The sequence below is a fragment of the Mytilus californianus genome, unplaced genomic scaffold, assembly GCF_021869535.1.
Source record: "Mytilus californianus isolate M0D057914Y unplaced genomic scaffold, xbMytCali1.0.p SCAF_10, whole genome shotgun sequence".
Lineage (NCBI taxonomy): Eukaryota > Metazoa > Mollusca > Bivalvia > Mytilida > Mytilidae > Mytilus > Mytilus californianus.
In genome coordinates, this window is record NW_026262582.1 from 65,052,762 (window position 1) to 65,123,720 (window position 70,959).

Genomic DNA, 70,959 nt, shown 5'->3' on the forward strand with positions numbered 1-70,959 from the left:
TTCGGAGGTGTTAATATGACGTCCAGCATTTACAAATTTCGTAAAAATAGAAATTAGATATATATATACGTTGATATTCAGTCGATTGCACGAGAAACATACACAATAGGTTTAACAAGCTGATTAAGAATTTTAAAAGTGTTTCTTAATGTTTTTGATGTTGTCTAATGTTTTGGGAGTAAAGACTCGTGTCACAATCTGCACATCACAATTGTTCATTTATATTTTCTTCATTTACACGTGTTCCATTGAAAGCTTGATATGATGCAGCCAGTAACAGCTACGGCCAATAGAAATCATAACCTCATAGATCCAAAACCTGACTTTAAGAGTCAAGAGAAGGTGGCAATATTTCATTGAACATACAAAATTACGCATTCTAATTTACTCATGCACTATATTGCAACTTTTTAATATATATTTACAGAGAAGTATAATTATAACAGTTTTTGTTTTATCAAATATAACTTATAGTGAAAGTTTTGATCCCCTGCAAAATATTAATTGCACAATATACCGTTAATATACACATTTGCACTAGAAAGTTTACATCAATGAATCACTGTATACAAAAATGAGTAAAATAATAGAAAAAATAAGAGCTTGTCACATAGAAAATCAGACAAAGGTGCCCGGGAGTGAAACTTACAGAATCTCATGAAATTTGGTACGCACAACACATTGGAAATGCAATTTTCAATGGTAAATTGTTTGTTTGTATTTTATTTGATAGCCGAGTTTTGCGTGTTTTGCAGCACAATCTATTTTCCACCCATTTTTATTACGGGGAAATTGTAAAATATAAGTTTTTTTTAAGCATTTTTATCAAAAAAATGATAAATATCTGTTTTGACCACCCATGGAAAATATTAAGAGATATATTTAGTACATATCACTGTACAGCTAGTTGATAACATATTTTTTATAATATTTGTTTACAATTTTTATGTTATAATATCATTTTCTCAAAACATAGCAACAATTAAGGATCACTTATTATCATAACACGGGATTTATTAATATGACAGCCGTTTTTCTTCAATTCATAGAAAGTTAAACTAAAAAAAATAATCAAAGCATTAAAATCACTCACGAAATGCTCTATTATACAAATTAAAAAAAAAAAAAAGTTTTGTTCTCAAAATTAAAATTCTCAAATTTGAAACTACTAGATAGCAAAGTGTATAGATCCAAGTCATTGGTAAAGGTATAAGAGTAATGATTTATTATAAGCTTAAAGAATATTTTACTTCATAATTCAAGAATGGCTTTTAAAATGACCAATAGAAGTACGGCACTGGCGCTAAAAAATCACATAGGAAGACAATTTATTGCTTACATAACACGAGGAAACTACATAATTAACAATAACACCTAAGATTAAAGAAATGCATGATAACAAAAAAACTCCACACATTAAGAAAACAGTTGTAGCTTGACATCTTTAGACTTTGTTAAAATCTGTTTGTTGCCCTCTATATGTCGTTTTTTATCTTTGTGGTGCTGTCTCATTAAGTTAATTCAACACCTGTTTTTATTTATAAGTGTGGACATTTTGCACAGAAATGTGTTGAAATAACATATTTCTGTAAATGTAATTTTGTTTGAAGTCTTACACTATATTCATGAACATTCATTTGTTTGTAATTATGAGGCAGTAAAATCAGAAAAAATCATATCCAATCCTCAATGAAAATAAAATATTATAATGTCCGATTATTTTCAACATTATGATTATAGCTTGGTCAGGTTAGGATTGAAAAGGTTTGGACAGATCAATTTCTTAGGAATTTGAAGGAAATGCAATCAAAATGAATGTTTTTCAATGTAAATTATTGATTTTGGTTTTATCTTTTGAATTCCCTGCATTTCAGGTAATTGGCAGGTTCTTTTAGGGTAATAGGTTCTTAACATATTTCCTTTTTTTGTTTCTAAGTATCCAACTATTGTAATATGTGTAATTGGAAACTTTATTCTGACTACGCCACACGAACATGAATTTTCCCAGTTTTGCACCAGCTTCACATATTTGATTTATTAGTTTTTTTTATTTGCGATGTGAATCTTGAATCTTGATACGTCTCTTTTTACTGATACGTAGCTGCTCCAATTCCGTCTCCTGGTTATTCTTTTCAATATTTAATGTAACTTCCAGCATACACTGACAGCATCAAGTTATGAGTATTTGCACTTTGAAGCTGCAAATTAATAGCATTAAGCTTGTCCTATAATGTACGGTAATTTTTATCCATTTGATTAATGTCTTTTTTCAAGAATAAAGTATTTTCTGAACAACGTCTAACATGGCCATGAACAGAAAGTAATGAACTTTGTCATCATTCCCATTCTAGTTTTGACTGCAGAATTGTCATTGATGGGTGGCGTATTTTCTTGCACACATGGGTCATACTCCTCTTGCAATAAATAATTCCTGACCTGAAACACGAAAAAGCTATATTGTTGTTTACAGATATTTTTGAACAGATACCAAATAATGACAGAGCAACAACTTAAAAACAATTCACCATCAGCAATAATGCTAGGTTGCTGTCCCATTGACATATAGCATTGTATAGCACAAATTTCCTTTTATTCATTGGTGCAAAATATTTGATGAACCTAAACGTGTATATACTATTAGGATTAATTCAAATTTGATTCCAAAGTCTTAAACTTGAAAAGTGTCATTTCTTTTTTTTCTTTTAACAGACATTGGAAAATTAAAAAATAAATAAATAAAACAATACCTGATTTTCGTTAACTTATAATTGTTTTCTAACAAAACATTAGATTTTACAACTGTCTTATTTAAAGATGTATACAAGCTTAAACATATGATTAGCATGAAAAGGTGATCATGTTTTACTTTCCAAATTGACTGGTTTGGTTATTGAAATACAGATACAAATGTAGATTCATGAGAACCTTTCGTTATTGTTGTACATAATGTATCGTAGTTTTTTTCCACAAAGTTTACAGAAAATAAAAACAAATTAAAACGGTTATGATTGATTGATCACATTCTGTAAACTTAATGTCCCGCATATTTTAAGAATGAAAATAATCTGGTTCAAACCCTCCTTTTCATTTTCAAGATGTAAGTGAGAAGCTGAATCAATCAAATGAAGCCAAATATATGTATGCATTTAAAAAAAAAAATGATTTCGCCTACATGGTTAAGTTTGTAATGCAGACAGAGTTGGTTCATTTAATTCTAATTTTACTTTTACACAATGTTTTACTCATTTGTCATAACACTATCAAAATATATCAATCATGAAAATGCGATAACACAATAAAAAGACAATTTAAAAAGTAATAAGTACAAATGTACCAAACATCATGGAAAAATATTCAAGTTTTAAATAATGATGGAGTAAATTTTTAAACCAAAAAAGATGAGGTTCAAAAAGTGTACTTTTTGTGAGGGGTTATTTCAGATATCTATTTGTTTTTGTTAAATTTATTCACAGTTTTCAAACATGAAATTGATAAACTTAGAGCTGGAGGTAGATACATGTACTGTAAAGACATCCGTCAATGTAATCTGCATGCTGAAGTCTTGTTAATACTTTCAATAGATATACATTTGTATCACCAATATCGTTATTTTTGGAACCTTTTGTCGTTGAGTGCTTACTTTTATATCCACACCAAATCTCCTTTTATTTATTTTCTTTGTATAATTGTAAAATACAAAAATCTTACGACATAAAGTATTTAATGCTTATATTGCGTGTTTGTGTTATACATATATCGTGTATGTAGATATAGGAAGATGTGGTATGCGTGCCAATGAGACAACTCTACATCCAAGTAACAATTTATAAAAATAAACAATTATAGGTCAAGGTACGGCCTTCAACACGGAGCCTTGGCTCACACCGAACAGCAAGCTATAAAGGGCCCCCAAAATAACTAGTGTAAAACCATTCAAACGGGAAAACCAACGGTCTAATCTGTATAAAACGCGAAACGAGAAACACGTATGAACTACATAAACAGACGACAACTACTGTACATCAGATTCCTGACTTAGGACAGGTGCAAACATTTGCAGCGGGATTAAACGTTTTAACGGTACCAAACCTTCTCCCTTTTCTGAAACAAAAGTATAACATCACAACATAGAAAGACACATATATTGTAAAGTAAAAGACATTAGTGTATCTTTCTTTAAAGTTTGGAGAATATGTTAAGAACTTGTTATACTGTATATGATGTAGTATTATGAAATGAAAGAATGCTTTGGCATGTCTATTTACAATGTACATGTAAAGGGAAGCATGTAACTGGATAGTACTGATGTCTGTCATAAAATGGCCTGTGGCTGGGGTCAAATTTAATATCATTGCAACTATAAACTGACGTAGACCCTCTAAAAATATATACAGATTATCATTTTCTTACTTGTGTACTTTTTCCAGGATGAATAATAGCCTGCTCAGATTCCTGCAAGGACTCTTTTATTAAGAACTTTGGTCCTCCCAAAATTCCAAAATCGGCTGTAAACTTGAAGCTCGTTGTTGTCAGGATAGAACCGGCAAACTTAATTCTTTCTTCAATTCACAACAACATTATCCCTCTCTGTAAGCGCTTCGTTTTTTTAATATCAGATCATTTTAGTCAAAAATGTGCAAAAAAACATAAGTTCCTCTAAAATGTTTGCTTCCCATTGCAACATTGACATCAATACAAAATGAGATGCAACATTATGCCACTCATAGAACTTAACGCAAGTTGAATTGCAAGTATCAGGTGTAAGCAAATTCTTGTGGAGAATGTCATACGCGGGAGTGACTCTTTGTTTTAATTTTTACGTGAAAGTTAAAAAATCTTTTTTATTTTTGAAGTTATACATTTCCAGTTATGTCATCTGAAATAAAACTTTAACATTTAAAATGTGCAAAATTTCATCATTTTTTTTGATTTTTAAGCAAAAATTTGTGCAAAGACTAAAGTAGGGATTATAAGTAAACATCGAGGTGTTTTGTCTTCTCTGCCATCGGTGGATACTTTTATATTTCTATAAACTATAAACAATGTTAGTATTGGAATTTATTTCGTGTATTTATGGGCTCACCTTTTTGAAAAGTGACATAAACTTGACAGGTAAATTACATATACAAAGTTATGCTTTATATGAAGCACTTCATCAGTTAGCTACAAAAGCAAAACATTTCATAAATTCATAATTCATGACCTGGAATTTTTAGCTCGTTTTAAACAATTATACTCATTAGGCCACGCCAAATAAATACCTCGTTCGTCGGATTTCCCGCGTGTTGTGAAAGGTCGACGAGAAAAAAGTACTTTTTTTTAAACCCGCGTCCAGGACGGAGTCGCGCGCGTCCATCTCTAAATTTATATAACCAAAATTGTAATCAGTTGTACGTTTTAAAGTGTAGCTATACTGAAACGAAAATTGACATAAAAAACGATCTAGATCTATAACATTCACAACGTTTTTGTATTATTGACTATATTCCAAACATAAGACACCAGTGGAATATGTGTAGTAACAGTGGTAACGCAGACAACAGCCTTACTACCAAACACAGCATTGGAATGTGATTTGGACGATTCTTTAACCGATATGTTTGAAGTGTTCCGTGCGAGATCACAATTTGGAACAAAGCATCAACTCCTCCGAATTGGAAGATTTGAATGATGCGATATAACATGCATGAAAACATAATCCTGAAGATGGCGGAACATGCATTGAAATGGCAACGCGATGATACCATTATATTTGTTACCTGTTTTTATTTTTTAGAATAAAAGTTTTTTTCTTTGAAACTTTAATTTATATTTGAGTACCCTTACAACGTTATAAAGCATGGACATTAACAAGAACGTGTTTATGGTAATTGAATATAACACATCAATCCAACTTACCAATTTACAAAATCTTTTTAAAATAAGAATTTGTATGATTGTCAATGAGACAAACTTCCACCAGAGACCAAATTTGTTGAGGTTTGTAACCAGTAAAGTTCACATTATGGCCTTCAACACAGAGCAATATCCCCATATACATAAAGATATGATTGCTATAAAATTCTTCTCCCTCATCCCCCTTGGGTGACTGGTGAATAGAAATAATTTTAAGGGTCTTCATCGGTCGTCCTCCGACTGGAAGTAAAACCCTCGCTAGAGTGGGGCATTTGTTTGGCTGTGCAGAATGTATAAGTGCACATGCATGTCCGGTCAGAATTGGGACGTTAAATCTAATGCCACACTCTTTGCGCATTAAAAACCCTTGCAACAACTCTTTGAGGGGTCAGTGTTGGCCTGTTGCATGACTGAATTTCTGTCCCTGTCCAATGTACCCTCATTTCCCCGTGACAGTCCAAATTTCACCGACCCTCGTCCCGGACCGCCTCTGTTGTAGGACCTACCCATTTTGTTTATTGTTAATTTGTTGAATGTTCTCATCCTGAAAATGTATGAAGCATTTGCCTTTGGATGTTAAGCAACCAATAATAAATTAAATATTCATATTAAATACTACAGCAAAGCAGGACTATTACGTGGAATGTATTAACATGTTTCTTTTGTTTAATTAGTATATATAGCATGTGGTGTGATGCATTTGAATACGTAGAAGTATAATTGATGTTGTTTTTGAAGGACAGTCCTTAATAAATTGTCATCTTGTTGTAAACACAAATATGTATAGTTGTATATAAAAACTTTATACATGCATATATGCTTTGTATACGTTTATTTGAAACAACATACCCTTATATATGTGCCTGTCTCAAGTCAGGAGCCTGAAGTTCAATAGTTGTTGGTTCATGTCTGTCAAATTTGTTTTTCGTAAACTGTTTTGTTGTGAATTAGCTGTTACTTTTCTCAATTGAATTGTTACATATTTTTCATGTCAGGGCCTTTTACAGCCGACTATACCGAATGGATTTTTCATTGTTAAAGGCTGTATGGTTGCCTATAATTGTAAATATCAATTTCTTTGAATTTTGGTGGATAGTTTTTTCATTGGCAATCATACCACATCTTATTTTTATAATGCATCAATTATAACTGTCATCAAACATGGATGTGTACCTGTTCAATGCTGTTGTACTATTTCATGTTCAGCTGTATCTTTATTTGAGCAGTCTACACACAGTTATCTGAGCTTTGCTACTAGTAAACAATGTTTGTACCAGAAATGTTGTGAAAAGATTCAACAGGGTGTCTGAGAACATATAAAGACGCAAAGTAGGGTCATATAAGAAGTAGGCTAATAATTTGTTTCTAATTTAAGACATAATTCAGAGAACGCCAAAATAGATTTTTTGGTTTCCATTGTTCATAAGATTTTGAAAAAATCTTCATTAGCCAAATCAGTTTTCACCACATACCTGGACCTTTTTTTTAAATTTTGCATGGTTTTCTGTGAGACAGGCCTTTAGGTGTACAGTTGCTACGACTATATATATATAGAAATGTCAATGTTTCTATTTTAAGTGACAGTTGTGTACTGGTTATAAATCAAAGGTTTCTTCTAACATGTCTAATGGTTTATAAATTAAAATGTGAGCTATATTTGTTTGAATTTTATACCATAAAAAGCGTTAAAATTCACAAAAACAACTTGTGTATGAATGTTATATTTTAAGGATGTACACCTAAAATATCTTAAATAAAACTTTTTTTCTTAACTTGATTTTTGGGTTTATATGACCGTTAACAATAATTGGTGAAACAAAAATCATAAAGTGGTGCACTTCTTTTTTTTTGCTACGGTCATTTGAAAGTACCCATTTCTGATGATTTTCCCATTTTTCATCAATTTTACCCATTTTTGGGCTTTTATCATGATAAAAATCACAGTTGCACAATTAAACTTTTTTCCCTACTTTCAATGAAGATGAAATGGACCAATCTGAATAAATTTAACTTAAAAAAACTATAGGTAGGTGTTAATATAAGAATGTTTTATAAAATTGTGTTGCTTTTTCGTGTCAAATTTACCATGCTGTCAATTTTGTAAACTTAGAATTTTTTTCTTTTTTTTTTTAGACCAAAAAACATGTTATTTCAACTTCCTTGTATACATGATTGAAAAAAACACATATTTAAGATATTTGAAACGAATAAATTATATGGGATGTATATGTTTCTGGTAAAATGATTTCTACCAGTCACCTACTTTCTCAACAATTTTGGCTAATGAGACTAACTTGATTGGCAATAAAATTTGAAAATTTTGTTATCCCAAAACTACTTATAATTATAACAGTATAATATTTCTAAATTCATTGATTTTTTCAACTTGTATCACATGTTTTAGAAATAATTCCAGAACGAGATTTCAATGAGACTGAAACGTCAGAAGAATACATTCTTAAATAACATCGATATCACGGCGAAGATTATATAACTCAGGATGACAATGAAATAATGTTATTGACATTGAAACATATTTTGCAGCTGAAATCCATGCCGGGACTCCAGATCCGAAAATGAGAAACATAAATTGGAGACACTCTAATCATATAGACTATCTTCTATTCAACGGATAATTTCTATGTCTGTGTTGAAAAAACACTACGAATTACAGGGTTACCATCTATTTTCATGCATATTTTATTATCAATCATTTCACAATTAGAACTTTTACGCGCACATTCATTCACAAACGAAGAAATTTCAATATATGCATATCGAATTCATTTTGCTATACAATGTGCTTACAGTAGGTGGTCGTTGAACTAGAACTGAAAATTGAAAAGATAATGCCTGTGTCTCTTTTGATTTTTGAAATATTACTGATTTAATGAAAACAGAAAACTATGTAAACATATCGAAAGAAAGCACATAAAATCGACGAAAAACGTTCTTTAATTTCGTCTTTAAACCGTCATATCTCCAATTTTAAATCCATTTTCTTTCCCCAAAAAAAACTGTATATTGTTATGACATGACTTTCCGTTTAAATGGTATAAAATAGTCATCCTTTTTCACGCACTACAGGTTGTGCAAAATTGTCAGATTTTGCATAAACAATGCATGAAAAATCCATAATTGTGTGTTAAAGAGAAAACTACACCATAGAATTTTAAGATAAAATGTGAGAAGATAGCTCTTATAACATGCTTTCCGAAAAGAAAAAGAAGAAAAAAAAAAGGTCACTGGACTTGTTTTCTTGCTACATATTAAAATAGGTATACTCACAACAATTTCTCTTTTAAAAATTTCTTTATCTGAGTTATCCCCTATCCTACTATATGAGTTATCTCGCCTTATTTGGCAAAGTTGAAAATAATAAACCAAACAAAAATATTGTGTTTATTTAGAAAATACTTCCGTAAATATGATAAAACACATAATTTTCTATACTAACATGAAAAGTCTTACACATAAATTATATAATACACTCAAAATTGCACATTTCATTAAAGATCTAGACCAATTGTTATCTGCTACTTCAAAATCCAAAATGGAGGTAACACCTTAGCCACCTTAATGTACGTTTTGGAAAATGCTAAACACCATTCTGTAAAAAGCTCAAGACAACTTGTTAACAGCTTTGATTTGAAGCAGATATTTAAACTGATCTGCCATAATGGTTATATATAAATTCAACTGTCTCGACTGCTCAAATTAAAATTCAACATTAACGAGAAGATGTGGTGTGAGTTTATTTGCAAACTGTCAATATATCTACTCAGAATCAAATATTGTTCAGAAAAGAATTGTTTGTCTGTTTTGTTATATAAAAATAGAAGACGCCATTTAACCTAAAGTTCATAGACATATGACACCTACTCACGGAAGTTAGCAAAGATGATGATAAAACTTTTGCCCAAAACTAATGCACAGGAAATAAATAACAAGAAACAACATTTTTTCTTCAGTCTCTCTATATTCAATTGGAATCGTAAATACGTTTTATTAAATTATCAAAGAAGCAAAAGACTTACTGTATAAATGTGGTATATTTGACGAGTAGTGTTCAAAACTATATCGGATAGTGTCTTACGATTTGAACCTTTTGTATTGAAGCATGTGCAAAGTATCCAATGTATAAAATATCTTAGTTTGATTTATTGCATTTAATTGATAGTTCCTTATCGAAAAGTTGAATTCGTCCCTTTTGTTGCATGTTATAATTTCGATTTTGTTATTTCGTAACAATTACTTATGTCTAAGAAAATACAATAAAGACTAGCTTTATGAAGCTCATGTTCTTGCAGATTTATCATGTTAAAACAATCTGGATGCTCAACAGTAAATAATCACACCAGCAAGATATTCTTTATATACATTTTTTAATGTTAAATGTGTAATAAATTTATTTTTCCTGTCTGACGTTTCTTAAAATGTGATAATAGGTAAGAAAAGAGTCCTCAACAAGACTTGGCTAGGTAAATTGATTATTTGACGATGTATAGTTATGTCTGCGAACACATGTTCACGAAGTAACAAATAATAAGAATGTAAGCTGAGATACCTTAAATTGATTGGGTGAAAGTGACATGCATGTCTATACATATATACACGTCTATAGTTTACGGACAGGCACAAACATCAAAATTCGAAACTGTGCTTTTTTATCTTCCTTTTTACTAAACTTACCTCCAATCACACAGGTTATTTCTTCGCTTTGTTTGCTTTCTACTGAATTATCAAAATATGTCGATATTCTAAATCTGTATGTTTTTGATGGAAAGATATTAGCTTCTGTCCAATTATGGTTTAATTGATCTGCTTTAACAAAAAAGGGCTCAGAGTTTTCCCAATTATATGATGATGAATCATCTGTTGTAAAATAAATGTTGTAATGCCTTATGTAATCTGATCCTATATTCGGTTTTGACCACGTAAAAGCTAAACACTTCCTTGCTGTTACGTTGAAATTGGATGGAGGGTCTAAAATATAAGAATTAAAAGGCTAGCAAATCAATCAATAATCGTAAAAAGAATACATTTGGCGTGGTTTAGAGATTCAGCAATTTATTTTTTTGATATAGTGTAAACCTTTGTAAGATAGTGATTTTTATTTAAAGAGGTTAAAGCGATACATGTTATTCATAGAATAAATAAAAAGTTTTGAAATCTAACTCTTAATGACTCAATAATTGAAAACATAGTGTGTGCATGAGGTAAAACAATGTTGTAACTATCCATGCTTAATGTAGTTTGAAATTAAATACTAACCTCCAGGTACACACATAATTGATTTCTCACTAGGTTCACTTTCATTTGAATTATTAATATATGTAGATATTTTAAATCGATACTCTGTTGAAGGTAGAATATCAGAACATGACTTTGAAAAGTATAATTTGTCTGGTTCAACTGTCCAGAAATCTTCATTATTCCAATTATCAGTACTGGTTACAGTAAAATAAATTCTATATTCCGTTATTGTCATTGGTACATAAGCAGGTTTTGACCATGTAAACTTTAGAGAATCCGCTTCCTTCGTAACTGTAAAGTCATTTGGTGGGCCTGTAAAAAGCAAGAGATAAACACAACAAAACAGACACCAGGAATATCCTAGAAAAATTTAAATACATGATTTAAATGTTTTCAAGCTATCATGTAAGCTAAATATATTTAAGCATTTTATTGTTTATATAAAAAGAACATAAATAAAAAAATACATGTACGGAACAGACCACAAACATATACCATTCTGTCAGTTACAACAACAAAACGTAATAAAGGGAAGATAAATTCACTAATGACATATAAATGTGTTATGTTTTTTGTTTCTCTCGATAAGTATGGTCTTTAACAAACACGATGTCGGTTAACATTATACAGGCCATTTCAAAAACAAAATTCTTCAACAAATACGGCCAAAGTTTTAAAATATTTTATTCAATCAAAGTCAACATTTATTTTTTCTTAAAATAATATAGTTGCAAACAATGCTTGTTATCTGTGCTTTTTTTGCGTTTATTTCAATAAAAATATAGTATAGATACATATACAATGTTTTGACATAAAATTTCGAAGATTATGCATAGAGAAAAACATATACTTAACCAAGTAAGACTATCTGAACAATTTGTTGTTCTTTGTTTTGTCTTCTTGTCCGGCTAGGGATCATGTTTTGAATGTTGGCATGTTCTGTTGTGCTGCCCAATATTGTTTTTGAAAATTTTTTTCATCTTTTTAATGAAGACATGAAAAGATGTTTAGTACTTATTGTAATTTGACATTTTGAACTTTCTTGCATTTCTTGCTCCTCGGACGCATCAAATTTCAGAAGTGTTATTTTCATTTTCATTCTACAATACAATAAACGCTTCCTTTACACACTCTTTCTTGAAATGCCGAACATTTCTGCATTTCTACATCTAACATGATAATGAAACCTAGTTAACAGCAAGTAAAATATAAGACGGTTCGACTTTTTAATTCGGAATAAACAATTGTTAATATTATAAGTTAATGAATGATCATCAAATATAAATTTGTTTTTACTTACCAATAATGTAATAGAAGCAGATTGAAAAACTGTCAAAGACCAAACCTACTACTAAAAACACTGAAATCATAACAAAAAGAACATAAGCTATAGTTGAGATATTTTTGATTTAATGTTTACAACACGGTATAACGCGAAATGCCGTTTGTAGCTGATTCATCTGAACATAAATGATGAATGTTTAGGTTTCTTGTATTCGAAGACTAATGGAAAAATATAAAGTTGACGATTTTGACATGACTGATGATTTCCAAAAAGAAGGTTTGAACGAATTAACGTCGAGTACAGAAATCACGATTTAAACTGTGTTATATACTATGCAATAATGAATTCATTCGCTTGGATTTTAATTAACTGTAATACAAACAAACACAAACTCCTATTTTTAACCCATTTGGATGACGACAGTCTACTGTTCTGACTGTATATTTTTTTTTCAAGAATCCACTGGCCACTGTGTTAACTTTAATTATTTTGTAATCTTACATTTAACTTTCACTTTTATAATGTTTTCTTGAGCGTACTAACATCATAACCTTCGGTCCGTGCCTGAGATGTGATCAGGTTTCTCCAACATTTGATAATTAGACTTAAACAACATTAGGGATTAGGGGTCCTTCCCAAGGACTGGAATCTTGGTATTAACATGTAATTCACCTGTTTGTCAAAAAGGTTTTTTTTTTTTTTTTTTTAAAGTTTCCCAACATTTAAAAATCGATATAAACCAGCACAGTGATATAATTTTTCATTTCAATTGTACTTTTGTTGTCTCTATTTTCCTTTATAACGTATCATTGATTACAATGTTGCGATCTTGAAAAAAAATAAACATTTTATATTCTAGGAGCTATTAAGAATTTATTATAGCTTGAGTCATTATGCATATATAAAAGTATCAAACGTTGCCTATTATCAAATATGTAGTATATTTAAATTTCTTAGTCAACTTGCATTTATTGTCCAAAAATTAAGTGACAAATCGAGAATCCATGTATCTCATAATTCACCAAGCCAGTTCCCACAGTTAATCACCCTATGCTTCACGACGTGATGTACTAAATTTTTATTTTCCCTTTTTCGTGGAAAAAATGGACAGATATAGAACTGAATTTTCCATCTGCTTACACAGCATGCCAGGAACACTGACGTCGGCACTTATAATATACAGACAAAACGACTAGGTAGATATATTGTTCTTCACTAGAAGACAACAATATTTGGTTAGATTCTACGTAAATAAAACTTTGTTGTCGCGCATCGTTTTAGATTCAAACATCTGCATGTAACATCAGTACAAAAAATAAGTAATAGAATAAATTACTAAAATGAGGTACCGTCAATAAAAACTTTGATTGTGCATGTTATTTTCAATAGGAATTCATTAAAAAAATCATTTTGAAATTATTTCTTGATGAATCTTTATGAGATTTTCAGTTTAAAATTTCCTTGTTTATTCATGAGATTGTGTTGAATAATAACTTTTTAATTTAGTAATTCAAATACGGATAGAATTAATAACGTAACAGTTTTTTGTATTATTCGAATACAAATTTATGAAAAAGCAATTATTGTAAAAATAATGGTTTGTTAATGTTTCAATATATATCTTTAAACAATTTAATTTTTTTCAAAGTTTTACAATATTTTAGTTAAGAAATAATATAGGTGAATCACAGGTAAATGTCAAGATACCAGTCCTTATGAGGACCCCCTAATCCTTAATGTTGTTTTAGTCCAATTATCAAATATTGGAGAAACGTGATTCAGCCGTGCTCCATTTGCGCACGACCGCTGAAAACATAAAACAAAAAATAAACGTTCGATGTCTGATTTGAACATTGGTCGATTTTCAATATCGCTGTGTAAAAGCAAACCTTTATGCGAGCGTCGCTATTTCACCACTGTTATCAGTGTAAAAATAAAACATCCAAGTACCCATTACCATTATCACTAGTATTAGATATCTTCGGTGATGCTCAAGGTGCAATACAACCATTGTTTTCCCCTATTAGTCTTTGTTTAGTTTGCACTTTAAAAAAAAATGCGCAGAATTTATCTTTGTTTCAAATAAAAAATACTTTGCATGAGTAATGTGTAATCCTTACATACAAAATTTCACATACAATTTCGTTGCATATAAGATAATAACCATACCTGAAAGTTAACCAATCAAATTTCGCACCTTTTTTCCTGTATACAAGCTTAAGTAACAAAGTAACCTCAAGTTTCCAAAATATTCTTATAGAAACACCAAATAAAAAAGGAATAGTCCTTTTATATACGCAATATAATTGTTTATGACTCAAATCCTACAACTGTCAAATTCAATAGAATATCATTTTTCGATCCTTTTTCGTATGCAACCGTATGTGACGTACTATGAATTAGTGGTTTTACATCTACAGACCGAAATATTTGAAATCAAAAATTTAATGACGAATTTAGGAGCTAATAAACCAAAAGAAAAAAAAGTAAAGTCTGAGACGCACAAGGAAACAGAGCTTTGCACGAGGGAGACTTATTCCTGAATTTTAAATAATTATCTTAATTTTATAAACCTTAATAACACAATATCCGTATATCCGTGCCAGATACCGAGTACCAAGAGGTAGCATACTTTCATATTGTTCTTCATCATTACAAATATTTACTAATGAACATTGTAATGTAATACATTCAATCAATCAGTTTTAATTTGAGTGGTCGAAAATTGACATTATTTCAACAATGAAGTGAAACTATAGAAAAATAAATGTTATTTTTACACATAATTCTTTAACAGTCAAAACCCAAACAGATTCAAATACTGTGAAAAATATAAATTCGTTATATTCTCTGTGATTAAAAATATTAATATCTCGATGCTAAAGAAATAGATAAAACCTTTTCAATCCTGGTATAGGATTCGAAACCATACCTACAACATGTATCGTTGCATCTTTCATTACCGTCACCACTAGGATCACCCGTTTATAAATATTTTGAAAAATTGAAATATCTAAACTTCCAAAAGCTTAGGCAAAAGTTTTTCTACATTTTAAAATATGTAGTTTAGTTTTTATCATAGCTTATGATTGCCTGTATCTTGTGAAAACAATACGAGTAACAATTATAATTATAATACCTTACATGTATTACAAACCATTTGATTGGGTAACACGTTATCACGTGACATGGAATAAGTCAGTTAATTTTAATTTTTAAATATCAAGGAAGGACGAATAACCCCAAAAATATACACCAGCGGTGGATAACCCTATTTTTCACCGGCGAATAACTTTTTGCGTTTCTTGATTTGTACGAGTTATCTCCCATGAAAATGACGTCACTGACAAATAAACCAATTGGCAACGTTTACGTCACAGGAAGCCCATCGAGAGACGGGGAAATAAGGCATTGGACATGCATATAGTGTCAATAATATCTCTTATAAACGGTCCTTTTCAGGGCTATCAATATTTTACAAAACGATTTTACCTTTGTTGTACATACGAGAAATTCTAATACACAAATGTATTTTCAAACGTCAATTTGTGTTTGCTACTAAATAAGGTAAGTGCTTTTTCAATGAATCAAAAGACCCTTCCACTGTTAGTTCGGTATAATAAAACAATTGTGGTCCCTTAGAAGCGATGAATATCCAAAAATTGTCAACCCTTAAAAATTATTTCACTTCGGGCTGCGCTCTCAGTGAAATAACTTTCTCATGTTGACATTTATGGAAATTCAACTTTTCTACGGGCCATAATTGGATATTGAACATACTCTCCGACCAATAGCAAATCAATATGTATTAAGTTACGCTTAACTTTCTTTAACATATCAGATACCGAAATGTTAATGAGAATCGTATGCATATAATCGATTCAGTGTAAAAATAAATAAAAAGACAAAAAATTAATTCATCTTTAGTTTATTCCCTTTATTTATGTTAAAAATTAAATAATATTTTATTAAAACTGCCGTTTTTATGAAATCTATTATGTAACATAATTTATGATTAGTGGATTCCAAAACCGTTATCAACTCGCGCGATAATTTTACTATTCAAACAGTAGTGCCTAGAAAAAAAATATAACTCAGTGTTTTTTTTAAAGTTACCATGCATGGTTACGGGGTGTTCATAATAGATATATATTATGCAGCAACTAAGGTTTGTTCATCTTGTATTTGTAAGTGAAATATCGGTTAAAGATAAATGAAACTTTAACATTTGTTGTTTATACTTTGACTTGGATGTATTTTCTTTGTTACCAGTGGTGCAATGTATCATCTGAATAATTTAAGCTCATACCAATAAACAAAACTAAAGCTGAGATAATCATTGCTAGTACTTTCGAAGTTTCGAGGTTATCTGAAAAGAAATATTTAATACATTGTCCACAATATCAAAAACGAGGATAACGTATGCTGACAAATATAATTAAATAACCTTTGTGAGCACGATCACTTACACCACGATCCCACATTGATACTGGGCAAACAAAATATCACCAGATTCCTAAGTTCAAAAACTCATAGGCACACACAATGCCCTAATTTCTTGTAATATTCGAACACAAATTTATGAAAAAGCAATTATTGTAAAAATAATGGTTTGTTAATGTTTCAATATATATCTTTAAACAATTTCATTTTTTTTCAAAGTTTTACAATATTTTAGTTAAGAAATAATATAGGTGAATCACAGGTAAATGTCAAGATGCCAGTCCTGACGATATGTACATCTACAAAGTATGTCCTTGATTTCTACAAAGGAGAGGCGAAAGATACCAGAGGGACATTCAAACTCATAAGTCGAAAATAAACAGAAAATGCCATGGCTAAAATAGAACGAGACGAATAGACAAACAATAGTACACAAAAAACAACGTAGAAACTAAAGACTGAGGAACACGAACCCCACCAAAAACTGGGGTTGATATCAGGTGGTCCGGAAGGGTAAGCAGATCCTGCTCCTTATATGTCACCCGTACAAACGGACGGATCAAAAACTTTATACCTTTCGGAACTTCGTTCTGTTGGGTATAGTGACGGAAATAAGATATCATCAGGGCAATTGAAAGCACCAGTGAAAAAACCCAGAAAATACACATTGGAAACAAATCTATTTACAGAGTATTAGATATTGCGGAATTCGAATTTATTTATAAATGAGGGGCGAAAGATACCAGAGGGACAGTCAAACTCATAGATCGAAAATAAACTGACAAAGCCATGGCTTATAAAACTGGTGATGAATTGGAGGTATTATTGTATAAAATCAAACAGTTAAAGGGAGCAGTATCGGACACAAAAGTTGATCCAAAGAACGAACGGATGAATGGACAAACCTCCTCGCATATCACTGTATACATAAAACGGGATGTTATAATAAATATTTTAGCAAACATTATATGTTGCATGAGACTGGCGGGTACACAGTTAAGCCTTACCCACACACGAAGTTAAAAACGCAACTATTCTATGATGTGTCAACTTTAACTTATTCTCAATCATATTACGTTCATTATAATCCCATCAAAATGAACTATTTAAATTGGTTCGAACGAATGGACAGACTGCTAGTTTAACTTTTTATAAGTGTTAAATCAGAACGCTTGATATGAAATTTTCAGGAAAAGTCCATTATTATGTACCATCGTTATGTGTTTTTAAAAATTTGAAAGGTAAGCATTGCCTCAGATAAAAGATAATAAAAAAGTAGAATTTTCAGTTGCATATTACCATGACTGTCGTCGTTCGGTATATTTTGCAATTTGTTGTTGCCTTCTTTTGTCAAACTGAAATATATATACAATTTATTTCAATTATGGATCTGAAAAAATAAAACAGTCAAATTATCATTTTAAATGTAATGAGTGACAGATACAAATCAAAAACAGTTAGGAGCTTTTCTGATGTTGTACTTTAAGAAACAAAATGACACATGATACAACTTGTTGTGATAATGTTATCGTCTTTTGAAGGACATTAACAAAGTGGAAATGTAATATGAAAAGTATTTCAAAATGAGACAACTATCCACTAACGAACGTTAGTAGAAACAATGACAAAATTTGAAACAATTCAATAGAGAAAACTAACGACACCTTGTTTGCTACATCAATAAATAAAATACAAATAACAAACACAGCGACTAACGACTACCTTTGAATCACAGGCTCCTGACTTGGGACAGACATATACCTTTTTTAACTATCAAAAAGATAACGAATTACTGATATAAAAGTATTCGTGGTTAGTGAAAGATAGCTTAAAGCCAATAACAACTTATAAATAACTTGTTTGTTTGTTTCCAAAGGGAATGATATTGCACCCAAAACGCTTCTGATCTCTGGTTAGTTTTAAAATATAAAGCGTAAATTCAAAAGCTTTGTGAAAAACCTTAGCAGGCAAAGGGGATGACAGTGGAAGTGGAGTTGAGCATCAGTCAAACTTCTCACCAAAAAATAAAGCTTCATGCGGTTAAAACAAAAATAACGAATACTTTTCAATCCCCTACGATATTTTTGTTGTTTGTTGTATCTTAAACTTGTTTTCTTTTTTTTTTAAATCGTGTTAGGCTTTAAAATTAATAAATTAGTGTTGCATCTAATTGGTGACACAAGTTTCAAGAACTACATTTAGAAGCTAAGAAGTTAAATACTAGACCCTTAACTGAAAATAACTTTATAAATGTCGTGCGTCCGAACTTTTCTGACCCGGTTACTGTAAATTCAGAAATTATTGCGATGTTTTTATTATTGCGAAAAATGCGACAGGGTTATATCGCAATAATTTAAACTCGCATTTTGAAATTTTTTATATGAATTAAACAGGAATTTTCTCAATATCGCAAAAATTATAATCGCATTTTAGTCTAAAATGACAAAATCGCAATAATAAATGCACGCAATAATTTCTGAATTTACAGTATTAAATATCAAAATCATGTAATAAATCACAGCAGAATTTATTATAAAGAAAAGAGATATACAACATCGAATTTGTGTGTGTACTTCGAAAGCATATTAAAGTAATCGCCGTTTGTGTTTTCAAACTTTAACGCCAGTAATAACAAAAACATCTAACCAACAAACTTTATGTCTTGCGTACAGGTACACGATATCATTGTTGTAGTATGGTAACAAAATGCACATTTATATAAATTAATTGTAGCCTGCTTATGTAAATAAAAAAAAAAATAGTAGGATGTGATAAGATTCCCAAGAAGACTTTCAACCTGATACTAAAGGACGAGGTTATTAACAAATATAGGCACTTAACAATGAATAAAACCTAATATCGTATACTAGTAGTCATTTTTAGTAAGCCCGGAATGACATTAAGAGCATACGATACAGTTCCGATCCCACGATGAATGTTTTACGAATATTTGCATACAAGCTATTTGTCACCTAAGCAATTCAAATAGGTAATAAAAAAATATACCTTCATATGCTACTTTAATAGATAAAGGTAGTCGAAATTTTAGTCAATTACTCAAAATTTCGTTGTTGTTTTTTACATTCTCGCCTTTGGATAGACACATCTAACTTTTTAGCTACAAATAATCTTCATATGTAATCAAACCTAATGCCATTTTAACAAAGACGAGTCCATGTACTCGTTTTCAAGTTAAATCAGTTTAAATAATAATAAAAAAAAAAAAAAAAACCGTCGAAAATTGCATTTTTTCCCGATACAGCACAGTTTGACGTCGCGAAAATATCATTTTACGTTAGCAACGTCATTACCACCCCTGTAACTGTATCGTATGCCCTTAAAGAAGAACACCTAGTATATCCAAATGACAACAAACAAGAAGCAAATATGACAGACATCAATCCCAGAATAACAGGCTTCTAATTCGGTCAGACACATATCGAATGGGCAGAATTAAATTTGTATGTCAGTGCAACGCCTCCTTAAATAATAAGACAGTGTTTTAAGAACACTATGCCACAGTGAACTGTGAAAATCACTTGTGGGAGCTTGACTCATTAACTCGGTTTGATAAACGTTTTGAAAACTGTACTAATATTATAAAATTCTACATGTGTCTTACAATTATCTAACCTCGTGAGTCCAAATTAATTTACAATAATATTCGGCTACTTGCTTTTATATCATGAACATTATATGGTTATGGTATAAATGTTAATCAGGCAGATCCGATTTCAGTTGAACAGGTAGACAAATTTTAGGATAAGTCTATGTTTGGTTATCATTCATCCGAAAGTTTATTGCATACTGGGTTTTTTTCTTCAACTGTAGATATTTTGGTCTACGTGATCGTTATCTGCAAATTTCACAAATACAGTTAGGAGAAGATGATAACGGAAACTTTATTGATTTCCGGGGTAAGGATAATAAACCGTATAATGGAAGGCTACGCCATCGCTATATTGCACCAAAATCTGTCTAACAATATTTAGACATAGATTGTCAGATACTTGACTCGTACAAGATGTATATGAATGCAATATATGAATTGATTAATCTGTTAGCAGTCCTTTTATCGTAGGCCTGCGTTGTCAGAAGGTTCTGTTAAGTTTGACCACATACTGGGTGCTAATAGATTAGGGACACTCATGAAAACAATATGCCAAAAGGGAGAACTAAAGTGGAATTTTAGTAACCACTCGGGGAAAAGAACACTTGCAACAAGATTGTACCAAGCAGGAGTCGGTGAGCAAATGATAATGGACAGAACAGGTCATAGAAGTGAAAAGGCTGTTCTTACCTACAAAAGACCTGCTGATTCTATGCTCAAAGATGTGTCTAATATTTTGAATCAATCTAATAAGCAGATCAAACTTGAGCATCCCAATACATTGACAGATAATTCGTGCAATCCTACCTGAACAGGATTATATTGAAAATAAAGAAAATGCATTTAATGAATCAAAATCAGAAGGAAAATATCGTGGACTGCCAAGCAACAGTTATTTCCAGAATTTTGTTTTCAATTTCGTATCGAATTTGTGAACTTTAGAAATATTCAATTTTTAACATTAAATCGTTAGTATTGGTTTTTTAAGCCGTACAAAGAAATGTATGATAAATTATTTGTTTATTCATTTCTCTGTGTCAGGCTGTGACATAACTTTTGAATTATAGAACATTTATTTTTGTCATAAAAATGTTTGATAGACCATATTAGGAAAATGTCGATGATTTATATTCATTTACCGCAAGCACTGAATTTATGTTTTTTTTTTAAATGACAATTATATTGATAGAAAAAATAATTTGAGTATTATAACAAACTGTGTTCTTATTTAGACGGGTACTTTGTTGATTGTAATGCTACTACTTTTGTTTTTCTATGATTTCTATTCTGATGTTTTATCAAGTGGCTGATTTTTATATCGAGTACAGATACATGTATCCACTTGATATTTCTTACAAAATAGAGAAAGACAATATCTGTAGTTGCAATGGAATCAACAAACGTAAATTATTGTACAATGGATTCGAACATCTGGAATTGGCGTAAAGTACATGTGACCTGGGCAGTATAAATGAAGTAGTTAATGCACACCTGACCTGTGCATTATCCAGATTTTACCACAGCAAGATCAAAGGGATTTTGCCTAAGTCATGTCTTAGCAACAAATATAGCGCTTTTATCGACAACATATTTGTTAAGTGTAGTGTACTTATGTTTAAATAAATATTTGGTATTTTAAATGATACAAAATTTTGTTGTACTCATATGGAGCAGAATTTATACACAAACTTTTAAAAGACAAACTGACAAAAGTATATTGTCAAGGTCTCAGTTTTCCATTTCTTGAAATAGTTATGATGTGGTCCTGTCAATTAATAGTCCAAAGTTCGGTGAGATATAGCATCTCATATATCTCAGTGAATAGAAATAAGAATTGTAAAAAAACCTGAAGGTCTACTCTTCATATCTTGACATTTCACTTGTTATTGACATAAATTATTATTTAAAATTAAATCTTCGACGAACAGGATGATTTCAGCTCTCTAATTAAATGGATGCATGTGCAGTAACAAACCATTTCTGCTCATCATATCTCGTGTACATATCAAAATGTATACTTTGCGCACGTACAAAGACTTATTGACAAGATTGTGCTCCATCAGAGTTCTGATGAACAATAACTGAAACACTACAAAGGCTAGCATGACGGTAATGCATGCATAAATAGATAGACGCTAACCATGTGGACGCGGACGGGTTCGTTCTCTATACGTGCATTTGATACGCGTAGGATGTTATCACATTGATGGATTCATGAGATTAGAATATCGGTTAATTATTTCATTTTTTATTCAATCTATAACCAATTTAAATGTTGATAACCTTCCTGTTCGTATATAATGTTTATTGATCAAGACATAAGTTTTTTTTAATATTTGAATAACCGAAGTCACACAATAAATGAGAGATTTATCATTTTTAAAGATTCATTCAATAAATGACAAAAAAAGCATATTCTTCATACAGGTACTCTTAGAACCATAATGATATACTTTTACATTTTATTTATGATGAGAAAACATTTTATTCAAGAGGAGGATTTGTCGGGCTTTTGTTAAATTTATACCGACGAGGGTTTTCTCGACTTCCATCGCTCGAATTCCTTTCAAAACAGTCATTCCACGTGTTGTGTAAAGTAGACATTTAATTATGTATAATACAAGCAAATAGTTTTCAATAAACAGAAAGTTATATGTCGGTTTGCTCTTAGCAAGACAAGTTTCTACAAATGTAGACCAAAATGTATGCTGCTTTCATTTCATGCAAAAAAAGATCCATCCAGATATACAGAAGTATTTATTGCCAATACAGTCATGCAATTTTTAAAGAAAAAAAAACCACTCATAATCTACGACGATACATATCAACTATAGACTGATATTGCTCACATTTTATGTTAAACTATTGGATGATGTATTTAATTTAACCCTTGATGAAGAAATTTAAAGACAGTTCTGACAGTATCAAATATAAAAACTGTTATCTAAATCGTCTAAAAACTCATTTATCACCCCATACCCTAGCATTTAGGAGAGTAATACTGTTTTGAGTATTACAAGGGTCATATTATTCACGTCCTGGTTATAATTGAATACGACTCATTTTCTCAGATACTCATCTACCATTTATTTCATGACCACCAAAAACTTAGGTTGCAAGATTCATTAATACCCTTTCAAAATAGTACAGATGTATACACCTTAACAAAATGTTCATCTATGTTCAATATCCATTTTAAAAGATGATAGATCTATCAAGAGATTTCCTTCATAGATATTTAGCTGTTATCTTCGCAACTTCGTTTCGTCTCTAGTGCAAATTTGTCTCATTGGCAATTCTACTACATATGATGAGATATAGTGAAAACCATGTAAATAGTTACCGTCTTGGACCTATGTCTGGACAAGAAGAGATATATGTTCTGCTATTTCTATGAACACAAACATAATCTGAAAAAAGAAATTTAATGGTAAAAATAAAAATGAATACTAAAGAGTAATCCCTAAAGTCTCAACATAAACAATTCTTTTTTATTTAATGCTTGTTGGCCTCTAATAGACATTAATTTATAACGTGAAAAAAGCCGTACTTTGCTTTTCAAACATGAACCATTTTCTAATATTTGACTATTAAATTAGGATAAGTCTACAACCACACAAATCTGACATAACCATCCGTAAAATCAATTTGAAACTCTAAAGAACTTTTGTTGATCAAGTTTAAATGCGTGTGTCTTGAACAATGGATACTCTCTAACCATGGGCTGATTTGACATTAACACGTAATAATCTGTTAATAAAAAAAAACCAAAAACACGAATAATTAGAGATATAATTACTAACATAAGTCAGTAACAAAATAAGTAAAATTGAGTGGAAAATCTTTTCACATTCAAACCTTATATAATGCCTAGCTGATGTACATTGAACATATTTAACTTACCAGGTGTCAGAACGTAACCAATTGGACAATGTTTTTTGTAACACGAACAATCTTCCTCTGATGGTATACATAGGCACGGATATTTTGTTGTAATATTTAAAGCAAAACCTTTTTCAAAATTACACCGACATGATCGATCGTCTTTAGAGGTCCCATTATTGAATATAATTTGTCCTTCTTCACTGCACACAGAACGTCTAAAAACACATTCAGGACCACCATTTAACAAGATTCGGAATGGCTGGAATCTGTTTTCGTTTATGCAGTTAACACCTCGAGGATGATGACTTATAATGTACTGTTCACCTACAACAAATGATTTTTTTCTTCAATCAGAAGATATAGTCCGACTTGTTATTTGTTATTCTAAATACTATGTATTATAGTATCTGATAGGATCATAGAAACCAATTAGATGATAGTTTGTTTTTAAAATTATATAAGTACAGTTATTGTGCAAGAATTTAACTAAAACAAGGATTATCTAAAACTAAAGAATTTCAAGTAGTAAACTCTAATTAGCTATACGTGCTTACCTGTACCCAGTCAGGAAAATGGCAGTTAATATCTTATAGTTCGTTTCTGTGTGTGTTGCATTGTCGTTTGTTTTTTGTTCACTTCAGTGTTTCTGTTGTTTCGTTGTTTTACTCTTATAGCTGATGTGTTTCCCTCGGTTTTGGTTTGTAACCCGGATTTGTTTTTGTCTCAATCGATTTATGACTTTCAAACAGCGGTATACTACTGTTGCCTTTATTTACTTGCCTTGACAGTTGTACTGTCCAAAAATATTGCTCACTTGTGAAAAGGTTTAAAATAGCCATTGCAAATTCAAATGACAAATGCAAAGATTGAAAAATTGAAACATGAATATATCTAAAATGTAAAACGATTTAAATCTTTGTAAAATAAACACAATGCATGGATCGCGTAGATAAAAAATAAATCTCCACTCTTCGATATACTTGGATACATTTGGGAGGCCAACAGATCCAACCATACAATACTAAAATCGACAAAAATATAGTTTAATACAATGCATAAAAGTATTAAATGAACCGATCTGATATGCTAGTTATGTTCTACCATTGATTTCTAATCATCCTATAAAAATATAGGAAAAAACAATCCCTGGAGAGGTAAATAAAACATATCAAATATTATAAATAACTTTTTTGGACAAATGCTAATGTAAGTCATATTCATCAATAAAAATAAAAAACTGGATATCCACTATTAAATATACCTCATGGTATAATTGAACAAATCTATTGGCTAATCAATAACCACGCAGTGTGAATGAATTCAGATATTTTCGTCCAAATTGTTAGGGCCGGTGAATAAACTCGACAAATTGTGTCGTCCGGTGAATAACCGTATTATTCACCGCCGGGTAAAAGGTCTTTGGAAAACAACACTGAGCATGATTGACAATTTTGGATATCCCACTAATTGTTTACTGTTTTTGTCATTCTATAATGTAAGGTAAACGTTTAGATAATTTTGGCAAAAGTAATCTCGTCAAACAAGATAATTATTACTTACAAATGCAATAATCTTATAAAAACCTTTCGGAATTATTTGTCCCGCAAACACTTCAACTCCGTATTTCATTGAACCTTTTTAACAAAATTTTAATCCTGGTATCTATGATGAGTTCATTTACAACTGCAGTATATTCCTTTAAATGATAACATACAAGTGGCCAATCCGGAAGTCGTCTATTTGAAATCGATATTGTGTACTGAATATTGGTAAATTTGTTGAATGAAATGATTTATATATGATTAAAAGATCTTTTAGAAGAAATTGAATGATCAGGCTGGTTAGGGTGTCCAAAGAGAAAATTCCTTGTTTTCTGGATCATAAACATAAAACCTGTGACCATTCACCCTTTCTTGCAGTCTTAGCCGTGTTTCACCGACATAGACAAGCCAACAACGAGTACAGTCAATACAGTGAACAATATTAGAGGTAATCCCATTTAGATCCACATGTTTTGAGTTGGATGTGCAGAAGAGACATGTTCTGATATTTATCTATGGATAACTTAGTTACATAATGCATGGATAAAAGGAGACACTCACCTTGCGAATCCCGCATGTGTTTGTTTTACCTCATGTTTATTCTCAATCGATTTGTAAGATCTGAGCATTGGTAAACTACCGATGCCTTGATTTATATAGATCCGAAAAAACAATGTAAGGACTTACCGGGATCTAATGAGTCAGGTTTATATATACAAGATTCTACATATGTTTGTTGAATTTCATGGTACAAACATGTATATCTTTCTTTTGATGTACTGTTGCAGTACCAACTGGATCTAAATCTCCACTCAGATAAAGATGGGCAAAGGAAACTTTCATATAATGTCCAGCTAGGTTGTAGAAACTTAAAAGAAACATAGAGTTATTATGATCATACTTAATTTCTAGTATTTCAAATAGGGTAATTTGCAATTCAGAACCGATTGCTTAGGTTTCTAAGCTTCATTGATGTATGTTAATTATTTGGGCTTCTAATAATAATATTCATAAAAAATAAATTTACGATTGTTCTTGAAATAGTTTTAAGTAAGTACGATCTTGACCAAATATTTAGATGAAAAGAAATAGTCCTTTGAAAAAGTAATGCAATCAAAGTGTTATTTACTCATAACATTGTTCGAAAAACTTTTTTTTTAACGCTCAGGGATAATGTCCTCAGCGAGATTTGGCAGTGCTTTTTTTTAATTTATTTTTGCTTTTTTTCAACTTCATATTTGATGCGGTCATTTAACTATCTTGATTCCAAAGCCATTAAAGAGACTGATGTAGGCGCACGCGTGTTTGGTGTACCACATTATTAGCTTATATTTCCTTTAATTGTTACAACCACTCGGTCGATGAACTTTACCTGGATTTGTCGTCCTAGCCAGACTGATTTGAGGTGTTATATCATAGATACGGTATTTATTTGTTGTTGTTACTGTTTTTATGATGCTAAATTATAACATAAAATTATAGCTTCTACCGGAAGCTTCTTTTAGCTTATTAGATGATACCCTTTCAGCATCCTTAGCAGCAGTAACGGCCTAGTGACAGTTAAACGTATTAGAGTAAATCTAAAAACAACATTGGTTAAGTAAAGTGACGATTAGCCAGTTACCAAATCTAAAGTATAGTTTATTTGTAAAATCAAGACTACAGTAATGTCGTAGTTTAACCAAAACGTGTTGTTTAAAATGTTTAAGTACAGATAATCGTTATATTTAAAAATACATAAACTGACCATTCTGTGGAATTATTAATTGCCTTATTTTAATAAGGTTATTTCTATGCAATAGTATTAAAAAAAATCTCTATTTAATAACAATTTTGATCAAGAATAATTATATTTGTCTTCATATTTGTGTAGCATTTGTCAATTTTCCAACTTATTTTTTTTTCTTTTTGTTGAAACTAGGTTGAACTTCCGGTGTATGCTTATGGAATATTGCTGCATAAAATTTGAAATTTTAACTGGAAAATGTTGTCATAACTTAAAAGACTTAATTCATTTTTTCTTTCTTTTTAGATTCTTTGTTATCATTTCTTTGTTTCCTGCAAAGTTAATATAACCATTTAAGTTTAAAATAGCGTATCATCAATAAGCTAATTTAACAATATTTTCTTTCCATTCTCCTTGTAAATGTATTGCATGAGGTCAGTCCCCAGCGAATTAAAAACAAGTAAGTAGAAAAAAAATGCTTCTAATAGAAAAATCTGCTACTAAACCAACAAACCCTTATCACAACAGGACAGATGTCATCCGTAACTACGAATGACTATTGGTATAATATCTGAGATGAAGTTTTATATACTAGAATTTCAAACATTATAGATAATGGTGTTACATAATCAAAATGGTCAGATTCCATGTGTACAAACCAGAAGTAACGTTAAATATCTCTCCATATCATCAAATCCACAAATATGTATCTGAAATACAGTAAACAAAGTTATTAAGGTTTGAAATCTGTACGGTTTACGTATTAATGCAATAACAGTAACGATTCAGATAAGCTGATTCATTAACCAAAACTCTGAAAAATATATCAATGTTCAGGAAAAGTTATTTAATCAATACGTTTGAATCGATTTATCAAAAGAGAGAATGAAGGAAGTTTTCTGTTTGTGTTTTACCTTCACTTTCTTTAAGTAAATTGCATTTATTCTAATTTCCTTGTTTAGTCATAGTCCTGGCATATATATGTAGGACTCGGGTGCAAAAGAACGCTGAGGAATGCTGGTCACACTGAAGTGCGATGGTTTAAATGTCGGACGATTACTAGTTTACGACCTACCGGTGTGCACATATGATAAAAAGTAGATTCATTATAGGTTAGAATATAACTTTTCATTCATTATTGTCAATGACATATCTTTAGCATTTTGGTATTGGCGATATGTATGTGCATGTTTGAAATGACAGAATCGGTGAAAAAAATGTCATTCTGCTGTTAATCATAAAAGTAAGGATAATGTTATTATCGTATTGTGTTTGATTATAATCTGTAAGTACCCTGCTAATATCAGAGTTTCATCGATACCTTTATTGTAAATCTCTTTAAACGGTGTTTGTAACATTTGGAATAGAAGAAATATTTCATATAATGTCAATCAGTAGTTACAGTTTCATTTCAAATAAAGAGGTCGTCCTAATCAATTTTGCTGCATACTCTCGACGATTTACTTGAAAACCCGAAAAGCTGCTTCTAACAAACGAAATGACGTCCACATTGAACATGAAAAACATGAAAAACATTGGAAATATAGTTTATGTAATGATTGGCGCTTTAGCGTTACCACCAACACAACTCGGCGTAGCTCCATGTGGCAATAAGATAGTATCACAATACCACTATTAGAATTCAGCGTGACCATCGCGATTCGGAGTACCATCGTGGTTCATAGTCCTACATGTATGCAAGAACATTGTATATACTCGACATTTTAACTCATAAGGATTAGTCTTACAAACGGAGAAAACAGGAGGCTTTGCAATTGTTGTGGCTCAGGCCACTAACTGTCAATGATTGTATATGACATTTATAAAGTTTATATAGTCAACTTCTCAAATTGAGCGATTATAGTATACACGTTTACTTATATTGTTTACAATGCTTGAATTGGGTCTTTTGTACAAGTAGTAACGATGTTATTCCATGAAGCTTTTGGTACAGTGATTGTGTCATGATTTGGAGGATTGAGGAATGATCTAGTAAAACAATTCGGAATGCAAAAACAGTATCTACATGTTATGGAAACATGAGAATTTTTTTCGAATTTACTTAAATAGATAAGCTTCGATTGTATGTAGCTATTTTTTTTTATATATGACTATTGTATTAAACAGTAAACAATAACATCAACATAACGTTTCTGTTAGTCTTTCAGAGTTGTTCATCTAATGCCTTTATTTAATGTTCTGAAACTGATCGAAGCTATAGTTTAACATTGAAGATAAGTGAAAATTCATGTGCATGATTTAGTTAAAAGGTGTCATGTTTTTGTTCATGCTCGACATATAATTCAGTACTTTGATCCTTAAAATAATATCTTTATGTTTTCTTGAGAAATGGTATTGTTGGTTTTCTTGTGACGTCAAATAACCACCACTGAAAACGTTTATGACAAAAAACGACGTTTTTGCAACTTTAAAGATGTGTTTAGTTGCCGAATTTTTTACCTTCACGCATACCATGCCGACCATTCTTATGATTGTTCCTTCTCATACATTATTTACAAATATCTCGATTGGAGGATTTTCTATCTTTAGTATGCCGAATAAACCAAATTATGTAAAGGTGCCATACTTTAACGCACAATCTCGAAATTATAGGGCATGTAGAGACATATTGGTCATATAAAACATGCATATGTCATATCATATACAACGAAAAAGAAAAACGTTTTGAAAGCATTATTTAATTTCCTTCGGGAGACACATATCATTTGGATAGTTTATATGCTACCTAACGATGAATATAAGATAGAAAACAAAAAGCTGGAATTGTTTTCAGTTAATGGGATGCAAATATAAACAATCATACTCATAGTGAACACTTCTAACATGACCGTTTTCACAAATATAGATAAGCCATATCATTCTTTCTTAAGTGTAAACGAAAGTATGACTGATACAAACCGCTTATGTTACTTTAATGTAAACTAGTTATTTGCAGAGATAAAGTGAATCTCTCAAATGAATTAATATTTTTTATTTAATATACATGGGCCATTATTCTTAAAACTTAAACTGTAACACTTATTTCAGTCTTTGTTATCCGATCATGACCGAACTATACTTGAGAAAATGCAATATAACATATGCACATTAACTAATTTTAATTAGCACTCCCCTTAAAAAATAATTTCCAACAAAATTGAAACTTGCTTCTTTTACATCGATATCTTTGCCGATTGAATAAGTGAAGAGTAGAATATACAAATGTTCTTATACATATATTATATTTTGTATGGACCTACCAGTCTGGATCTTTTCTTCCGCTTGTACTGTTACGAAATCTTCAAACGTTTATCTAAATTAAGATAACAAGGGATACTGTACTATAAAATAGTTTGTGATATGTTGATAAAGTCTAATCTTCTTTATTGTGTCACATATAATCATTCTATTAAGTAACCATATCTAAAATGTATGAGCGTTCTTTAAACCCCCAGTTTTCATATGAGTTAACCATCAGATTGGTTTTAGTTTGTTGGATTGCTATCCAAAAATAGTTAAAAGCTTCTTGATTCTTTTTTTTTTTTTTAATTTGGATTAAACATTCACGTTCAGAAAAGTAGTTAAAATCAAGGTTAATGATTTTATAAATAGTATGTTTCCTAAAATGGAAAGATTTCATGTTTATTTCTATTTTATTATCTTTAATAATTTGTTTACCATTTTTCTTGCTTTTGATCATGTACAAAAAACTCCCCTAGAGCTTTTCGAAGTCTGTTGCTTCATTAACATAAATAAATCATTGCAATTTTATCTGCACATGATTATTTTTTCCAAATCCATCTTCTTCTGTATAATTTCATAATTATTATAAACCTGAAAACGAACCACAAATTTCAATTGCATTCAAAGCAGCTAGGTCATCGTTTGTATTTATAGAAACTAATGTTGTGCCATAAGCTTAAAACGAACACCTAGTTAAATATTATGCACTTCAATTTTCATTATTTCTCAATTTTGGAACAATATATTAAAGAGCCAAAACAAACAAAAAAGGATAAAAAAATATTAAAATAACAAAAATACTGAACTCCGAGGAAAATTCTAAACGGAAAGTCCTTAAGCAAATGGCAAAATCAAATGCTTAAACACATCAAACGAATATATAACAATTGTCATATTCCTAACTTGGTACAGGCATTTTATAATTTGAAAATAGTGGAGTAAACGTGGGTTTATAGCTAGCTAAACCTCTTACTTGTATGACAGTTGCATAAAATTCCATCATATTGACGACGATGTGTGAACGAAACAAAAGACATAAGAGGTAAAAATGTCAAAAATAGGGATACAGCAGTCAACATTGTATCATAATCTTAATCACTATAAAAACAAAGAAATATGTCAACAAGGAAAAGCGAAAGACAAGAATACAAAAATTTACCATAATACAATAACACAATGACGGCAGGGATAAGAACCGACCCACGTCAAAAGATATAACCAAAATTAGACTAAACAGTAAACGTAATAATTTACGAAGACAAATAAAAGAATACTATAACACGTTATTAAGATGATAAACAACGTCAGTACCTATAATCTATACTTCAAGACCATCGTGTATTATTTGCGAAGTTGATACGGAATATTTATCAACAAGGTCTGTGTATCTTCCGATGAACTTTTTTAGAAAAAGGACGAGACGCTCTTTGACATACCCCTGGTTTATCAACTTTCTGCTCAGACACTGGTGACGTTTTACAAAGTCTGAGTAGCAGCTGCAAGCTCTTAAATACCTAATGAGTTCGGAAATGTACATCCCATATGCAGGTGAAGTTGGTATATTGCTACTAAGGTGGGGAAAAATCTACCTCCAAATTCAACAAAAATGTTGTCAATATAAAACTCAATCATACTGATCACATGTTCCTCTGTGTAGTATGTTTTTCTTTTTTGTTCCCTATTAACAAAATATGCCGTTTGGTATCCCAAACTAATAAATTTATAGCGTATGCAACCATTTTTTTGTTTAAAAGCATTGTGGATTATTTCTTTTAGGCAATTTTCAATTTCACATGGGGAAGGAAATGGTGGTATACAGGGTTGAAAAATCAAAAGTTTTTATAGAACACATTTCAGAGAAAGATCGAGATTTAAAATTATCCAGAAAATTCTTTAGAGTTTTTATAGAATCCACATATATGGTTAATACCGCTACGCGAGTAAACAGTTTCACGGTATTTTTGAAGACCCTCTTTCACTGCGGACTGAATCTTTGTCAATCTAATGGATAATTCTTTTGTCGAACATGCAGATGAGCCGGCAATGTACCATTGTTTGTACGGAATTTTGTGAAGCTTGGGTATCCAATACAAACAAGGTTAGTCATCGGATTTGCTGTTCAATGTAATGTTCATTAAAGCCACTGAGAACTTATGATTCGCCATCATCTCATCCTTGTCAAATGATATGTTCTTTTACAAGACACTGGTACTTGTACGATTTACATACAAAGACAATACTATTTGAAGCTTTGTCCGCGGGAACAACAACATACTTATCATGAAGAGATGCTAGACATTTCACAGCATATTTGTCTCTGAAAACAGACTTTGGTCAATCATTCACACAGTATTTCAACTTATGAATGCGACGTTTTATCAGAGACCTGATTGTTTTGACCCATTCTGACAAAGTGTCCAGTTCAACTTCTTCTCGTTAAACCATGCTCTAGCGTAGTCCTCAATGGAATCCCTGAATATTGTAAAAATATGGTTCGAATTAATGTTTTGGAGTTCTCTAAACTTAGGAACATGAGATATCACATTTCGGAGATGTTCATGTTGAAATATGTTTAGATCCCCAGTAATAACATGGCCAGCGGGGCTGTAAATATTAGGCGAGTGGGAACAGTCACATGTCAGAGGGTTATTTAGGTATTGTTCCAAATCAAGGTCCTGCAATGCTTGCTTATAGATAAATACGTTAGGTGCAATGGTTTTGGTGTAACTGTAGGATACAATATGAACAGGCTGATTTAAGTGCATCCTTGTCGTGTTCCACGTGTGAAGTTTTGGCAGTTTCTGATACCCACCTATTATTCATTAGACATGTGTCAACTTCTGTGGACATAGCTTTTGTTCATATAATAGATAATTCATTTTAAATTGTCTCTTTTACGCATTGAAATAAGAATAGTTCTTTATCACCAAACTCTGCCCATTTTTCAAGATCTCACGTTCGCTCCTTTCTTTTTTTCTTCATATATCCGATTTTACTCCCCTTACAATAATTTATTTCATTTTCATTTTCAATATCATTATATCATTGTGTTTTTTTTTGGTCTAAAATGAATTTTTAGTTCTAACTCTTTTCAAAATTATGTCTTCGATCCCTGGTCTACTTTCTTTTGCTTTTTGCCTGGCTAGATGCATACGTTCATTTACCCTGTGTTTCAAGTTTATCGATATTGCGGCTCAAGATATTTGGGTATTTTAACTAACAAATTTTCCAAAAAGTGTTGTTGACAAGGTCAATGTCACCAGTAACAACTTGGCAAACCAGACGTTAAATTAATGTTGAACTTTCACATTATCAATAGGGGAATTTGTGATTTTAGAATAAATATTGAGATCCCACAACACCTTTTGCAGTTGAAAGCTTTAGTCGCATGTGCAATATAGGTATATAGGTTGGCAACAGTAGTTTACCAATGTTTAAAGTTCTTTAATTAAGAATACACTATAAGGTTATAAACAAAAGCTGAGGAAAACGAATGAACTCTAAAAGGAGAGAGAAGCAGTGCTGCGAAAGGAAAGTGTCAACCGACATGCATCCTTACCCGCCATGTGTGTCTTCATTCAGTCCAATTGTGTGAATCTTGATTAGGACAACAACGGCAATATTACAGATTAGACGAATATTCTGGTATTTGGAGACCTAAGACTGCAAAAACATATCGCAAGTAAGTCAACAAATAATGAGAATCCCTCAGACAATTGTTCTTATGTTTGTGACCATTCCTTAAGGCAACTACAGTTTCCGAACAAACCGGTAACTTGCAATAATCTGGAAAAAGATAAAAAAAAAAAACAACCATGCATTGATCGTGATTTCATCAATTAACACGGTTCTACCATGCATATAGACAAAAATTGCATCTCACCCTTATTTTCTATTTTTACCCATATCAGCCATGTTTGTCGAGCACATCTCCCATCGATGATTATGGCCAAGTTTGGTTAAATTTAGCCCATTTGTTTCAGAGCCGATGATATTTGTAAATGTTTACGGACGACCGACGACCGACGACTACGTACATCGAATGACGACAATGACGGACGCTAAGTGATGGCAAAAACTCACAGTGGCAAAGTTACGCCAGATGAGCTTAGAATCGTTTTAAGCCAAATAAAAGCAAAACAAATTTAAAATATTGATTTTGATATTGATAACGTTTGTACCATATTTCAATTTTATGTTCACTTGAGGAAACTTCAAAGATTTTCCATTTAATTATGAAACAATGAAGTACTGAATTCTTTTATCCGTACAATTTAAACATTTGTTATGTAGTACATTGTGTTTTTTTTTTTATCTCGTTATTACCTTAAAATTGTCAAATGAATATTACCACAACATTCTCCGTTCGTTTTTAGAGATATTGATATAATCTAAAAAGGAAATATGGAAGATTGAATTTTGTCTGTATTGTTAAGATGAATAAAGTTGATTATACTTCTGTTGTAGGTAAATTTTTGAAAAAATTATAGCCAGGATATATAATTGTCTTTAAACTGCAAATATACACTTTTAGTTCTACTCATTTTTGTCTATTTGTTAAACCTTTTAAGATTCATCCCCTAAAAGACATCTTACTTGTCAAAATAATACTATGACGTTATTTATGTGATTTGTTGAAATCAGTCCGATTTTGAACGAATTCGACTGATTGTAGACTACAATATCAACAATAAACAATGAAAGTAATAAAGTATATAGTTTCAAGACGGTCAGCCACGTATCCGATCTCTCTCCTTTTGAGGTTCATGCGTTTCCCTCAGTTTTTGTTTGTAATCTTAATTTGTCTTCTTAATCGATCAATGAGATTGGAAAATTTGTGAACTACAAAAATATGTCGATATGTGTATGAGAAATGATTTAATTTGACTTCTCGCTTTACAGTGAGTTTTTTTTCGATGTCAATGGCAGTAAACATATACACATATCCCGGCGATGGGCGTGGATTAAGGCAATATACGGTCAGTGACTGTATATCATTTTAGAATATATAATCAACGCATTTCGACTGCTCAAATTGAACAATTGCAGTTTAAGTCAATCTATCATTACGAATCTGGTGAAAGTATCATGAATAAAGGAAAGATAAACAAAGTCTTTAATCAGTTACATTCTGAATATGAATATATTTCATAATTCTGTATGCATTTGATTTGTAAAGTTCAAGCATATCGGCATGTTCAGATATGTTACCGTAGTGATAATTGATACATACATATATATATATATATATATATATACAGTACTTGCAACCTTAGGCGTTACTGTTTGACGTGAACTTGGCTGTTCGGTGAATGATTGGTGACGGATGTTTGACTGATCGATGACTGATCGATGACTGATCGGTGATCGATGACCCATAGAATCCGTCAGATACGTAAAATAAGCTATGTGAGAGTTACCTTGACAACGGTCAGCGATCGATCAGTAAAGTAATTATATGCACGGATCGGACGGATACGTATATAATTAAAATTCTTATGTAAAACGAAATCCACAGTATTTACATTCGATAAACGCGGACCTCTACGAAGACACCTTTACTCGTTAAATTTTAATCAACTGGTTGCAATAACACATAAATAATATATGAATTACTTTTCAAGCATTATATGTATTACTTAATATTCTCTTGTACTTGAACGTGGTATGTTTTATTCAAAATCATGAGGCCTCAAGTAGCATTTTTCTATAAGAATTTCATACTTCATTTCAAAATTGTAAGGAGAAAAATACTTTAACTTTTTTTGTGTTGAATACGAATGTAATAATTTCTTTATTTTGAAAGAAATTACGAAATTCCCTTAGATTTCAGTATTTTTTGTACATCAGGATTGATTGTTTTCCATCAAATATGCTAACTTTTAGGAAAAAGATACTAAATGTTTTTTCGTGTTGAATAAAAATGTAAACATTTTTTTCTTTTATATCAGAAATAAAGCAACCTCAAATGCAATCAGACATTATTAATGCATTTAGATCAGTACTTTTGTATAAGATGTTAATAATTTTAGGATATATATGCATAAACTTTTGTTTTTGTTGAATAAGAATGCAATAATTTCTTAATTTTAATGGAAATTATTGACCGCCATTGGATTTTTGTACTTTTTGTAGTTCAGGATTGTTTTTTTTTTCATTAAACTAAAAGAATATCAGAGAAAATATACTAAAATGTTGTTCGCAATGTATAAAATTAATAAATTTTCTTCTTTTGATAAAAGATAATGAATGTTATTTGAAACTAGTTATTTTAAAGGCCTCAAGATCAGTTTTTTTATAAGAAATCTAATAATGTAAGGAGAATAATACTTAAACTTTTGTTTGTGTTGAATATAAATACAATAATTTCTTTATTTTGATGGAAATTATGAACCGCCATTTGATTTCAGTACTTTTTGTACATCCGGATTGGTAGTTTTTCATAAATTATGGTGAATTTCAGGGAACAGATACTAAATTTTTGTTCGCGTTGATTAAAAATGCAAATATTTCTTCTTTTATTTCTAAAATATTGCAATGTCACTTTCAATAAGTCATTATAAATGCCTTTAGATAAGCAATTTTGTGCAAAATGTGAATTATTGAAGGATAAATATGCATAAACTTTTGTTTTTTGTTGAATAAGAATGCTATCATTTCTTTATTTTAATGGAGATTATTGACCGCCATTGGATTTTTGCATTGTTTAAAATTACCAATTTTTCTTTTTTTGATAAAAAAAAATGCAATGATTTTGTAACTAGTTCTTTCAAAGTCATCAAGATACATGTAAGATTTTTCATGAGAATTTTTAATAAATAAAGTTTAAACTTTTGCTTGTGCTGAATAGGAATGCAATAATTTCTTTATTTTGATAGATATTATGAATGGCCATTTGATTTCAGTACTTTTTGTACATCAGGATTGGTTGTTTTTCATAAATTATGCTGAAATTCAGGGAAAAAATGCAAAAATTTTTGTTTGCATTGCTTAAAAATGCATATATTTCTTCTTATATATGAGGAATAATGCAACGTTACTTGCAATCAGTCATTATAATTGCCTTTAAATAAGTAATTTCGTATAAAATGTGAAAAATTTAAGGATAAATATGCATAAACTCTTATTTTTGTTGAATATGAATGTAATAATTTCTTTATTTTGATAGAAATTATGAACCGCTATTAGATTTCTGTATTTTTTGTACATCAGGATTGATTATTTTTCATAAAATATGCTTAATTCAAGGGAAAAGATACTAATTTTTTATTCGTGTTGCATAAAAATGCAAATATTTCTTCTTTTATATCAGAAATAATGCATTGTCAAGTGCAATCAGACATTATAAATGCATTTAGATCAGTACTTTTGTATAAGATGTGAAAAATTTAAGGATATATATGCATAAACTTTTGTTTTTGTTGAATAAGAATGCAATAATTTTTGTATGTTAATGGAAACTGTTGACCGCCATTGGATTTTTGTACTTTTTGTAGTTCAGGATTGGTTGTTTTTTCATTAAACTAAAAGAATATCAGAGAAAATATACTAAAATGTTGTTCGCAATGTATAAAATTAATAAATTTTCTTCTTTTGATAAAAGATAATGAATGTTATTTGAAACTAGTTATTTTAAAGGCCTCAAGATCAGTTTTTTTATAAGAAATCTAATAATGTAAGGAGAATAATACTTAAACTTTTGTTTGTGTTGAATATAAATACAATAATTTCTTTATTTTGATAGAAATTATGAACCGCCATTTGATTTCAGTACTTTTTGTACATCCAGATTGGTTGTGTTTCATAAATTATGGTGAATTTCAGGGAAAAGATACTAAATTTTTGTTCGTGTTGCTTAAAAATGCAAATATTTCTTCTTTTATTTCTAAAATATTGCACTTTCAATCAGTCATTAAAAATGCCTTTAGATAAGCAATTTTGTATAAAATGTGAATAATTGAAGGATAAATATGCATAAACTTTTGTTTTTGTTGAATAAGAATGCTATCATTTCTATATTTTAATGGAAACTATTGACCGCCATTGGATTTTTTGTATTTTTTGAAATTCAGAATAGGTTGCTTTTCATTAAATTAAAAGAATATCAGAGAAAATACACTAAAATGTTGTTTGCATTGTTAAAGATAACTTTTTTTTTTTTTTTTTGATAAAAAAAAAAAAGCAATGATTTTGTAACTAGTTCTTTCAAAGGCCTCAAGATACATGTAAGATTTTTTATGAGAATTTTTAATAATTAAAGTTTAAACTTTGCTTGTGTTGAATAAAAATGCAATAATTTCTTTATTTTGAAGGAAATTATGAACCGTCATTTGATGTCAGTACTTTTTGTACATCAGGATTGGTTGTTTTTCATAAATTATGCTGAAATTCAGGGAAAAAATACAAGATTTTTGTTTGTGTTGCTTAAAAATGCATATATTTCTTCTTATATATGAGGAATAATGCAATGTCACTTGCAATCAGTCATTATAATTGAGTAATTTTGTATAAAATGTGAAAATTTAAGGATAAATATGCATAAACTCTTATTTTTGTTGAATATGAATGTAATAATTTCTTTATTTTGATAGAAATTATGAACCGCCATTAGATTTCTGTATTTTTTGTACATCAGGATTGATTGTTTTTCATAAAATATGCTTAATTTAAGGGAAAAGATACTAATTTTTTATTTGTGTTGCTTAAAAATGCAAATATTTCTTCTTTTATAACAGAAATAATGCATTGTCAATTGCAATCAGACATTATAAATGCATTTAGATCAGTACTTTTGTATGAGATGTGAATAATTTAAGGATATATATGCATAAACTCTTGTTTTTGTTGAATAAGAATGCAATAATTTTTTATTTTAATGGAAACTATTGACAGCCATTCGATTTTTGTACTTTTTGTAGTTCAGGATTGGTTTTTTTTTCATTAAACTAAAAGAATATCAGAGAAAATATACAAAAATGTTGTTCGCAATGTATAAAATTACTGATTTTTCTTCTTTTGATAAAAAATAATTAATGTAATTTGTAATTAGTTACTTCAAAGGATCGATATCAGTTTTTTATAAGAAATTTAATAATGTAAGGAGAATAATACTTAAACTTTTGTTTGTGTTGAATACGAATGCAATAATTTCTTTATTTTGATAGATATTATGAACCGCCATATGATTTCAGTACTTTTTGTACATCAGGATTGGTTGTTTTTCATAAATTATGCTGAAATTCAGGGAAAAGTTACAAAATTTTTGTTTGTGTTGCTAAAAAATGCATATATTTCTCCTCATATATGAGGAATAATGCAACGTCACTTGCAATCAGTCATTATAATTGCCTTTAAATAAGTAATTTTGTATAAAATGTGAAAAATTTAAGGATAAATATGCATAAACTCTTATTTTTGTTGAATATGAATGTAATAATTTCTTTATTTTGATAGAAATTATGAACCGCCATTAGATTTCTGTATTTTTTGTACATCAAGATTGATTGTTTTTCATAAAATATGCTTAATTCAAGGGAAAAGATACTAATTTTTTATTCGTGTTGCATAAAAATGCAAATATTTCTTCTTTTAAATCAGAAATAATGCATTGTCAAGTGCAATCAGACATTATAAATTCATTTAGATCAGTACTTTTGTATAAGGTGTGAATAATTTAAGGATATATATGCATAAACTTTTGTTTTTGTTGAAAAAGAATGCAATAATTTTTTATTTTAATGGAAACTATTGACCGCCATTGGATTTTTGTACTTTTTGTAGTTCAGGATTGGTTTTTTTTTCATTAAACTAAAAGAATATCAGAGAAAATATACTAAAATGTTGTTCGCAATGTATAAATTACTAATTTTTCTTCTTTTGATAAGAAATAATTAATGTTATTTGTAACTAGTTATTTCAAAGGCCTCAAGATCAGTTTTTTATAAGAAATTTAATAATGGAAGGAGAATAATATTTAAGCTTTTGCTTGTGTTGAATACATATACAATAATTTCTTTATTTTGATAGAAATTATGAACCGCCATTTGATTTCAGTACTTTTTGACCATCCGGATTGGTTGTTTTTCGTAAATTATGGTGAATTTCAGGGAAGAGATACTAAATTTTTGTTCGTGTTGCTTAAAAATGCAAATATTTCTTCTTTTATTTCAAAAATATTGCAACGTCTCTTTCAAATTTTTAATAAATAAGGTTTAAACTTTTGCTTGTGTTGAATAGGAATGCAATTATTTCTTTATTTTGAAGGAAATCATGAACTGCCATTTGATTTCAGTACTTTTTGTACATCAGGATTGGTTGTTTTTCATAAATTATACTGATATTCCGGGAACAAAGTCCCAATCGCGATTTAAATCGTTTTAGCACTGTTCGGGTACGAAAATATATAACCTAAATAAAAACAAAAATCGCCATTCAGTTATAATAATATTCAAAATCAGTTTTATCTGCATATTTCTTTTTTATTTATTCTTAAAACTTTGCTGAATAATCACTAAACAAATGTTGATCTTTTGTACTTGATATTTGATAGTGTTGTATAGAGGATGCGCATGCGTCGGGCGCCTTAGACGAACTTCAATTTGCTCCTGATATTTTCTGAGTTTAAAGGCTTTAAGTTACAAAGATACCATCTTTTTGACACGAAAAACATTTGATAACTATAATGTAGTGAACTAATTCTAAATGTAGAAAACAAAACTCTTTAAATACCTTTCTTGCATATCAGCTGTGAGCACTCGTGAAAACTTGTCACGTACACCACTTCCGGTTAATAAAAAGGTAAACATTCAACAAATCGCATACTAACTTGTTTTAGTTCTGCTTTACTTTTCATGTACTAATATTGCTCATTTGTCAAGTTCATTGTCCTCGTGGGTAGCAACACGAGTCCAGTATAACAAATCATTATTTACTAACGCTTATATTCAATTATTGTCTCACTATCTATGTTCGAGCACATCATATTAATAAACAGTAATAAACAGTTTACCAATAAAATGTCTTTATTTAGTACAGTACTCACACTGATGACGATCTATTGTGTGTGTCATGAAGTAGATCAACAGTTTGTGTCATTGCATAATGGCAAAACTACAGGAAGGTCACCCTTTATCAAATCTTACCCAAAAGACAGTGAAGATCATCATGCTTTGTTATTTGCTCCAAAAATTACCATTACAGAGAACAAATTTGTATCCATGTATTTTTGGTTATATCATTCATGCAAAATACATTGCTGCAATAAAGCATTACACGCAATTTTGAAAAACCACCACTTGCTGCTAAAAATTTTATCAAGCGGCCAAATTGAACTCAACCCAGGCCCTAGAATGCCACGCTGGCCATGTGGTTCATGTGGAAAAAATGTCACTTGGAAATGTAAAGCTTTAGAGTGCGACTCTTGTAAAACTTGGTATCACATAGACTGTCAATGAGGTATGCAAACTACAATGTATAACATAATGGACAACAGTAACCTGTCGTCCTGGAATTGTATTAAATGTGGACTACCAAACTTTAGCAGTTCATTTTTTAACCATACTGACCTATCATCATCTGTCACAAACAATTCTTTTTCGTTGTTAAGTGACATTGGTAGTCCTGGACAGCCACATGCTTGTTCATCACCAATATCACAAAAGGACACCAGAAAACAAAACAAAAAAGGTAAAAATACCCAAAATAAGTTACTCAGACCTTTAAAAATAGTAAATATTAACTTCCAGTCTATTAAGAACAAAAAACCAGAAGTAGATATTCTGATCGATACCACACAGCCTGATATAATAATAGGTACTGAAACCTGGTTAGATCCTAAAACATCATCTTATGAATATTTTTCAAAAGATCAATACACGGTATTTAGAAAAATTAGACCACCAAATAAAAAAGGCCAATGTCATGGAGGCGTACTCATAGCTATATCAAATAATTGTTTATGTACAGAAATCAAAGAACTAGACACAGGATGTGAAATGATATGGGTAGAACTATTAATATCAAATGCACGTAAATGTTATATATGTGCTTATTATCGACCTCAGCCAGATGATGATACATCTTTAGATTTGCTAAATGAACCAATAAGTAGAATAAACGCCAGCTCAAAGTCAGCCATAATTATTGGTGGGGACTTTAATTTAGGGAACATCAATTGGGAAACAACAAGCGTCATCCCTGGAAAAACAAATCAAAAACAACATCAGCAATTTTTAGACATAATAAATGACTATTCTTTAGCACAAGTTGTAAACATACCAACTCGAAATGATAAAATATTAGATCTTGTGTTAACAAATTATCCAGCCATCATTGAAAAAACTGAAACCATGCCACCATTAGGAGAGGCAGACCATGATATTGTATATATAGAATGTTTATTATCATTAAAAAGATGCCAAACCAAGCCACGTAAAATCTATAAATATAAAAATGCAAACTGGCAAAAAATAAAAGAGGATATAGATCAAACATATCAAAAGATCATGCATAAAAAGGATAGTGAAGATACAAATACACTTTGGTTAATAATTAAAAACTCATTACAAAACACTATCTCTGAGAACATACCACAGAAAATGATGAGAAACAGCAAAAATCTACCTTGGATAACAGACAGTCTTAGAAGACAAATGAAAAAGTACAAGAAAAAATATCAAAAGTACAAATTGAAAGGCAAAGGGAAACAAGACCAACTCAAAAAATTGAAACATGAAATACAAAAACAACAAAGAACATCTTATTGGAATTGTATTGAAAATATGATATGTGGTATACCAGTTGATGACAACCCTACTACTATATCAAAGAGCTTCCCCAAAAATCTGTTCAGTTATATAAAAACACAAAAGTCTGAAAGCTCTAACATACCACCACTCCGAAAAGAGGGCTCACTTACATCTGATTCAAAAGCAAAAGCTAATATTTTAAATGAACAGTTCAAAAAAGCATTCACACCTGTAACAGATGATCCAATACCAGATAAGGGCGTCAGTAAACATCCACAGATGCCTGATATTAAAATACAAAAACAGGGCATAGAAAAACTTCTAAATAACATCAATATCAACAAAACAGCTGGGCCTGATCTCATCCATGGAAAAATTTTAAAAGAGTGTAAGACATCTATCACTCCCATCTTGTCAATCATATTCCAAACATCACTGAACTCTGGAAAGATCCCAGATGACTGGGGTCACGCAAGTGTATGTCCAGCATTCAAAAAAGGCGACAAACACGACCCTATAAACTATCGAACTTGACTGATCGGTGACTGATCGATGACCGCTGATTGATCGCTAAAATAGTAACGCCTAAGGTTGCAAGTACTGTACCTGTTAAGATTATCATTTGTACGTACAACAGTACTCAATTATTTAGTAATTCAAATTGCAAAAACTAATCACAGAAAATATTGATACGTTTGTTAAAGATTATTAAGACATGGATATAAAAATCTTGGTATGTTACATGAACATACATGGTTGAAAAAAAATACTGGAGGTCGAGTTTATTTATATTGGTTGCTTGAAAATTTCCTTTCTCCTAAAACCAATTGAATAAATACAGATACAGCTTCAGAAAACGCACAACGTATTTACAAATATGTATGTCGTTGTTTTTTGATAACAGAACTTTCATAGAACGGGAAAGAAGAATATTTAGAACAAACCATTTTAAAATGATATTCCCCTTTAAAAAAATCGAGTTTTTTTCTGGGTTCGTCATAAGGCACGATTTGAAGCAGATCATTTGTGATCTTATAAAATTTCATAATTCCAGATTTTTCTGACCCTATGAATATTTCTAAAACACCAACTACTTATTATAAATATGTTATCATTGATACAAAAATAAGGGGTTTCGGTATGATTGTCAAGGAGTCAACTATTCACCACAGTTCAAATATAGTGGATGTACGCAACTTTAAACAACCGTACGGCCTTTAACGATGACAATATTTTGATTTATTTGATTAAGAGAACACAAAATATCTCTTCAGATTACTTTTTCTCTCCCCCCCCCAAAAAAAAGGTTTGTTATTTCATTATTTTATTTATGCAATAAAACACTGTCTTTAAAATGAACGTAGTCTTGTAAAAACACGCATACAAAAATTATTAGAAACAAGGAAAAAATGAAATGTACACAACAACAACAAATTACTCAAAAATTAAAATGAAAGCTAAAGTATTTTACCGATGTTTAAATCTCATAAATCGTTTGAGAGACTTCGCATGAACTTCGAAAGGAGATAGACCGTGGTGTTTACATGATAAGCGTCTCTGCTACATGTGATATGCATGATTCATCCGTCATTCGACTTAACATCCAGTCAAAATGTCCAAATCAGGAATAGTACACAATGGGCAAAATTACTCATCAGACGACTATATTGGTATTAAAAATACCTCAGTTAACTCATCATTGATAACAGGATTAAAAGTGTGTACGTTAGACTCGCGTTTCGTCCTCAAAATACTCATCAGTAACGCTCGAATAAAAAAAGATAAAAGACCAAATAAAGTACGAAGTTGAGGACCATAAGTTTCTAAGACAGCAAAAATATGTCGTCTCTGCTGAATTGGGACACCGACACATCATATCGTTTGACCTATTCAAGATGGTGGCCCAGTAACACTCATGTAGAGTTGAGTTTAGTCATTCTTCCTCCGTTGGTACAGTTTTTGTGTAAGGAGCACATCTCTTTGAATACAGTCCGTATAGTTTGAACATGCACAAGTGTAACGTATCAACTGAAATTTGTAAACACTATAAATGCTACTGCTTAAAAATGTGAAGTTGACAATTATAAATTTGAAATCATCACGTTGGTGCATTTGGAGAAGATGACAGCTTATTGCTGTTGTGAAAATGTAATACAGATTATGTCGATAAAATGAGTAAAATACGATAATGTGATTTTACTATACATTAAATTTGTCAAAAAAACACACATGAAATAAGCCTTTCCGTCCTCAATTCTAGCTATATTAAAAGCTATATTAAAAGTTTCAATACAATTAGCATCCGGTAAATATTCATTTTTATATCCGTTTCATATTTCCATTTCTATTAATTGTCATTACCCCGGTATGAAATCCAGGACATATATATTCTGCAGTCATAGAATTACTGTATAAAATATATGATTATGTTCACAGTTTGAAATATGAATTAAAATGATTTTTTCTGGTATATCATATATTGTTATTTCTGCCGTAGTTGTCTCTTCGCAGAAGGATTGCTTTCGACTATACAGGTATTTATTGAATTAGAGATAAGTGCATTAACAGCATGATTTAAAATTATATTTAGCTAAAGAATTAAAGATAAAATAAAAATATTATGTTCTTATGTCAGTTAATACTGAGTTGTGATTGCTAATGACTTATGTATCGTTCTCTAAAATTAAGGCAATAGTAGGCAAAACAAATAAAGGTAGAAACAAGAAAAACTGTTAAGAGAATAACATGAATTACAAATGATAATATTTCAGGTAAATTAAGGTAGATCATTTTCAAAATGAAAATTATTTCTTTATTCACCTGGAAAAAGATTCGGATTGATTAGTTTTCTAGATGATTATGTACGCGAGCTGACATTAAATTCAAGTTGCAAGACTGTGGCGAAATATCATTATCCATTGAGACTGCAGCAACTTTCAACTGTAAGCGACTGTATTAAGTTATCAAATTCACATGATGAGGCAGACACAAGACTTCCGCAATCGGTCCATTAAACATTAAAAATAACCCTTCTTGTCACCGTTTACTAATCGATTACTGAACTGTGTTTCCGTTCATCATGAAATAAAGGTGTGTCTTTGTAATAAGTTGTGCTAAGTTTCACAAGCCTTCAACTTTCTTCATAAGCATTATGTGCAAAAAGGTTTTTATAAATAACTGATAATATACATATCTTTGAAAACATAATCAAAGAATGCTTCTTATTGATTGCAGTGGAGGTCTGAAACCATTTTGTTGTGATAACTATGTGAGAAAGAATGGTGAATGCATTGGTAAGCATGAGTATATATATATATATTTGTGTACAAGTTAACATTTTGTACAAATTATAATTTAACTTTGAACTTTGTACTGAAAACTACAAAAAGACATAAAAAAGTATACAATGAAAAAAACTACAATAATTATTATATTTGATAAAAAACATGAGTCGTACATTTGGGCAGCAAGTATGTGGCGTTTCAATTCTTTTATTTTCCATTTAAAACACATGCCAATACCATACGCACATCCTTACGACAAATCGTTTTTTCATCATACACGTAGTTCTTAATATAATCGAAGTCATTCACAAACTCCAAACTAAACCCTACCATTAAAACACTGTATCTTCTAGGATAAATCTATTTTGTAGAATGTAAACCAGGAACACAGTCTAAAAATGAGGAACCGTGTACTCCATGCAACACCGGAACATACGGGAGAAAATGCACTTATTTCTGTGAGTGTAGCGTTCATGAAAGGTAAATACTGTATGTTAAAATCCTTGATATTTCAAGATATGTAAGCGTTATTTTTATCGATAGTTAATGCTTTATAGACATATAACACAACACTCTCTCTGTCTGTCTCTCTCTCTCCTTCTCTCTCTCTCTCTCTCTCTCTCTCTCTCTCTCTCTCTCTCTCTCTCTCTCTCTCCTTCTTTAAAACAGAATATGTACTGCCAACGCGGCAAGATTAATAAAGGTGTTATTATATTCACGGTTATTATCATAGAACGTATGTGTATCAATCAAGTAAAAAATCATAATACTTATATATAATAACATAAAATGTGCTAAGATGTTGCAAATGTTTTTTTTTTTATTATTTGTATTGACAGAAAAACAATCACATGATACATTTTAATGTGACTGTTTAGTTGTTTTATCATAAAAATGTCACGATATGAATTAAATACCTTGTTTTTGTAGGTTTTTTGAAAGTAGAAAAAGCACTGATCACTCGTTTCAGTGCTTTATTCATAGTGTGCCTCGTTCAACGCATTTTAACCACAAAATTTACTATATTTTTAGATGATTACTGTTTGCCTTAGTTTGATTTGTTATTATATTCACCTAAAACGGTCATTATCATAGAACGTGTGTGTTGTTGTTGACTATTCATGACAAAAGGATATAGCGGTCCCAATCTTTTTAAACACAATTAATAATGAAAGATAAATAATGGCTTCATCTGGTCCTCATTAACAAGCATAATTGCATTATTTTACAAGTTTCGAAGTAATTATTTTGTATTCTTGCAGATGTGACAGAGTATCAGGATGCACAGTTGACACAAAACTGTTACCCACAGGACATGGTACGTGCAGTCAAATCAATAAGCACGATAAGAGCTACTGAATTTGTAAATAAGAATAAAAAAAATAAAAAAATGAAGACAATTGCATTTGTCAATAATTTGGATGTTATAACAGCAAAAAAAGTGAGTATCAACATTTAAAAAATTACATATCTGAACTACATGTAATATGCCGCTTACACGAACAAGTTTTAAAATTTGAATATAAACAAGAGGAACATATATTACACAAAAGCATCTTTGTATGTGCAAAAAATAATCAAACCACACCAAGACTCTTTAACAATAGAAATATGATTATTCAAATTTCCTTTCGGGTCGTAAAAGTCTTAGATCAAACCTAAACTACCAAAAATATTTCATTAACGCACAATTCTCAATAAATAATATGTACAGTATATATATATATGTGTAATTTAAGGTTGCGAAGAAGGATAATTTCGTATATTTATTCTCAGAATGAAGCTATCAACGCAGCTTTGTAAATTTATTTCTTAAATGCAAGAATTTTGAAATAACATTTCAACATGTAAATACCACAATTTGATTGACGTATATCTTGGTTACATTGGTTATTTTTTTTTTCAAAGTATAAAAGTATTAATCATGCGTTTCCCTCAGTTTTAGTTTGTAACCCGGATTTGTTTTTATCTCTATCGATTTATGAGTTTTCGAACAGCGGTATACTACTGTTGCCTTTATTTAATATTCGAAATTTAGAGAAAACAAATGCTCTATCAGTATTTCTTTTCTAAAACTCTTTTTCCATACAATATAAAATTTTATCACATGAGTCCAGTTTATCACTGTTTAGATTGGTTGGGTTCCTTAGTATGGTTAATTTTGTATAGTCGTACAGTTTGAAGCGGCATAATAACGTTTCAACGTGGGTCGTACATATAAAACGAAATGAACGCCAAAGTTTATTTCACGAGTTAATACACGCATACTACCGGACCAGGTACTTCAGATCTGAGAAACAAGCAATATTCCCCAAAATTTTGGAATTCGGTCATACATTTTTGTATTTTCAAAATCTTTAGTCAACATGTGTTCTTCAATGATCACTAGTCCTTCAACTTTCATTTGATACCTAAATTACCTAAATATATTTTACAGAGTTTGCTATTTACACCTATGCGTAGGATACAAATATGTGCTACTTTCCAGTATGTTCTTTTTGACCGCGCCAGATTGGTGGTGTTTCATCTTACAAAATCTATCCGAAATATTTTTACCACGAATTCCTAGAGGCCATCTCACACTCTTGTAGTGAGATGATTTTTGTGATTTTGCTGTTCATCTACTGATTTTGTGTCACGATTGGATACCCCATATCCATTAGTTTTCTATTATTTAAATAAAACAAAAATAAAAAAACAAAATTGAACGAAACATAATGAAATTGTAGAACTACTGCGTTTGTCAAATCTATAACTAGCATAAGGCAAGGATTCTGTGCAGGTTCTATATCATGGATACATGCAATATTAACTAATTCGAAAATAAAATGAAAGGAATTCTGCTATATTTAGGAATAATGATTTTAGTAAGGATTGTCGATGCGATGATGCTGACTAAAGACCAACGCATATCTACATATTTGCATATACAGGTCACGAAACTGTTTTAACTGACGTGCACCACAACAATAACAAATCTCTTAACAGTTTATTGTCAGATTGGCTGACTTTCTTAATTCTATTGCTTTATATTGGTAAGATACAGAAAAAAATATAACACATGAATAATTTTTAGACGTTCTTGTATGCATTTCAGTAGTATGCCTACTAAGAAATAAAACTCACGTTTATTTGCAGAAAATCCAATTCAAACAGTGGTTTATCAATATACATTCAACACGAACAAAGGTATGAAAATAGTAAAAGTATTCGATTCAGAAATTAAATATTGAAGCGTAGATGTGTACGACGCTTAAGATTGTAAAATGTGAACACATTGCCTACTTTTTGAAATTTGCTTCTGTTTTTAAGTTACCTATGTATGACATCGACAACAATGCCGTTATATCACATGTATCAGAATAGAATTTTCTCCATCTAATATTAAAGTGCAAAATTTAATCAAACAAAGAGATCTAAGTTTAAATAGTCTTATACAAAGAGGTTGATATAAATACAATACCTTTTTGGTTTTCTGTACAATTAAAAATCATTTACTACAAAAACTATAAATGCTTATTAGGTTATTTAACAAATCTAAAATCATTCAGTTCCCTTATAAAACAACATCAAACAAAACAAAACAACGCTTAAATAAAATAAACAAATAAACAAACAAAAGCCCTAAATGCAGACAAAACATCTGAATACTTTATTTGCTCCAATATTCATTTTTAATGAAAAAGATACATATGCTTATTATACTAATTATAATTATAATGAGAGAATGAAATTGATTCGGACGTTGTTGTTAAATATATGAAAAGAAGGAGATATGGTATAATTGGCAACGAGAAAACCATTTGAGACCAAAAGACGTAGAAATGTAAGGAAATAAAGGTCAACGAACTGATTTTCATCAATGAGTAAAACACAAAATGCCTAGTAGGTAGTTAAAAAGGCTACGACATGACAACATTTCAAATAATTCAAACGGGAAAGCATGATTACTGACTTCTGTGTAATCTTGATCAGCTTCATGCACTCACGCTAATATGAACTATTTGTGGTTAGTTTAGAGATGTCTAAATTATATTTGAGGTTTGTTCACTTTCTCCTTTACTTGATCGCACAATTTTTATTCATTCTTAGATATAAAAGTGAACTGGTTAGCTAAATATTTAAAATATACTTGCTTTTAAATTAAACAGATGTTACCGAAAGAGAAACTTATGTTTATTTTACGGGATTTGGTGGATTTGTTTTAATCATTCTATCTGCTGTCTCTATATTTATATGCATCCGCATATATAAATCAAAACAACTTAAGAATAATCATATAACAGAACCGGATAACAACCAAACAAACGACGAAAGCAGTTCTGAAAACGTATATGAAATCATCGATGAAAGCTCCATCGTTGACGAAAACATTCAAACTACAAATCCACCAAAAAGTCAAGAGGATGACAAAAATCCTCATTCTGGATCCGAAACGTCATCCGCCAATTCTGGATATCTTCATCCTTACGCAACATTTACTGAACACAACGAGACACACGTGTATTGTACAAAAATTAACACTCACAATAGCAGCAGTTTGTCTTCTTCGTCATCAAGTTTAAGAAGAAATTCTGGATATACTCACCCTTACGAACTTCTGCAAACCGGACACAAAGAATCGCGAATAATACAAAAATTCTATTGCACAGATATACCTAATGATCATTACTCCCAGCTATTGAATGTTCCTAAAGATGCAGAATGTGTGATTCAAAATCAGATACCTAATTGTCAATATAAAAAACGAAATATCTGTATAAGTCATAGATATTCCGATAGCAGTAATGCATATGTACAGCCACTCGGCCATTCGCCCTTGGCAAGGTTTGCTTCTGCTCAACTGCATACATCATCACAGATAAACTATAAAGAATTAAAAGCTGCTCTAATGAACCCTGCAGTAAAACGAGCCTCGGTGTAGTGGCAATTTACAAAGTGTAAATGACTATTTTTCGTGATGAATGTAATTTTCCAGGTTGTTATGTAATAAGGTGTAAAACCGTTAAGCGCTTCGGTACGGACATGATTTAAAACGTTTTTCTTTAATTCTTTGCTGTTGAATTAAAATGTTGTTAATAAACTTCCTCATACAAAGTTTACGACAGACGATTTTTTTTTATGTTCTCATTTTGGTCGAAATAACTTATCTGCATAATATTCACCACTGGGCCTAGAATCAACACATTTCGTAAGATGAGGAGCATGAAGGGAAAAATCCTAAATTGTTGTATCAAAAATCAAAGAAACATTCAATTAATACTACTGAATGTTAAAATAAGATCTTGCTACTGTCACTAAATTCAAGCGTTTTGTTTTCTTCGTTTGATATATTTCCACGTGTCATCACGGAACACACATTAAATCACGGATGTTTCATTAAATTGGGATATAAAATCTACTTTAAAACATAACTTGATTGTTGTAAGTCAATCAAGATGATAAAATGTATAATGAATAAAAAATGTATGTAACATAATTTTATTATTGTCTCAATCTTTCTGCCCCTTATTTTCAAAACGAAACCGGATAAGTTACATATTAATTCATCCTTCGTCAAAGGCACCAGTTTGGTGTATGTATGTGAAGTTGCCGGTAGGTTTATTATTAGTTAATCGATGTGCAGTAACCAAAAAGCTGCTAATAGTCAGTACGATATTCAATTTATGTTAGTTTAATTAGATAAATTGAAATCTTGATATTCAATTACACTGGAAAACACGATAGTAATATTTAAAAAGAGTAAATATAGATGAACGAAATCGTTTTATGACCCCTACAAATTATCGTCAAGGCTCCTTGTTCTCGAATATAAATCTTACGTAAAAAGACGTATAACCAAACACAAAAATGAAATTGAGAAATGGGAAAAATTCTAAATACTTAACTCGTTCAAAGGGTATCTACACGTCTCGATCTTCAGAATCGCTTATCTAAAAATACTACAAACGCTACAATTGGTTACCCTTCTATTGATAAGTGTCATGCCAAAAAATGACTTACATGTCCCCGTCTTTCCACCAACAATACGGTAAGGTCCACGTTTAATGGTCGCACATTTTACTTATTTTGAACTGATATAAATTGAAAACCTAACAGTATTATCTATTTACTCATATGCAACAAACCGGGATGCGGTATTCAATACGTAGAAGAAACTTGGCGGTATTTATCGTAACGCACGCAAGAACACCTTTATCGTTTTAAAAGACCGAATAAATTCAAAAGTATCATTTATCAACACCTTAAGAAGCACAATCATCCTATTAAATATTTAACAGTTCAACCTTTAGAAGTAGTAAATAAGCAGCCTTGGGAATCTAATTCAAAGTTTGTACGATCACGGAAAATAATTAAATTGGATTAAAAAAATACAGACAGAGTATTCTCTCGGTCTTAATGATAATATCATGGGAATTGGTAATATATCAAGAAATGATTCTGATAACCTTTTGGATATAGTTTCTAAACTGTTCGTAAAAACCCTTCTCATTGACGTAGAATAAATCGCAATCAAAGAAAATTTCATACCAACAATACAAATATTTCGGACCTAATTTCTATTTCAAAAAACAAAGGCAGACAGTATATGTTAACCAAAGTCTGTTCTTTACCTGTTAATAAGTAACATCAATATTTAGAGGATTGCAACACAGTTCTATATTGCAATCTTAAGTATGAAATCGTCCAAATTATAATTGCATATTGTTATTCCTAACTGTTTCCCAAAGTTGACCACCCTGAAGATCATAAAAACATTTTATTAAAATCAAATATGTCAATAAAGGTTTTGATTTTGTAAATATTGCCGGTATTTTCAATGATCATTCTGTTAAAGATCACATTCCTAGCTATTTTGATAATACTGTACTCCCTCGTATTTGTTATGTTTACAAAGAAACTACCAGGAATTATGTATTTGATTATAGGGAAGTGTGTAAAGATGTAGATATCAGTGACAATACACCTACGTCATGAAATTGCAGTAATTCCGAATACATTTATGGCCCCAGTTCCCATGTTATAACAGGAGACATTAACATCGTTTGTGACCGAGAATTGAAAACATTCCTCAGCAAAGGACCGAAATATCGTCCCCCGTCAATTATTAATTGGAATGAGTGTCGTAACATCATCTACGACGCACTCCGTACTTACTGCTCGAAATGGATAAAACAAGAAAAAGCTGATAAGAAATCCTTAGATTCTTTTTTTAATTCAGTAATGAACATAGTTTATATAGGTATACAACATTTTAAAGAACATTTAACTCTTAACAACAACCATAATAACCCTATTTCTCGTATCAAACATAAGCTTAAAGAACTCGCCAAGGATTTTTTTTTTGTCCCGGCTGATAAGGCTGCTATTAATATCATTATTATTTGACGTAAATTTTACATTGAGGTTCTGCAAAAGGAAATCACGAATTCACCAACATTCAGAAAATGACATCTGTAACAAACATAAACTAATAGCTACTTCTTTACAAGCAGAACCAAACACAAAGAAAGTTCCAACCATGGTCTGGCTTTCGAAGCTGCACAAAACATCTTACAAATACAGATTTATTTCGCCTTCAAGCCATTGTGTCACTACTAAACTGTCTATATTCTACTTACTAGTACACTTGGTACAATAAAATACCTGGTAATAAATTGTTTAAATACGGCCTTTGAAAGAAGTGATATTAATTACTTTTGGAGTGTCAAAAATTCGTTGGAAGTACTTGATAAATTGCATGCTTATATTGATGATTTCGAATCTGTTCAAGGATTTGATTTTTCTACTCTATATACCCCTTTCCATTATAATCTTATGAAGAAAAAAATTACACACTTAATTAAATGGGCATCTAAAAAGTCAGAATGCGAATATATATGTTCAAACTCTTTTGTTTTTTTTTAGTAATAACAAACAAAAGACCTATGTCAATTGGACCTGCTTTGATACTATAACTGCCCTTAAATTTTTAATAGATAACATTTTTGTTCGCTATGGAGATTCCGTATATTGTCAAGTTACCGGAATTCTAAAGGATATTTGAACTCTGCCCTTTCCTGGAACTTGATATCTATATCTTTAACGGGAAGCTTAATACCAAAATTTATGATTTTTCATTTCCTATTGTTTGTTATCCATTTTTAGATGGTGACATCCCCTTGTTACCATCTTATGGAGTTTATATATCTCAACTTGTTCGATTCGCTCGTGTATGCAACAACATATTTGATTTTAACGAAAGAAGTCCCTGTATTATTGAAAAATTATTACACAAGGGTTTTCGATATCACAAATTAGTCAAACATTTACTAAATTTTATCATCGGTACAAGGATATCATTCGTAAATATAAATCGACATGCAAACATCTTATACGTTCAGGTATTTCACATCTAATCTTTATGTTTGATATTCAAAATATATTGCAAAAGACTACCCAAGACCGGATACATGTATGTGACCATGACACTTAATAGTTTTTTCAATGTCAAAAAAATTTGACTAGCAGTTAGACTAGGTGAAGTTACAGATACCATTAAAATATTTCCCAACATAAGCTGAAAGAAGGAAATATTTATCATTGATATGTAAGATGAGCTTAACGTGTCATTTTGCAAATACAAATCGTCAACAATTCAGGTAAGGGGCCAAGGGTATTTGCTCGACTTTTTGGACTTTTCAATCTTCATAACAGCATGCATAGTTTTGGTTTACATACAGACAAATAGTTATCAAAGGTATCAGGCTTATAAGTTGATACGCCAGACGCGCGATTCGTCTACATAAGACTCATCAGTGACGCTCAGATCAAAATAGTAAGAAAGCCAAACAAGTATAAAGTTGAAGAGCATTGAGGGCCGAAAATTGCAAAAGGTTGTGCCAAATACGGCTAAGGTAATCTATGCCCTTGATAAGAAAATCCTTAGTATTTCGAATAATTCCTACTTTTGCAAACAGTTAATTTATAAAAATGACCATATAATTGATATTCATGTCAACACCAAAGTGCTGACTACTGCGGTGGTGATACCCTCAGGGACGAAACGTCCACCAGCAGTGGAATCGACCCAGTGGTGTAAATAGTTATCAAAGGTACCAGGCTTATAATTTGAAACGCCAGACGCGCGTTTCATCTACATAAGACTCACCAGTGACGCTCAGATCAAAAGAGTTATAAAGCCAAACAAGTACAAAGTTGAAGAGCATTGAGGACCCAAAATTCAAAAAAGTTGTGCCAAATACGGCTAAGGTAATCTATTCCTGGGATACGAAAATCCTTAGTTTTTCGAAATATTCAAAGTTTTGTAACAGGAAATTTATAAAAATGACCATATAATTGATATTCATGTCAACACCGAAGTGCTGACTACTGGGCTGGTGATACCCTCGGGGACAAAAAGTCCACCAGCAGTGGCATCGACCCAGTGGTGTAAATAGTTATCAAAAGTTAAAACAGATGTTGTAGATAGGGTGAGGGTACATAAGACTTTGTGCCAATATACATGTACATACACAATCGTATAACGCCTAGTAATATATGTACGCACACTAATTACCAACCTATTGAGTGATTGATTGGTGTTTAACGCCACTTTCACCACTATTATGCTATTTTGTGGCGGTCAGTTTTTATTGGTGGAGGAAGCCATAGTGCTTGGAGAGACCCACCTACTTTTGGTAGGAAAACTGACAAACCTAGTCAATTAAGATCGGCGTCAAGCGTTCCTGCCACATGCAGGCTGAGAACTCACAATATCAGTCTTGACAGGTCAGTGATACAGTAGTTCGACTACGTAGATGACTCGGCCACCGACCAATTAACATCAGTATACATGTTGTTTTTGAATATTGAATAACGCTTTTAAATTTTTTTCGAAACTCAAATCTATCCAAAGAACATGAAGAATGACTATAGAATTATTCATTGTATATCGTGTTTCTGTTATTCCGTTGTTTTCCTCTTAAAGTTGATGTGTTTCCTTCAGTTTTGGTTTTTGACCGGGTTTGTTTTCGCTTGATCGATTATGACTATTGAACAGCAGTATACTACTTTTGATTGTTTTTTTAAAGTCAGTTAGTACAGCTGCACAAGCGACGTATTTTTTTCTTAGTTTAATTTGGATCTGGACTTGGGTTTTCCGAAAAAAAATTAAAAAAAAATTACCGACCTTTTTCAATAAGCAGGGGATCATACAGACCCGGAATTTAGTTTGCATGGCATATGTTATAGAAAGGAATAGACCAAAAACACTCATTTAATACAATTTTCAAGTATACCAATGCCTAGCCTGCTGCATTGACCATTGAGTTTATGTTGATATTCCTAAATAAAAATCTTTACTACAAGTATCACATAAATTTAACATGATCCAAGAAAATGAGGTCAAGTTCTGGTAAACCCAACCGGAAAAAACCTGTACGCCTTATAATCATTCCACACACCACTATAGTTGACCTATTGCTAATTGTGTCTTTGAAACGAACTTAACCAGGAATACTGAACATTGACCAATGAAACATGAAAGTTAGGACAATAGATATAAGAAATATGTTGTATAAGTGTCAATGAGACCACTCTCCATCCAAGTCACAATTTGTAAGAGTGAACTATTATAGGTCAAAGAACGGCCTTCAACACGGAGCCTTGGCTCACACCGATCAGCAATGCCAGATGAATCATGCCAGACAGACATGTACACCTTACAATCAATATATACGTTAAAAATAGTTGACTTAATGGTTATAGTATCTAAGAAACAAACATAACCATGAAAACTTTAGATTGACCAATGAACCATGAAAATGAGGTCAAGGTCAGATGATACCTGCCAGACAGACATATACATTTTACAACATTCCATATACCAAATATAGTTGACCTATTGCGTTTAGTTAAAACAAACCAAAACATAAAAACTTACACTGAGCAATGAACCGTGAACATAAGGTCAATGTCAAATAAACCTGCCAGACTGATATGCACAGTGAAAAATATTTCCATACACCAAATATAGTTTTAGAAAAAAAGACCAAAACACAAACACTTAACGTTCACCACTGACCCATGAAAATGAGGTCAAGATCAGATGCCACCTAGGCCTGTTAGTTGGACATGTACACCTTACAATCATTCCATACACAAATTATAGAAGACCTATTGCTTATTGCATCTGAGATATGGACTTGAGCACGAAAACTTAGCCTTGTTCACTGATCCATGAAATGAAGTAAAGTTCAGCTGAAAACTATCTGATGGCACGAGGACCTTGCAAGGTCGCAAACACTAAAGACAGTTATCCTGTTACTCATGCTAAGAGAGAAATTAACATTACAAAAAATCTGAACTTTTTTTTAAGTAGTCACTGAACAATGAAAATGAGATCAAGGACAATAGACATATGAAAGACAAAAACTTCATAGCATAAGGCATCTATACACAAAGTATGAAGTATCCAGGTCTTCCACCTTCTAAAATATAAAGCTTTAAAGTAGTTAGTTAATGCCGCCGCCGCCGCTGCCGCCGAGTCACTATCCCTATGTCGATCTTTCTGCGACAAAAAAACATCTTAAATAGATCGTGCTTGTTTGTAATAACATGAATAAGTACGACCAAGAACAACATATAGTCGATTGACCTAAAGTAGTCTCTGAGTCGCAAACTGTCTAACTGTCTTTTTTGTAACCCTTTAGGATATTTTGTAAACACACACTCAACATGATCTAGAGGAAGAATTTTTTATAACATTAAAAAATATCGCTGAAACAGGAACCGTTTTATAAATTTGTTCTTATATACATGTCTTTGAAAGCAATTTGAAGTCTGATCAGCATGTATTATTGTTATTATTTTACTTAAAGTTAGACACAAGTCATAATATACACCCATGCAGAATGGTTAAAATAAAGATATATCTAGATAAGGTAAAGGTCTGATGTTAACATGTCATCTGCCGATAAGGTATGCACATGTATCATGTGTGTCTCAATAGCCAAGCATGAGGAAACTATCAATTATCCTTAGGTCAACTCTCAATAGGTTATTAAAAATGAAAAATTTATCGCAAACAGACTATGTTTCTGTAGCTTAGATCTGTATAAAAGGGACAAGTAAGAAAAAGAAGTCGTGAGTGGGTGCTTACTAACTATTGGGTGGTTTTCGAAAATGGTATTCTTATCTTTAATGGCTATTCAATTTTCTGCCCGACCTTTATCGTAGAATATTGTAGAATGTAGAATGCCTTTAATATTAGGAAGACTTTTTAAAGTCATATTATTGCGACTATGGTTACTGATTCACAGTCCAGGACGATATTTTAAGTGCTCATTGAGTGGATGGCTTCGGCCAAGCTGGGAAACCATAGCTCTTATGGTATTTGTCATGTGATTATTTTTTTTACAATTTGCGAACCATAGTGCAAGGTCCGAAAAATAAAAAAAGGACCTAGATCATAGGAACTTGAAATTCTTATCAATAAATATCTACAAATATTTACTGACATTTATTGAAGATTTAAACTTCCTGTGGCTACAGCTATGTTTCTCTAGCTACAATGTAGCTTGAGTCTCGCCAATTAAGTTGAATAAACAGTTATAAAATAAAGGTTTGTGGTTTGATTCGCAAAACCATATGATTGTCATATAATATAAGCCTTCGTTTGATTATTATCGTTTGCATACAACGTTTAAATCGGTAGTTCGCCATTGATGAGGGTCTAGATTGGGTCCTTCATTTCTGTATTCTCTAATTTTTTATGGCATTTTGCACTTTTCTTTATACTTTTTGCCCATAATTATCTATTCTTCACATTTTAGCACCTCATTATGTTCCATTCTTATTTTTTAAGATTCATTTTTCTCTATTTTTTATATTTTTTTGCCCATTATTTTCTATTCTGTAAACGCCCATCCACACCCTTACATATATTCCTAAAAACATTTATCCGATACGACGATACGTTGAATGCAAACAATTTGAAACAAACGAAAGCTTATACTATATGGCTTAATCAATGTTCAATAGTAGAAAAAAAATATCAACCTACCAATAGGTCTAAATACGGTTATATTTGAGCTGAATAAATCGAATAAAAGAATGAAAACCAGCAAAAACATGGTGTGTACCTGCATGCTGCCATTTTACTTTTCAGGTCATGACCTCAAGAAAATATAAGTATTATGATGTATATGTTTTTCTTAAGACTCACGAGAAGGGGACTTAAACAAATACTGTGAAAATGACCACATCAGTAAATTCAAAACCACCTTACACATGATTTTTTGGCATATTTTATGGCTTTTGGAATTTGTATTTCTGTGATCTAATATGATCAATGTTAACGACAATAAAAAGGTTTTTGTAGTGGGGACCTGACTCGAGTCCCCAGTAGAGTTTAAGTCCCCACTTGACCGTTCGTGTAACTTATGCAAGTTCTTAGTTCAAGGGGTGTGTCGACACAAACACACTCACACACACACATTTGGAAGGTCATTTGTTACAAAGACTTACTTTATCAGACCATATTTTGCGTGCTTTTTTCGAAAAAAAGTAATACATTTGTTTCTACGCTTGTTATGCACGTGCTTCGTTCAACATGTTACATGTGAAAACAAAATTGGGGGAAAAACTAGTAATGTCACTTCATTCGTCAATGAAGGTGTTTAAAATGTAAAAGATACTTACCAGAAGGACTGATCAATCATAATGTAAAATTCTTTTTTTTTCTTTACTTTTTGTCATCTGAAGAGACAAAGAAATATTAACATAATATTACATTTATAACTGTAATTGGTAAGTGGATCCAATGATTATTAATACTAATACTTTTGAAACTACAGATTATCTTCTGATTGCATTCAGTCCGCACACATTACTAACAGACAAAAAACACAAGCAACTATGCTAATATCTCCTTGATTGTATCAAAAGGAAAATCAAAGTTAGTGGAACAGAACACATACATGTACCAATATACAACTAATAAAAAAATAAAAACAAACAACAAAAAAAACCCCGAAAAGACGGTGCGAGCAGTTTACAAAGAAAACGAACAAAGAAAAAGTGTGCAGCGTGTGCAGATGTTCTTTTTTAACCCATACCAAGTCAGGAATATGACATGTTGCCATTCGTTCTGTTGATAGATAACGTTTGCATTTGTCAGTCTTTGTGCACTCCCACTTTTCTGAATTTACCTTTGAATTCGATATTTGTGGTTTACTTTTTTTTACCTCTTGAGAAAGCTAAAATTTTCTATAAATGTATAGCTTGCATAGATTATATTTTAAAAATCCCCTGGAAAAATGTGTTTAATCCTCTAAATTTTAAATCCCAACATTTGTGATTTTTATTACAATTTTTTTTCGTTAGCTGCCGTCCACATTTGACATTTCGTAGCAAAAGAGCCACAATGTTGACTTGCTGAGATCAATAAATGCGTAAATATTGCAATGAAATAGAAAAAAAGCAAGTACTACATCAAAAATTTATTTAAATGAGAATTTTGCGAAGACAAGTAACGGTAAACATTTAGCTTGAGAGTGTTAATTCGTCTAGAGTCATGTTTATTTCCATGACGTTTTTGCGTTAGGATTGTTTATGACATCTAGCGGAATTTATTTTATTTTAATTTTATACATTTTTCCAAGCTCTAATGCATCAATTGTTTTTGTTATGCATCAGGATAGTAATAACGGTTCAGTAATTTCAATTTTAACACAGCAAAATTAACAGAAAGTTTGCAAACAGGTTACGATACATGTTAATCTACGTGGGAGGCATATTGGAACAGCAATAGATATGATCATCTCTGAGTCTGCGCTTGGTAAAGATATATTGATAATTTAATCACACTGTTGTTTACTTTACAAAGCGAAAGCAGAAAATCATTATTTTTGTAATATAACTTATTTTAGATAAGATGTTTACTCTTTTCTGTTTTATGTGTTTGATTTTGCTTTTTTTTCTGTACATATCTAGCTGTAAATAAGATATTAATTCAATTTGGAAATGCATATAAAGCCATTTGCTGTTTTCTGCACTTTGGTCGGGTTTTTGTCTATTTGAAACATTCCCCAGTTCCATTCTCTATTCTTTATATTGATATTTTATCATTTGGACGCAACATGTATGACTCACATGAAGCTGTTTTAAAATCTACATTTTGAGAAAAATTTATGCATGAATCAATGGGCAGAATTACACATAGTACCATACAGAAAGTTCACAAGCAACATGAAATTGTAACAAATAAAATTCCAACTTGAAACCAAAAAAATGTCAATAATATGTATTGTTCTGTTTAAATAAAAGTGTGTACATCAATATCATTTACCTTGCCAATGAAAACGAAAAATAATCCTGTTTCTGCGTGTTAGAAAACCCAAACATAAATGTGTCCAAACGACGCCATTTACGTTTCAAAAGTTGGTCAGGTATAACAAATACAACCAATTTAAGATACACATTCAGTCAAATATTGATATTGCTAAATATAGATTTTTGTAACATAAGGAGTGTTGACATAATGGATTTTTTTTTTGTATAGCAAAACTAGAATATAATTGCCAATATTTCAATGTGATATTACATCGGTAAATGACAGAATATTGTATATAGAAATTTTTTGTTTGTAATCAAAACTGACTTAAAATTTGCAAACAAGTTACGACAAATGTGGATTAACGTTGGATGTAAATTGTACCAGCCATTTAAATGAACATCTCTGAGTCTGTGCTCAGTAAGATTTATCGAGTATATATATTATATTACACTTTTACAAAGCGGAAGTAATCTAACTGATTAAAGATAAGAATTTCCTCTTTTATGTCTAAATTTTTGTTGTTTTAGATCTGATCATATTTAGCTGTAAATAAGACATTAAATCTAATTAAAATGCATATTATATGTTAGTAAGGTCATAAACCAATTTTAATTTTATACATTTTTCCAAGCTCTAATGCATCAATTGTTTTTGTTATGCATCAGGATAGTAATAACGGTTCAGTAATTTCAATTTTAACACAGCAAAATTAACAGAAAGTTTGCAAACAGGTTACGATACATGTTAATCTACGTGGGAGGCATATTGGAACAGCAATAGATATGATCATCTCTGAGTCTGCGCTTGGTAAAGATATATTGATAATTTAATCACACTGTTGTTTACTTTACAAAGCGAAAGCAGAAAATCATTATTTTTGTAATATAACTTATTTTAGATAAGATGTTTACTCTTTTCTGTTTTATGTGTTTGATTTTGCTTTTTTTTCTGTACATATCTAGCTGTAAATAAGATATTAAATCAATTTGGAAATGCATATAAAGCCATTTGCTGTTTTCTGCACTTTGGTCGGGTTTTTGTCTATTTGAAACATTCCCCAGTTCCATTCTCTATTCTTTATATTGATATTTTATCATTTGGACGCAACATGTATGACTCACATGAAGCTGTTTTAAAATCTACATTTTGAGAAAAATTTATGCATGAATCAATGGGCAGAATTACACATAGTACCATACAGAAAGTTCACAAGCAACATGAAATTGTAACAAATAAAATTCCAACTTGAAACCAAAAAAATGTCAATAATATGTATTGTTCTGTTTAAATAAAAGTGTGTACATCAATATCATTTACCTTGCCAATGAAAACGAAAAATAATCCTGTTTCTGCGTGTTAGAAAACCCAAACATAAATGTGTCCAAACGACGCCATTTACGTTTCAAAAGTTGGTCAGGTATAACAAATACAACCAATTTAAGATACACATTCAGTCAAATATTGATATTGCTAAATATAGATTTTTGTAACATAAGGAGTGTTGACATAATGGATTTTTTTTTTGTATAGCAAAACTAGAATATAATTGCCAATATTTCAATGTGATATTACATCGGTAAATGACAGAATATTGTATATAGAAATTTTTTGTTTGTAATCAAAACTGACTTAAAATTTGCAAACAAGTTACGACAAATGTGGATTAACGTTGGATGTAAATTGTACCAGCCATTTAAATGAACATCTCTGAGTCTGTGCTCAGTAAGATTTATCGAGTATATATATTATATTACACTTTTACAAAGCGGAAGTAATCTAACTGATTAAAGATAAGAATTTCCTCTTTTATGTCTAAATTTTTGTTGTTTTAGATCTGATCATATTTAGCTGTAAATAAGACATTAAATCTAATTAAAATGCATATTATATGTTAGTAAGGTCATAAACCAATTTTAATTTTATACATTTTTCCAAGCTCTAATGCATCAATTGTTTTTGTTATGCATCAGGATAGTAATAACGGTTCAGTAATTTCAATTTTAACACAGCAAAATTAACAGAAAGTTTGCAAACAGGTTACGATACATGTTAATCTACGTGGGAGGCATATTGGAACAGCAATAGATATGATCATCTCTGAGTCTGCGCTTGGTAAAGATATATTGATAATTTAATCACACTGTTGTTTACTTTACAAAGCGAAAGCAGAAAATCATTATTTTTGTAATATAACTTATTTTAGATAAGATGTTTACTCTTTTCTGTTTTATGTGTTTGATTTTGCTTTTTTTTCTGTACATATCTAGCTGTAAATAAGATATTAAATCAATTTGGAAATGCATATAAAGCCATTTGCTGTTTTCTGCACTTTGGTCGGGTTTTTGTCTATTTGAAACATTCCCCAGTTCCATTCTCTATTCTTTATATTGATATTTTATCATTTGGACGCAACATGTATGACTCACATGAAGCTGTTTTAAAATCTACATTTTGAGAAAAATTTATGCATGAATCAATGGGCAGAATTACACATAGTACCATACAGAAAGTTCACAAGCAACATGAAATTGTAACAAATAAAATTCCAACTTGAAACCAAAAAAATGTCAATAATATGTATTGTTCTGTTTAAATAAAAGTGTGTACATCAATATCATTTACCTTGCCAATGAAAACGAAAAATAATCCTGTTTCTGCGTGTTAGAAAACCCAAACATAAATGTGTCCAAACGACGCCATTTACGTTTCAAAAGTTGGTCAGGTATAACAAATACAACCAATTTAAGATACACATTCAGTCAAATATTGATATTGCTAAATATAGATTTTTGTAACATAAGGAGTGTTGACATAATGGATTTTTTTTTGTATAGCAAAACTAGAATATAATTGCCAATATTTCAATGTGATATTACATCGGTAAATGACAGAATATTGTATATAGAAATTTTTTGTTTGTAATCAAAACTGACTTAAAATTTGCAAACAAGTTACGACAAATGTGGATTAACGTTGGATGTAAATTGTACCAGCCATTTAAATGAACATCTCTGAGTCTGTGCTCAGTAAGATTTATCGAGTATATATATTATATTACACTTTTACAAAGCGGAAGTAATCTAACTGATTAAAGATAAGAATTTCCTCTTTTATGTCTAAATTTTTGTTGTTTTAGATCTGATCATATTTAGCTGTAAATAAGACATTAAATCTAATTAAAATGCATATTATATGTTAGTAAGGTCATAAACAGGGTATATAAAGTGACATTCCCGGCTTAGAGTTTATATTTCCTGAGTCGAAGGCGAATCGGATATAAACCCTTAGTCAGGAATGTCACATTATATACCCTGTCTGAAACCTGAATTACACATATATTTCAGATAACCCTTGGCTTAATATTAACCAGGTATTTGTTAAACATTCAACATGCAGTATATATATATTCATTATATGTTTATTGTTTCTCAAAATTTTGAGTAACTTTTTAAATACAAGATTTCATCTTGACAATTTTTTTTTTCGTTAAGAATATTTTTTCAATAAAGTTTTTAGATTTCATGTATACTGTTCGTATGTTTGTGACTTTTTAGGTATTATGACAACAAAAATTACTTTTTTTGACAACAAAAGTATTGAAAAACCCAACCTGATAATTTTTGCATATTTGAGGGGTTTTGTAATTTACCCTGAAAATAATTTTATCGTGTATGCAATGATTTGTAATAACACTTTAAGACATCAATTAAGTATTTGATGTGTAAATCTAGTGATTTTAAATTAAAAACGTATTATTGACGGATACACGTCATCATTTTCCCTCTGTGAGCCTCTGACATTCTTTAACTGTTCTGTATAGCTTAAGACTATGTCACATAGTAATGTTCGTTATGATAACGTTGTTGAGGTTCCAATTGGGGTAAAAAACGTCGTATATACCAAGGCAGTTTCATGAATATATACTGATATATTTGTATTGTATCCAATCACAAAACTCGACACATTTGTAGTCCGTACTATATTGATATGTTATCTTAAGGACCAACGTGTATTACTTACATGTAGCTGTTTAAAAATCTGGATTTTGAGAAAAGGTATGCATAGCAAAATGACACACAACTCATTATAACATACAAAATCCTAACAAGCAAATTGTTACATATTAAATTCCGATCTGAACCGAAATATTTATCAATTGTATCTTTTAGTCAGTTTAACAAAAATTTTAAAATAAATATTAACACCTTGACAATCAAATAATATATTTTCTGCATGTAAAACAACTCAACCATGAAGTTGTCCGAACGACAAGATTTACGTTTCAAAATTTGGGCAGGTAAAACAGAATCAATAGATTTAAAATACACATTTTGCCAATTCTTTGTTATATTACTAAAATTAAATTTTTGTAACATAAGAAGCGGTGACAAATTGGAGTTCTTTATGTATACCAAAACAATAGCAAAACAATAATATAATTGTTCTTTTTGATTGTCATTATTTCAATGTGATATACATGTAGTTACATAGTTAAATGACAAGATAATAAATGTTGCAATTGTTTGCTTGCTATCAAAATTGATTTTTCAAATATCTTTCCTCATATAATTGAGCATTTGTGTGTTCAGTTGGTCGAAATATTTCACACTTTTTTCAACAGTGGACAGTTTGTCGTTCATGCAGAAGGTGCCAAAATGAACTACATTCAGAAAGATAGTTGTGAAAACCCCTTGATGTTATAAAACTGCATTGATTGATATTGATAATGGAGGGACAATGGACATATACATAACAATAGGTTATTTAATGTGTGAATGATTGCAAGGTATCAAATGAAACTTAAGTGCGTTTTTTCGCTACTGCCTTTAGATTGGAGGAAAGTGCACAGCAAATTTTAATAAAGTTTTCAATTTCCTGAAACAAAAGATATGCATTTGAATCTTATATCCGTAAATCCTGCAATGACTTAAAACTTTTCCAAATGGACACGTTTTTGTCTGTTCTCGAATTAGATTGAGAGGTGAAAACATGACCATTTTTGTCTATAGGATAAGATGAACCTTAACAAAGAATATTTCAATAGAAAAACCAATTTAAACAATGATAACAAGAAAAAATCTATCGAATACTTTTTAATTTTCATATATTAAAGGTTAACAGACTATAAACTAAGATTGGTGATGTTTGTCTTTATTATACTTACCCTATCACAACAGTGTATTGCTGAATATTTCAAATAAATTTCGATGAATTGTTTTGTTCTAAAAAGTATTTTTTTACATGTTACAGATCTATAACGTTACACGCAAGTAACATTTAAATATCTTAACGATATTGTTGTTTGAACCTTCTCTTGTAAAGCCCTTTCCAAAATATGTCCGGGGTCATGAAAGTTTAATTTGTAGCAGGTTATTTTCCTTTAACGGAAAGTATAACTGCTTCGCAGCAAAAAAATTCGAATTAGTGTTAACGATTAGCGGTTTATATTTTTTATTATTTGAAGATTTTATCTAGTTGATATATATTATGTAAATGTTAAATTTTAGTTTCCTTTCAAATATACGTATAACGAAATCAGATTATATAGCTAGAAATGTTTGTAGATAAAAGTAACACGTTGTTTTCCATTTGGCTCTCGACGTTGCTCTTCACTGCAACGAACCAGTACACTTCCGAACAAGAGAAATAATGCATTTTCAATTGTAAATTTTAAATCAGATTTGGGTTTTTGGAAGTTAGTTGTAAAAAGGTCCTATCCTTCTTTTCTAATGTTTTGTAAATTCAATAAACGTTTTAACTGTCTGTTATCAAATTACAACAGTTTGAAATTAAAGGAGATGATATCATGAACAGTTTAATTAAACAAATCTCAAAGGGATGTAAGTTTTCTAGTTAATTTTCATTATTGAATTATGCCAATGTGCTCAACAGAGGTAGAGAGGACTAGAACTCTGACTTTAGCATACATTTTCATGGTAATTTCCCCAAAACAACACGTGAACCACTTGTAAGAAATTTACCAATCAATACTATGAATCGCAATGCATTATGGACTGCTACGAGTAAAACACGTGGAACATACTTAAAAAGAGTCTTTTTGATTGAGTCACGGAATCCCTGTTTAAAAGAGAGGCGAAGATTCCAAAGATACATTCAAACTGATAAGTCAAAAATTAATTGACAATGCCTTGGCAAAAAAAAAAGAATAGAAAAAACATAAAAACACTAATAACAGAACAAAACACAACATAGAAAACTAAAGACTGAGTAACACGAACCCATCAAAACCTAAAAGATAACTCAGGTGCTCTGTAATGGTAAGCAGATCAATATGTCTCTTAAGAACAATGCTCTGTCATAACGCACAGACGAACACTACAAATTAATCCAACTGAACAAAAGGCCTGTTGCGACCGTGACTTTGCTGACTACAACGCAATATGGATTAAATACAGACGAAGAAATGTCTTTAGTTAATGCTTTGTTTTTTGGCAGGACCTGCTCAGAAGGTAAGGTCATATATATCAGTATAATCCTTAATGTGTTTTCTGAATAGATTAAGACCGATTTCGTCATATCATGCATATTTCTCTTTATTGCTTATAGTTTGACCTTTTTCTAAGTTAAATTCAATAGTTGTTTATTCAACGGACCATTACCTTGTCTAATCTTTTCTTATAATGTAGAGAGTTAAGCGGTCATTTTTTTGTTGGTTGTTATTGGCTTTGAACTAGCTGTCAGTAACTGTAAGTATTCTAGATCAGATCTGTACCTTTGTGTCTTTTTTGTTGTTAGGGATATATAAATACCCTGCCACGTCTGGTCTGTGTTGTACAATTTTTTTCTGCTTTGTATCGATCTGATGAGTTAAGCCCTTTTCAACTGATTTTTATAGTTTTTTCTTATGTTGTACTGGTACACCAGTGTCCCATGTTAGGGGAGGGTAACACATGTTTAATCCCCGGCACATTATTTATGTGCCTGTTCGAAGTCAGGAACACGTAGATCAGTGGTTGTCGTTCTTTATGTCATACTTAGTACTAGTTTTTCGTAAATTGTTTTGTTATGAATTATACCGTTAGTTTTCTCAATTGAAATGTTTCATATTTTTCATGTCATGGCCAATTAGAACCGACTATGAGGTATGGGTTTTGGCATTGTTGAAGGTCGTACAGTTGCTTATAATTGCCTACATCCCCTTTATTTGAAATTTGGTGGATAGTTCTCTCTTATGCAATCAGATCACATATCCTTATTTTTATATTAGACAACGACCCCAAAAAGCGTAACATGCGTATAATTGTTTACCAATTTTCTGGACATTGTCAAGTACACGAGTAACGCTCGATAAAACCAACGAGTACTAGATTAGTAATTTTTCATCTAGATGACTTCCTCCGAATAAATAATACGTGAAGTAAAATTCAATATGGAGATGCTTGGAGAAGACCTCCGCTGCTGAATTTAAAACATATTATTATAAATGAAGTATGTCTGCACAAAATTGGATAAAACATTGAATTATTTAAACAAAATTTGTCTTTTATGTGTTTGGGATACAAGCGTTTGACAAATAAGATTATATATCGAGTAAAGGAAATATATTGGTAGAAAGTTATAATAAACAGTATTAAACGACAGCAAACATTACCAAATTTTAAAACATTTTGTTATAAATGTATATTAGGTGTTACTCAAATAAAATTTGAGAGCCGTTCCCAAGAATAAGATACAACCTATTTAGAAAGATATTTGATTTAGTAATATAGCAACATAGAACAACATAGAAGTGTCGACTCCCTGAAGCCGGAGTACATCCTACATTAAGTGGAATATCACATTTGTTCCAATTTTATCATTTCTAGTTTTTCACCATCTATTGCAGGAAAGTTGGTACCGTCTAGTATATAGATAGTTTGATTATATCCTTACAAACGGGCAGTAGTCTGATCATCTCAATACAAATAAGTTATGTATATTAACTAAACTAAATATAAATTTTGCAAATATAAAAAGTATGTTGAAATTGTTGGTTTGTTATCAAAATTGACCTTCAGAATTTCTTTTCTAATATAATCAAACATTTCTGTTTTTAGTTGATAAAAATATTGAACACGGGTTGAAGAGAGAACGTGACAACCGTTGAGAAAAAAAACGATAATTCTCTCTTTATCAATGTACCGTGTGTCGTTCCTGTAGGAAGTGAACAAAAAACCCAAGTTTGGAAAGATGTTTCAGAAGTTCCCTTGATGTAATACTTGTAGTGAACTGTATTGATCAGTATTGCATTTGAGGGAAACCACACTTGTATGTATGGTCTTGTTTTTCCGCTCATCTCTAGCTGTAAATAATTCATTAGATATTATGAAAAATGTATCCACTGATATTTATTCATTAGGACTATGAAAGAGCAACGTGTATTACTTAGATGTTGCTAGTTTAAAATATTGATTTTGAGACAGAGTAAATGAACGCATGGAGGAATAAGGCAAATGTTCACATAATAACACACAGAATATTATCAAGCGACATCTTATTGTTACAAGTGCTGTTAAAATAAGAAAGACCATGCTTAAAATAAATGTGTTCAAAAGACGTCACTAACGTTTAAAAAGTTGGTCAGGTATTACAAATATAATCGATTTAAAATACACTTTAAGTCATGTGTTTGTCTTACTACTGACAAAAGATTGTTGTAACAAAAGAAGCGGCGAAACATGTTAATACTTCTTTTGTTACAACATAAAAATTCTGTTTTTTTTTTT

General features: G+C 30.9%; 1 protein-coding gene and 1 long non-coding RNA gene across 2 annotated transcripts; both read right to left on the reverse strand.

The window, feature by feature from the left end:
- Nucleotides 1-23,828: 23,828 nt before the first annotated feature.
- LOC127719133 (uncharacterized) lies at nucleotides 23,829-28,351 on the reverse strand. The gene is made up of 4 exons (XM_052225158.1): nucleotides 28,301-28,351; nucleotides 26,603-26,783; nucleotides 24,393-24,698; nucleotides 23,829-23,899 (listed from the first exon to the last, which is right to left on the reverse strand). The coding sequence occupies exons 1-4, from the start codon at nucleotides 28,325-28,327 to the stop codon at nucleotides 23,829-23,831; spliced, it is 585 nt and encodes a 194-aa protein (XP_052081118.1). The 5' UTR covers nucleotides 28,328-28,351.
- A 2,565-nt stretch (nucleotides 28,352-30,916) lies between these two features.
- LOC127719027 (uncharacterized) lies at nucleotides 30,917-60,650 on the reverse strand. The gene is made up of 3 exons (XR_007990111.1): nucleotides 60,598-60,650; nucleotides 31,320-31,475; nucleotides 30,917-30,954 (listed from the first exon to the last, which is right to left on the reverse strand). It is a non-coding gene; the product is annotated as an uncharacterized LOC127719027 (long non-coding RNA).
- Nucleotides 60,651-70,959: the final 10,309 nt, after the last annotated feature.

Bases quoted from the DNA above. Each gene is read 5' to 3' on its own strand.
- LOC127719133 (XM_052225158.1), bottom strand. From the start codon at position 28,327: ATGGAGAGATATTTAACGTTACTTCTG. The intron at 24,699-26,602 runs GTAAGTCCTTAC...CATTTGTTGTAG, and splicing joins ACCTGACTCATTAGATCCCG to GTGAACAGTACATTATAAGT. The intron at 23,900-24,392 runs GTAAGTTAAATA...TTCTTTTTTCAG, and splicing joins TGGTTACGTTCTGACACCTG to ATTATGTTTGTGTTCATAGA.